General features: G+C 38.1%; 2 non-coding genes across 2 annotated transcripts; one reads left to right on the plus strand and one right to left on the minus strand.

Annotated features, from left to right (window-relative positions):
- Positions 1–8133: 8133 nt before the first annotated feature.
- On the plus strand, positions 8134–8240 carry LOC112745511 (small nucleolar RNA R71). Its single transcript, XR_003173436.1, has one exon. It is a non-coding gene; the product is annotated as a small nucleolar RNA R71 (small nucleolar RNA).
- Positions 8241–55961: 47721 nt separating this feature from the next.
- Positions 55962–56069, minus strand: LOC112745423 (small nucleolar RNA R71). Its single transcript, XR_003173353.1, has one exon. It is a non-coding gene; the product is annotated as a small nucleolar RNA R71 (small nucleolar RNA).
- Positions 56070–72089: the final 16020 nt, after the last annotated feature.

Raw genomic sequence — 72089 nt, forward strand, 5'->3', positions numbered from 1 at the left:
GAGTTATAGGTGTTTCCATAAGGTTCACCTAAGTAATTCACCTCTGCTATTGCAGGGTTCTCAGGATCATAAGCTTCTTCTTCATAAGAAACCTCTTGAGTACTGTTGGATGCAGCTTGCATTCCATTCAGACTCTGAGAAATCATATTGACTTGCTGAGTTAATATTTTGTTCTGAGCCAATATGGCATTCAGAGTATCAACTTCAAGAACTCCCTTCTTCATAGGCGTCCCATTATTCACAGCATTCCTCTCAGAAGTGTACATGAACTGGTTATTAGCAACCATGTCAATGAGTTCTTGAGCTTCTGCAGGCGTTTTCTTTAGGTGAATGGATCCACCTGCAGAAGTATCCGATGACATCTTTGATAACTCAGACAGACCATCATAGAATATATCCAGGATGGTCCATTCTAAAAGCATGTCAGAAGGACACTTTTTTGGTCAACTGTTTGTATCTTTCCCAAGCTTCATAGAGGGATTCACCTTCTTTTTGTCTGAAGGTTTGAACATCCACTCTAAGCTTGCTCAGCTTTTGAGGAGGAAAGAACTTGGCTAAGAAAGCGTTGACCAGCTTATCCCAAGAGTTCAGGCTGTCTTTGGGTTGAGAGTCCAACCACACTCTAGCTCTGTCTCTTACAGCAAAAGGGAAAAGCATGAGCCTGTAGACTTCAGGATCTACTCCATTAGTCTTAACAGTATCACATATCTACAAGAATTCAGTTAAGAACTGAAAAGGATCTTCAGATGGAAGTCCATGAAAATTGCAGTTCTGGTGCATCAGAGAAACTAGCTGAGGTTTCAGCTCAAAATTGTTTGCTCCAATAGCAGGAATGGAGATGCTTTTTCCATGTAAATTGGAATTAGGTGCAGTAAAGTCACCAAGCATTCTCCTTGCATTATTGTTGTTAGGTTCGGCTGCCATCTCCCTTACTTGTTCGAAATTTTCAATAAGGTTGTCTCTGGGTTGTTGTAATTTAGCTTCTCTTAGTTTCCTCTTCAGAGTCCTTTCAGGTTCTGGATCAGCTTCAACAAGAATGCCTTTTTCTCTGTCCCTGCTCATAAGAAAGAGAAGAGAAAAAGAAAAGAAGAGGAATCCTCTATGTCACAGTAAAGAGGTTCCTTATTGTTAGTAGAAAAAGAAAAGAAGAAAAAAATTCGAACACAGATAGAAGAGGGGGTTCGAATTTGGTGAGTGATGTGAGGAAGAGATGTCAGTAGATAAATAAATAAATAGAATAAGATGAGAGAGGGAGAGGATTTTCGAAAATAATTTTTTTGAAAAAGAGTTAGTGATTTTTCGAAAATAGTTTTTGAAAAAGGTTAGTAGTTTTTCGAAAATTCAAAAAAAAAATAAATAAAATAATTAGTTAATTAAAAAGAAATTTTTGAAAAAGGGGGAAGATATTTTCGAAAATAGAAAGAGAGAGTTAGTTAGGTGGTTTTGAAAAAGATGAGAAACAAACAAAATGTTAGTTAGTTAGTTGAAACAAATTTGTAAAGATAAAAAGTTAAGAAGTTAGAAAAGATATTTTGAAATCAAATTTTTGAAAAAGGTAAGATAAGAAGATATTTTTGAAAACATGTGATTGAAATTAGTTTTAAAAAAAAGATTTGATTTTTAAAATCACAATTAATGACTTGATTCACAAGAAATCATAAAATATGATTCTAGAACTTAAAGTTTGAATCTTTCTTAACAAGTAAGAAACAAACTTGAAATTTTTGAATCAAAACATTAATTGATGATGTTATTTTCGAAAATTTGATAAAAATAAGAAAAATATTTTTGAAAAATGTTTTTATAATTTTCGAAAATAACTAAGAAAATTGAAAAAGATTTGATTTTTGAAAAAGATTTTGAAAAAGATAAGATTTTTAAATTGAAAATTTGATTTGACTCATAAAAACAACTAGATTTAAAAAATTTTTTTTTTGAAAAAGTCAAATCTAATTTTCGAATTTATGAGAGAGAAAAAGGGAAAGATATTTTTTTTTTATTTTTGAAATTTTTATGATGAGAGAGAAAAATAAGAAAAATGATGCAATGCATGAGAATTTTAGATCAAAACATGTGATGCATGCAAGAATACTATGAATGTCAAGATGAACACCAAGAACACTTTGAATGTCAAGATGAACACCAAGAACATATTTTTGAAAAAACTTTTTTTTTTTTTTGAAAACAAAAGAAAAATTTTTGAAAGATTTTTGAAAAGAAAACGAAAAGAAAGTTACCCAATCTGAGCAACAAGATGAACCGTCAGTTGTCCAAACTCGAACAATCCCCGGCAACGGCGCCAAAAACTTGGTTCGCAGAAATTGTGATTACACTTTGATTATGTAAAATTCATTGCTCTTTCTTTCCCTGGCAATGGCGCCAAAAACATGAAGCCAATACCATGGTTCACAACTTCGCACAACTAACCAGCAAGTGCACTGGGTCATCCAAGTAATACCTTACGTGAGTAAGGGTCGAATCCCACGGAGATTGTTGGTATGAAGCAAGCTATGGTCACCTTGTAAATCTCAGTCAGGCGGATATAAAATAGTAATGGGGTTTTCGAAAGTAAATAATAAAATAGGGATAGAAATACTTTTATATATTATTGGTGAGAATTTCAGATAAGCGTATGGAGATGCATTCGTTCCTCTGAACCTCTGCTTTCCTACTGTCTTCATCCAATCAATCTTACTCCTTTCCATGGCTGGCTTTATGTAATGTATCACCATTGTCAATGGCTACTTTCGGTCTTCTCTCGGGAAAATGATCCAAATGCCCTGTCACGGCATCTGGAGGCATCACCCTTGTCAATGGTTACATCTTATCCTCTCAGTGAAAATGGTCAATGCACCCTGTCACGGCACGGCTATTCATCTGTCGGTTCTCGATAATGCTGGAATAGGATTTACTATCCTTTTGCGTTTGTCACTACGCCCAGCAATCGCGAGTTTGAAGCTCGTCACAATCATTCAATCCTTGAATCCTACTCGGAATACCACAGACAAGGTTTAGACTTTCCGGATTCTCTTGAATGCCGCCATCATTCTAGCTTACACCACGAAGATTCCTATTAAGAGATCTAAGAGATACTCATTCAATCTAATGTAGAACGAAAGTGGTTGTCAGGCACGCGTTCATAGGGAATGATGATGATTGTCACGTTCATCACATTCAGGTTGAGGTGCGAATGAATATCTTAGAAGCGAAACAAGATGAATTGAATAGAAAACAGTAGTACTTTGCATTAATCTTTGAGGAACAGCAGAGCTCCACACCTTAATCTATGGAGTGCAGAAACTCTACCGTTGGAAATACATAAGTGAAAGGTCCAGGCATGGCCGAGAGGCCAGCCCTCAAAACGTGATCAATAGTCTCCTAAGATGAACAATGGATTAAAACTGAGACCAAAGATGAATAATACAATAGTAAGAGGTCCTATTTATAATAAACTAGCTACTAGGGTTTACAGAAGTAAGTAATTGATGCATAAATCTAATTCCGGGGCCCACTTGGTGTGTGCTTGGGCTGAGCTTGAGTGTTGCACGTGTAGAGGTCCTTCTTGGAGTTGAACGCCAGCTTTTGTGCCAGTTTGGGTGTTGAACTCCACTTTGCAGCTTGTTTCTGGCGTTGGACGCCAGAATTAGGCAGAGAGCTGGCGTTGAACGCCAGTTTGCGTTGTCTAAAATTGAGCAAAGTATAGACTATTATATATTGCTGGAAAGCCCTGGATGTCTACTTTCCAACGCAATTGGAAGCGCGCCATTTTGAGTTCTGTAGCTCCAGAAAATCTATTTTGAGTGCAGGGAGGTCAGAATCCAACAGCATCAGCAGTCCTTCTTCAACCTCTGAATCTGATTTTTGCTCAAGTCCCTCAATTTCAACCAGAAAATACCTAAAATCACAGAAAAACACACAAACTCATAGTAAAGTCCAGAAATGTGAATTTAACATAAAAACTAATGAAAACATCCCTAAAAGTAACTAGATTCTACTAAAAACATACTAAAAATAATGTCAAAAAGCGTATAAATTATCCGCTCATCAATCCCCAAATACTGAAAAGTCGTCCATAAAGACTTTAATGAATTTTTCAATCATGTCTGAAAAGATAGATAACATGCAGCGTTAGAAAGTTGAAAGCGCGTTGCACAACCCAAATGGCATGCGCCTGTAAGCAAAGACTCCATACGGACATGTGAATGATGTTTTCTCCTGGTCTCTTGGATCAACAACTATTTGATTGTATCCTGAATAGCCATCCAAGAAGCAATAATATGCATGTCCTGCAAGCCTTTCTAGCTTCTGGTCTATGAAAGGGAGTGGGAAGTGATCTTTTCTTGTAGCTTTATTAAGCTTTCTATAATCGATACACATCCTCCATCCTGTGACAGTTCTTGTAGGGATGAATTCATTCTTTTCATTGGGCACCACAGTGATGCCTCCCTTCTTAGGAACCACTTGGACGGGGCTCACCCATGGACTATCTGAAATTGGGTAGATCACCCCTGCCTGCCAAAGCTTCATAACCTCCTTTTGCACCACTTCTTTCATGACTGGATTCAATCTTCTTTGGGCTTGAATGGAGGGCTTAGCATCTTCTTCCAATAGGATCTTATGCATGCATATGGATGAGCTTATCCCTTTTAAATCAGCAAGGGTCCATCCAATGGCATCTTGGTGCTTTTGCAGCACCTTGATTAACTCCTCTTCTTATTCTTGGCTAAGAGCAGAATTGATGAGTACTGGATAACTTTCATCACTTCCAAAGTATGCATACTTGAGAGTAGGAGGTAATGCTTTCAGTTCAAGTTTGGGTGCTTCTTTCTCCTTTTTCCTACCCTCTGGTGTTTGCTTGGGATGGGCACTTCAGCAGCTTTAATATCAGCAACCTCAATGTCTAGTGTGGAATCATCTTCTGCCACTTCTTCAAGTGTTTCTTCAAATGTTTCTTGCACTACAATTTCCACGGCATCCAACCTCATACACTCTCCTAGTGTTTCCTGTGGGTAGCTCATGGCCTTGAACACATTAAACACTAGCTTCTCATCATGTAGTCTAAGGGTAAGCTCACCCTTTTGGACATCAATTATTGCTCCAACAGTTGCTAAAAATGGCCTTCCCAAAATTATTAAAGCTTTGGCTTCTTCCTCCATATCCAACACTACAAAGTCAGCTGGGAAGATGAAATCTCCCACCTTCACCGACAAGTCTTCTACTATTCCATGAGGAAATTTGAAGGTTCAATCTACTAGTTGGAGAGCCATCGTTGTTGGTTTGACTTCCTCAATTTTCATTCTTCTCATCATTGTTAAGGACATCAAATTTTTACTAGCTCCCAAATCACATAAACCCTTTCTCTATTGTGATTTCTCCTATGATGCAAGGAATTTGGAAGCTCCCTGGGTCCTTCAATTTCTGAGGCAGCTTGTGTTGGATAATGGCGCTACATTCCTTAGTCAATATCACCATTTCATCATTTTTTCCAGCTCCTCTTCTTGGTCATTAGTTTCTTCAAGAATTTGGCATAAAGAGGCATTTGCTCTAGTACTTCTGTAAAAGGAATGTTGATCTGCAGCCTTTTGAAGACTTCCAAGGATCTGGAGAATTGGCTGTCTTGTTCCTTCCTTTGCAATCTCTAAGGATAAGGAGTTGTTGGGACAAATGGCCTTAGGACTTCTTTCTCTTCTAGTGGATTGGGGTCATGTTTTTGTACTTCTTTCTTGTCATTTTGGCTTCCATATACTTCCCTTTCTTGACTTCCTTTTGAGGTCTCCTTCAATTCTTTTCCACTCCTGAGTGTAATAACCTTGCATTCCTCCCTTGAGCTTGTCTTGGTTGAACTACAGGGGCTATGGCTATGAGCTTGTTTGGACAAGTAGTCAATTTGTGTCTCAAGTTTTTGGATGGCAGCATCTTGGTTTTGCAAATTAGATCTCACCTCCTTCTTGAAATTTTTCATATCTTTAGACTCCCTGCAAGGGTTTTCAAGCATAGTTTCAATCTTGGAAAGCCTATCCTCAGAAGGTGGGTTAGAAATAGGGTGTTGAGGCTGATTGTTTTGGTTTTGGTATGGTGGCTGGGAATAAGTGTTTTGTGTGGTCTGATATGGTCTTTGGTTAGAGTGTTGGTGAGTGGAGTTGTTATAATGGTTTGGATTATGAGGTTTGTGATTTTGGTTTTGGTTTTGTTGGTTTTCCGACCCAAAGATTAGGTGGCTCTTCCAACCATCGTTGTAAGTCTTGGAGTAAGGATCATGTTCTTGTCTTGTAGAATTTCCAATGTAGTTGATTACTTTTTCCTCTGTGTTTGACTCCTCTTATGCTAATGGTTGGGTGTGGATTGCTGCTACTTGGCTTGCCTCCATCTTCCTTGTGAGTTCTGCAAATTTCTTGGAAATCATCTTGTTCTAAGCCAAAATTGCATCCATGTTGTTCAGCTTCATGACTCCTCTGTTGTTGCTTCTCTTAGAGGCATAAAAGTATTCATTGTCAGCCATTGTTTCAATGACATCAATGGCTTCCTCAACCATCTTCTTCTTGTTGAGAGAGCCTCCAGAAGAGTGGTTGATAAACCACTATTTTATGGTTATTCTTGTGCTGAATTGAGTGGCTTTATCAACTCTTTGCATACTTATTCATACAATTTGCATGGTTTTACAAATCCTTCCTAATTTTGTTCTATGGTTGAAAACTTGCTTCCTAAGCCCTTAAATTGTGTATCTCTAATTTCCCTTTTTACCATTTGATGCCGTGATCTATGTGTTAAGTGTTTTCAAGCTTTATAGGACAGTAATGGCTTGAAAGATGGAAAGGAAGCTTGCAAAAATGGAAGGAATAGAAGAAACCAAGGAGCTGACCAGCGAGGACCGACGCGCACACACACTTCACGCGTGCGCACAACATGGCGCACTCCATAGAGACGCGGACGCGCACTTGGCGCGTACGCATGACACACGCAGAAGGCCATCGACGCGGACGCACACCTGGCGCGTACGCGTGACGTGCGTAATATTCTGCGACTGCAGAAATCGCTAGGGGCGATTTTGGGCTGAGTTTGGAACCAGTTTTCGGCCCAGAAACATAAACTAGAGCCAGGGGACAGCAAAAACTCAACACACATTGACACATTCACACATTCTCTCATTGGTTAGTTTTTAGTTTTAGTTTTTGAATCTTCGAAGAGAACACTATTTCCTCCAGGGTTCCTCATAGTCACATACCTTTTTCTGGTTCTACATTTTGGATTGGATAATTGAAAAGAGTTACTACCTCCATTGAAGTCTTTATTATTCGTGTTTATTTTCTAATTCCTTCCCTTTTATTAGCCATTTACCTTGTTTAGAGCTACAGATGAATATTTCTGATTTTGGGATTTATTAATGCAAAGAATACTTTTCCATATAATTTTATTATTTGTTTGCTTGCTTCCAATTAATTTGATTATTATGTCTTCTTTCTACCCCTTGAATATGTATGTAAAATTGGCATCCATGTCAATGGAGTAGACTACCAACTTGGCTTTGGAGTTGATTAATAGGAGACCATTGAGTTGGAAAACTCAAGAGTTGTTAGAAAATTGGAAGTTATTGGCTAGCTCTCTAGCTGCTAACGCTAATCCTTTCCAAGGGAGAGGATTAGGACTTGTGAATTAGAGTTAGCTCAACTACTTAACTTTCCTTCATTCGTTGAAGGTTAACTAAGTAGAAACAACAACCTATTACTATTAATCTTGGGAAATCCAACAAGGATAGAACTTCCGATTAATCTTCTCCTAGCCAAGACTTTTATTTCAATTACATAAAATCTCTTGTCAATTTATAGTCATTTATTTTTCCGTTCCTCACTCCAAAAATTCTCGGAAAACCCCTGATCAATAATTTGCACTCTCAAAGCAACTCGTTGGGAGACGACCTGGGAATTCTATTCCCAGTATTTTGTTCTTAATTTTGTGACAACCCCTTTTTAAATTGATACGCGGAATTTTCATTGGTTAAGAACTATACTTGCGACGTTAGTTTTCATTATAAATTCTTAATTGGTAATTTTCCGCACGTCAATTTTTGGCGCTACAGCTTTCTCGGATTCATATGATAGTCCTTCATAAAAGATATGCCACCGTACCCATTCATTGAACATATCAGGAGGGCACTTCCTTGTCAAATCCTTGAATCTCTCCCATGCCTCATAAAGTGTTTCACCATCCTGCTGTCTGAATGTTTGAACCTCTGCTCTCAGCCTATTGACTCTTTGTGGAGGATAGAACCTTGCCAAGAATTTATTAACTACATCTTCCCAGGTTGTGAGGCTCTCCTTTGGAAATGATTCTAGCCACTTGGATGCTTTATCCCTTAGAGAAAAGGGGAATAGCCACTTGTGTAGGCATCAGGGTGAACTCTATTTGACTTTACTATATCACAGATCCTTAGAAATGTAGTGAGATGCTGATTAAGGTCTTCTTGGGCACTTCCTCTGAAAGAACAATTGTTTTGGACGAGTATAATGAGTTGTGGCTTCAATTCAAAATTGTTAGCATAGATGGTTGACTTTTGAATGCTGCTACCGCAGTTTCCTGGGTTTGGATTGATGTGAGACCCTAGAACTCTCCTTTCTTATCTAGCAGGGTTGGCTGCACCTCCTCTAGCATGATTGTTCACCTCTCCTTCATGATGGTTTTCTATATCATCCTCCAGGTTTATATTCGAGTCTTCCTCCTCTTCCTCTGCACCAATAACATTTTTTTCTCTTGCTTCCCTCCTTAATCTCAGGAAGGTTCTTTCTGGTTCGCTATCGAAAGAGGTTGAAACCCCTCTTCTACCTGTCATACAAGTGACAAAATAGGCAGCAACCAGTAAGTGAAGATTTCACAATTAATGAAAGAGTTTGGTTAGAGCAATTGAGACAATTAATCAAACAGTTGGTGAGTTAGTGGACTAGTTTTGCTGGAAAGTAAAAAAATAAAGAAAAAATAAAGAGAAACAACTAAAATTTGCAGAAAGTAAATGTAACGACAGAAATTGAAATTCAATAAACAAAAGAAAAGAAAATTGCTCAATCTAGTTATCCTCCAATTTAGTAATTGTTAATACAAAACCAATCCCTGGCAACGGCGCCAAAAACTTGATTCACTCGAAAACTGTCTCTCAACAATTTCCTGCCGGCAAGTGCACCAGATTCTCATCAAGTAAAAACTCACTGTAGAGTGAGGTCGAATCGCACAGGGATTGGTTGGTTGATCAATGTTAATTGAAGAATTGTTCTAGTTGAACTGAATTAGATTGAGCTTGGAATTGCAGGATGTAAATTGGCGGGAAACTTAAAGTGCAAGAAATGTAAATGAATAGAAATTAAATTGCAGAATAATAAGAGCAAAAACTTAAATTGCAAGTAATTAAAGTGCAGAAGCTTAAATTGCAAAAAATTAAGTGCAGAAGCTTAAATTGCAAGAAATTAAGTAGGAATGGGATTAAGCATCAAATTGGATAAACAGAATGGGTGAGATCAGAATAGGAAATTCATTGGGTTTCAGGAGATATTGAACTCTCCGGATCAACTTATTTTCATCTCTTCCTCATTCAATGCATTCATTGACTTTGCTTGGCAATCTTAGATGATTGGATCCTAATGTCTTGGCTCACCAATCTTTCTAAGCATGAACAATTGCCCAATGTCTTGATTTAATTGCTCATGGGAAGAGATGAGGTTTGGTCACTGATTAGACCACACAAATTCATAGATCAAAGTATTGGTAGGATTAAATGTCACAATATCCATCCAACCCCAATTTAATCCAATGTGAGAAAGCAATTCTAGCATGAATTCCTCATCCCTCTCTCAAGGATCAGAAGAATTCCAATTATGAATAGCTTCTCTGTCAAGACAACTATCTAATTAAATTAAGATCGAAAGCTTTCTAACAAAATCAAGAGAAAAGATAGAAGAAAAAGATGAAAGCTGTTATCGATCAATTGAATTACAATAGAGCTCCCTAACAAAATGAAAGGGATTTAATTGTTCATAGCTCTCAGATAGGAAAATAGAATTGGAAAATACATTGCAGAATTGAAAAGTTACAGAAATAAGAAAATTGGGCAGAATTTCAGTATCAGTGTATATGCACCCTGTCTAACTAACTTGAACTCTAAGCTATTTATACACTTTCTTCAATTGATCTTCAGTCTCTGAATTAGGCTTTTGGTCTTCATTGAAATGGGTTGAAGTTGCTCCAGTTGGCTCCAATGCTGTTGAGAAGAGATGTTCTTGATTGTGTAGAGTTCTGATGCCCACGTTGGAGTCCACGTTTGAGGGCCAACGTTGAGTCAAACCTCCTTTAGAGAAAATAGATTTTTGGACGTTTTGAACAACGTTTGACTCAACGTTGGAGTGCCAACATTTCCCTATCCACACGTACGCGTGACATACGCGTGCACGTGGATGGAACGATTTACCAGTTCACGCGTCCGCGCTGCCTATGCGTGTGCGCGTTTGGGGCCAGAATGCTCATCCACGCGTGCACGTCAAGTACGCATACGCGTAGATGCAAATTCTCCATTTCCAATTTTGAAACATTTTCGCACATGTTGGCATCAGTGTTGGACCAACAACGCTCCTTCCAACGCTGATTCATCCACGCGTGCACGTCATCTACGCGTGCGCGTGGATTGCCAAATTTCACGCTCATGCGTACGCATAGCATAAGCATGAGCGTCGATGCGCTTTTTCAAAATCATGATTTTGGAGCTCAGATCGTGCACGTTGGCCTCAACGTTGGACTGGCAACGTTCCTTCCAATGTTGGCCTATCCACGCGTGCGCGTCACCTGCGCGTGCACGTGGATTGTCAAAAATTCACATTGTATAACTAGCGTTGGAGGTAACGTTAGCTCACCAACGATTGTATAACTAGCGTACGCGTTGCCACAATTTTTCAATTTTCCAGAAAGCACATTGTATAACTAGCGTTGGAGGTCACATTTGCTCATCAACACTCCCTCCAACGTGGGTATCAGATAATTATGCAGCAGCCTCCCCTGTTTCACTCCTCTCAATGTTTGAGGCAATGTTGTTGGTCCAACTTTGGCCACCAACGTTGCTTCCTACTCACCCTTTCCATGGCCATTCTTCAACCTCCTTCCATGCATTTCTTCACCTGTCATCAACCAATACATGCATTAAAGTCTTGCTAAAGTCATGAGAACACTCATCATGCTTAGCCCACAAGTAATTATGGCATAATTCTCATGAAATTGCATCAAAATAATCATGGTTGAATGAATCTAGACATACATGAATTTTTAAACCAATTGCTTACTTATAGCTCAAGAAAGTGTATAAAACCTACTAAAAACAAAAGAAAAAGGCTAGTGAAACTAGCCTAAGATGCCTTGGCATCAAGCAGTCGGCGGTCCTTCTACTTTGGGCCTCTACGGGCCTCTATGGTGCTCTTTCCAAGCTTTATACGAGGAGATCCTAAAACAGGCAAACCTTTGGAGAGGTCGGCCAACTGGCCAACCTTTAAAGAGGTCGGTCAATTTTGTCCTTTGTCCAACCCGGACCTTATAGCTCGGTCCAGGGTATGAACAACTGGTACTCAGCTACAAGATCATTCATATTGCTCTCAGCTTTGGTAAACTCCATCTCATCTATACTTTCAGCAGTGTACCAATGCAAGTATGCCTTAGGAGATGAGAAAACAAAGTGCACTCATCGGCATTTTCAACAAGATAGTGAATAAAGAGAGTAGCATTGTAAGGCTTCACAACAGTGTCTAAGACCTTAAGGATGGAAAAACAGAGAAAGTTAGCAAGGATACTCTTCCCTGATCACAAAAAGTACCTAAAAATAATTAGCACGAAAATAAGATGCAATATAACTGGTTATTCTTGGAGAAATGGAAAACATCCAAAACAATATTTGCATGTCATTTACACATAATAGCATATCAAAATTGAAGCTTAAATATACCTATAAAGATTGAAAACAAGACATCAAAATAGTTCTTCAAAGATATTTTAAAATCAATTTTACAATTTTAGTAATAAAAAATATCCAACAATTTAACAATCAAATTGGTGCACAACTATACACTAGCTTACTAGATTTATGTAAAAAATCTCTGTAAAAGATCTTCTAAAATGAAGAGATTAGTAAAGTGATGAATTGACGAAGTCAATCACTATTAAATTTATAGCTTCCATCATTTGTAGTCACTTTACTAACCTCAACAGTTTAATTCAAAATCTCTGTAGATCAACTAAATATCTAAAATTCCACATAGTATCGTGATATAAAGAATATAGGATTTAAGTATTAACTTTAGAATTTAAAATTAAAAGAAAAAAATACTGGAGATGCAAAAATTTGTGAAAAATCATATCAAAGTGATTACATACCAGAACTAGGATTTGGCACGAACCTCATTGGTGGCCCATAGCTTAATGCGATAGATCTTAGGGTGCTCATCTTTCTCTATGGGAAGAGCCCTACCCACCACTTGGTATTGGTGAAACTGCAACCTATAATTTATAAAAACATTCAAAATTCGGAATGATAGCAACAAATTTAATCAAGGAAACAGAATCATATAAACAGAGCTTAAAAAATCAAAATCATAACAAACTTACAAATAGTGTGTCAAGAATTACAATCATAAAAATAGAAATTCAAAATAGATTTAAAACGGTAAAAGCATTAACAAAAATAACAAAAAAATAAGTAGAACAAAAATCAAACTAAAATCAATGAATTATATTCATACCTGAGGTTAAGGCTCCATTGGAAGCTAGAAGATGCAATGATAAAGGGGAGAGATAGAGCACCACAGCGGCACAGTGCTGACAACGGTAACGACACTAACTCGCTGAGAACCATGCCGTTGTTTCCTATTGTCTGATGAGAACGACAAAGTGAGAACGACACGAGTGCACCACGGCATTGGGAGAGAGGTTGACGCACAGAGGGGGGAGAAGGACGGTGTTGAGAGATTGAGAAGTGAGCGCAACGCAGAGAGAAAGACTGAGAATGACGGAGGCTGTTGGGCTGGATGGCAACGGGGACAGCAGAGACCAAAGAAGATTAGACGTGGTGATTTTGTGACAAGAGAGTGAGAGGGAATGAGGGGGCAAATGGAAGTGAGAGGAGAGGTAGAGAGCATCTAAGGGTTTTAATATGAAAGAAAGAGAGGAGTGATGGTAGATTTAGGATTTTAAAATTAATAAATATATAATTGGTGTATTATAGTTATTTTCTAAAAAAAAAACAATTTATTTGGTCTAATATCATTCAGACTTAATCTCTACATAAAGTCATTTAACCAAACAAGTTCAACAAGTCATTTACACTCATGTGCCTCTGCTACGCATTCTTCTTCTTCTTCTTTATCACTCCTTTGTCTTCTTCTTCGTCTCCTTCTTTTTCGTCATTTTTCTCTTTCGTTAGAGTCATCACCAACACCACCACCACCTCCTTCTCCTCCTCCTCTTCCTCCTACTTTTTTCATTGGACTTTTTTCTCCTCCTTCCTTTTCCTCCTTCCCCTCCATTATCTTTATCATCATGACCATCATCATTATAGTTGATGACATGTCATCATGTCATGTTTTTCTATGCTTTTTCATACAAGAAATTGATAATTAGTGCTTAAATATTGCATTCTTTTGTGCTTAAATGGTATATTTTCTTGATCTTTTGATTTTATAAATTTTGTAGGAAATAAGGAGAAAAAGAAGCAAAAAAGCACAAAAAGAGCTAAAAAGAAGAAAAGAGAAATTTTGGGAACGCTTTGAAGATTGAGCACACTTTGGAACCTTAGGCCATGCTTTTAAAGGCGTGGCCCATGACCATGAAGCCTTGAGACATGCATCAATGCCGTATGCATGCATGCATTAATTCATGAAAATGCAATTGGCAAATGATGCTTTAACGTTAATGCATTAAGCATTATTAAATAAAGCCATACATTTCTAATTGGTAAATAAATGCTTTAACGTTAAATGCATTAAGCATCAATACTTAAAGTCATGGAAGCATGCATTTCATTTTAATGCCGTTAAAATAAATTGGCCAATGCATTAGCAATTAATTAATAAAGCCAATGATTTAATGAAAGCATGAGAATGAATGCAATGCCACGGCATTAAGAAATTTATGAAAGCATGCATTATTAAATCAATGCCAAGGCGTGAAAATAAAGCATGCATGCATTCAATTAATTAATACCATCATGCATTGGCATTATTTAATGGATGGAATGAGAGCTCAAGCAAGGATTAGCATTCATGGGCACTAAGTTGGAATCATCAAGGAAGCTGAATTGGGTGAGTAAACTGAGCGCTACAAAGAAGCACAAAGACATGCACAGCTCAGTTCACTAAGTGAACTTTATCGTGCCTTCTTAAAAATTAATTCAAGGCACAACCCCGAGAAATGAAGCCACAAGGTTTCGAACCCATGACCTAAAGGACAAAGGTGGAGTGCTACACAAGGAATATAAAGGGAGCTCAGTTAACTTTTCCAACTGAGCTCTACCTTTGTTTTCTTCACAAGGAAAATTGGAGCTGAATTGCTCCCACCAAGGATCGAAGAGAGGACCCTTCTATGCCCACAATGGTGCTCAGTTCACTTTTTCAACTGAGCGCTGCACTCTTCGAATTGTTGCAATCAAGGCATGCTAGGAGGCTGCACCAAAGCTTGTCACGCGCACAACTTGGCACACCAAGTGCAAGATGGAGAGCTCAGTTCACTTAATCAACTGAGCCGTTCCCTGGGAGTAGCACTCATGGTCCAAAATTCAATTAAAAATCAAATTGGATTCAATTCTTCACCAATTGAACCAAGGCCAATTAGACCCATCTCTCTTCAAATCCAAAGCAAGCAAAGCCCACATCATCACTCAAAGGTACAAGAACAAGTTAGAATAGGAATTTTATTTAAATTGTAATTTGTTTTTAATTTCAATTTCAATTTGATTTTCACTTTGTAAAGCCTATATAAGGCATCATTTTCATCTTTGTAGAGGAGGCTAGCTCTAATAGAGAGCATTAGGAAAGGCTGGCTCCAATAGATAGTAGTAGTAGAGAGCTCACTTTTACATCTTAACTTGAATTGGAGAATTGAAGGAATTCTGTTTCAATTCTCACTTGAATTATCTCTTGTTCTTTTACTACATAATTCAAATTTTATTTGCTATTTTAAATCTTCTTCTTCTGCAACTTTTGCTTTTCTATTTTGGATCTTGAATTGAGGTTGAAGAGCTCCATTGATTCAAATTCTGAGAATCATCTTCCACTCTTCCTCTCAATTGATCTAAGGATTGGGTTTTAATCTTCTCTGCTATTTTTAAAACCTCATTTTCTTCTGCAATATATTTTCTGACTGAGCAAAGGAGGATTGAGATCCAGATTTGCTTCCTGAGTTTATTGCTCTTCTTGGATCCTTTAATTCTCTTTTAGATTTTACAATTGAGCTAAGTTTCTTTCTGTCTTGTTCTTCAAGCAATTTTTCACTTCTGTTTGAATTTGCTGCACTTACTTCATCTTTTACTTCTTTGCTTGATTGCACTTTATATTTTCTTATTGAAGTTTTAATTCCCAGCACCCAATCCCTTTTACTTTTCATGCAATTTAATTATTCTGTAATTGTTCTAAGTGCTGCTTATTGCTTTCCTTTAAATTTCTTGCACCCAATCCCCTTTACATTTGATGCAATTTACATTTCTTGTCATTTAAGTTTCTGCAATTTACATTTCTTGCTCTTTAAGTTTCAATGCAATTTACTTTCTGCACTTTATAATTCTTGCAAATTTACTCTCTGTTGCTTCAATTTCACTTCAATTCACATCAATGTTAGCTTGACTAAACTAATCACCCACTAAAGTTGCTTGATCCATCAATCCCTGTGGGATCGACCTCACTCTAAGTGAGTTTTACTACTTGACACGACCCGGTACACTTGCCGGTGAGTTTTTGGTGTTGGAAATCTGTTTCCAACCCATCAAGTTTTTGGCGCCGTTGCCGGGGATTGATTTAGATCAACAATGATTAAGTGGGTGAGAAGTCTAGCTTAAGCATTTTTTTTTGTTTTTGTTCTTGAAACCAAGGTGTTTGTGTTTTTGCCTCACTAAGAAATTCTCATCTCTAATATGAGTAATTTCAATTTTCATTGATGTTGCATTTTACAAAATACAAATGGAGTTCAACTCATCTTATGGTCAAACAAAATTTTATGGGATATTACCCACCATCATCAATCTCTAATGGTGGCAGGGAATATCACCAAGAAAATACAAATTCTAAGCACTCTAATCCATGGAGATTTGCTTAAGAGACACAAGATGAGAAAGAAAATCATATGGGTTATTTTCCTCCACCACAAAATGATGCAAGTCATGATTCTAATGGTGGCTGGGAAGGGAATTCTAATGCTCCATATGATATTCATCCAAAGATATCATCACTTGACCATGCTTCAACAGAAAGCCCCCTTCAAAACTTACCACCCACACAAACTTCCAATAGCCAAAGACTCTCAAAGCTTGAGTCCATGCTCAAAAGATTTGCGCAGGAGAAAGAGAAATACCAGAAAGAACTAGAAAACTCCCTCAAAAACATGGAAGTGCAGATAGCTCAATTGTTAAGTGAAGAACTGATGATTGATGGTTTAGAAGTTATAGTAAACTCTCGTTGCAAGTATAGTTACTAAACCAAGCAATCGACCTTTCTTACAATCGTTTTGGTTGTCACAAGTAACAAACCCCTTTAAAATTGATAACCAAGTATTTAAACCTCGGGTCGTCTTCTCAAGGAATTACAGGGAGGTGTTCTTATTATTGGTTATGAGTCTTGTAAATTGGGGGTTTTGAAAGTAAGAAAGAAGTATGTTAAATAATAAGAAAAATAAAATAGTAATAATAAAATAAACTCTTGGCAAGGTATTAGCATTGGAAGTCCTATCCTTATCAATTGTGATGAGAATTAGATTTTAATCTCACTTTGTTAACCTCTAACTATGAAGGTAAATCAAGTGGATTAATTAGCTTAATCCTCAGGTCCTAGTCAATTCCTATGGAAAGACTAGAGTTATTGGAGCAACTTTCAATTTCAACCACTGCTTTCTTTGATAGCTCAAGTGTTATCAATTACTTAACCCAAGCCAAAAGGGAGAAAATATCTAAATTAAATCAAAAGCATCAATATAAATAAAGCAAAGCAATCTTAAATCTGAAATACCTCAATTAAGATTAATTAAGAAAATCATAACATGAATGTAGCATAAGCCAAATTGAAAAGATAAATATCAATTAAAGTAATAAAATAAAAGTAGAAAAATAAATTAAAGGAACATTGAACCTGTGATGAAGAAAAAAATAATCCTAAATCCTAAAACTAAATCCTAAGAGAGAGGAGAGAACCTCTCTCTCTAAAAACTACATCTAAAACTAAAAATTGTGAATTATGAGCTTGTTATTATGAATGGATGTATTCCCCCATTTTATAGCCTCTAATATGTATTTTTTGAGCCGAGAACTGGGTCAGAAACAGCCCAGAATTCGCTGGTTGCTATTTCAAACACGTTGATTTTTTGTCACTGCGATGCGTTCGCATGGAGCACGCGTTCGCGTCGCCTAGCTTCAGGGAAACTATGGCATATTATATATCAAATCAAAGCTCCGGACGTTAGCTTTCCAACGCAACTGGAACCTCATCGTTTGGACCTCTGTAGCTAAAGTTATAGCCGTTTGAGTGCAAAAAGGTCAGGCTGGACAGCATAGCAATTTCTCCAACTTCTTGTATTCCTTCCACTTTTGCATGCTTCCTTTCCATCCTCTGAGCCATTCCTGCCCTGTAATCTCTGAAATCACTTAACACACATATCAAGGCATCTAATGGTAATAAGAGAGGATTAAACATAGGGAACTTAAAGCCAAAGAAGCATGTTTTCAATCAAAGCACATAATTAGGAAGGCAAATGTAAAACCATGCAAATAGTATGAATAAGTGGGTAAAGAGTTGATAAAAACCACTCAATTGAGCACAAGATAAACCATAAAAAGTGGTTTATCATTGAGTGCAACGAAGAAGGAGGAAAAACAAAAGGAAGAGGCTACTGAGTCAAGTGAATTTTTAGTGAAGAAGAAAGAGGTAGTGAAAATATTTGAACCTGAAACTGCACTTGAGGTGACAAAGGAACATGAACATTCACAACCCTCACAAACTCCCCTGGACCAAAAAGTCTCAACAACTGAATCTGAGATTAAAAGATATGAAGAGGAGATGAAGAAATGTTAGGAAGATCAACAAACTTCCTCCATGAAAAAGCTATTAAGTCAAATGTTGAGTGCAAGGGAGGAAGTGGAAGAGCAAGAAAGTGAGGAAGACAACCAAAGAATTCCAAACTCAAGTGAACCAGAGAAGTACATAGAGAAAATCATGGAACCACCAATTCAAAAGGCTCTGGATGAATACAAAACTCCAATAATCACACAGCAACCAAGTCTTGATATCCAAGAAGTGAAGGCAATTAACAAGAGCACCAATCATGCCCCTGATCTAGCAAGCAAGCTCAATCAAGCTATGTACAAAAGGAGGCTTGCTGAGAGGAAACCAAGAAAGGGGACAATAGCTGAAACTTCTCCCCCCTTGAGGTCATTCCTCTTAACAAACTGGAAGAAGAGGAAGAAAGTGAACAACATGTCAACTGTAGGTATAATTTCTCTTCTCTGCTTTGTTTTCCTTCTTTTCTTTGTTTAAATTCAATAAATTGGCATATGGTTACATTCTAAGTTCGGTGTTGCCTTGCAACCATTTATTTTCAATCCCTTTGAATGACTGCATCAATTTTACATGGAAGTGTCACACTAAGATTCTAAGTTTGGTGTGTCACTTAATTTTCTATGCAAGTCATCCAGCAGCACCACTTGTTTGCATAATCACAATGCCTCTGCAGTTTTATTTTTCTCTTTTGATTTAACACTTTTTCATTCTACTTGCTTTACTCATTTTTCTGTTTTTAAATACTTTCCTCTAGTTTGCTTATTAATTGTCTTTGTTAGTACATCACCAAGAGATCCTTATTCATGACAAATTCTTGGCTTGGTGATTGTACTTAAAAAATAACAGTTTCATTTGCTTAGTTTTAATTCAAATAAATTGACATATGATTGCATTCTAAATTTGGTGTTGCTATGCAACAAAATTTAGTTCCAATTCTTACAAGATACTTGCATTAATTCCAAGTGAAAGTGTCACACTAAGTTTGGTGTGCTACTTATCTTTTATGCAATGTATTATGCACACCTTCTTATTTATGCAATCAAAATGTCTTTGTCTCTTGTGCCTTGATTGTTATCTTTAATTTTGCTTGCTTAAAATACATGTGCTACTAATATTTCATTATGAAAGACATTCATGATCCATCTTAGCCCCATAGCCATTGTTCTAATTGTTGCTTGAGGATGAGCAAGCATTCTTAGTATTAGTATGGGAAGAAGGAAGAATAGAAGGAAAAGGACAACAATAGAAAAGATGAATTGCAAGGTTATAAAGTTCCTTTTCCTCTCATTTGTTTCCACCACTATAATTTGCATGATTGTCTTTATCTTCTCTGTATGCATGTGTGTATGAATAAGCATAGTCTAATTTCTAAATGATAACATGTTGCTGTGGCATTATGACTATCAACTTGAATTCTGTGAGTTCAAAAGCAATAAATTATCATGATCATAAACAAACAAGGCATTAAAGAAGAACTTAGCATGTGCATACAAGTATTGCAAAGCTAGTATGATTAATTGTTGCTCAATTGTATTGGATTTTATTTAATTGAATTTTTCATCTAGGATATTTTGTGAAATCTTTTGAAATCATGAAAACCTTGAAGGAAGTAAATTCAAATAAAGCAAGAAAGAAAAAGGGAAAGAATGAGAAAGCTGAAGGCTCTGAGTACCAATGACAATTTCATTGTTAAGTACTTGTGGTGTTTATGTATCAAGTAAAATGCTTGAAAACAAAACACTTAGAAGTCAAGGCTAGGCCCAAGTGCAAAAGCACTCCCTCAAAGCTCAAGGCTCTGAGCATCAATGATTAGAGAGCTAAAAAAAAAACAAATGAGCTTAATGAAGTCCTCTAATTAAATGCTTGTGGTGCTTATGTATCAAGTGGTAATACTTGAAAACAAAGCATTTAGAGTCGTAGCTTTGTTATCAACTCATGGGGAAAAGCACCCAAAAGGAAAAGCTAATAAGAAAATCAAAAGCTTGTTTCAAGGAAGAAATATAAGGAAAAGATTTCATAAAATGAGCTAGATAGAAGCATCAATCATTTACATTTCTTTTGTGATTGTAGCATGCAGAGAAAACTAGCCTACCATGAACATTGAGTTGCTATTCTTCTTATCTTGGATTTTCAATCTTTATTGCATGATTCTTTTCTTGCTTGGGGACAAGCAAGGTTTAAGTTTGGTGTCGTGATGACATGTCATCATGTCATGTTTTTCTATGCTTTTTCATACAAGAAATTGATAATTAGTGCTTAAATATTGCATTCTTTTGTGCTTAAATGGTATATTTCCTTGATCTTTTGATTTTATAATTTTTGTAGGAAATAAGGAGAAAAAGAAGCAAAAAAGCATAAAAAGAGCTAAAAAGAAGAAAAGAGGAATTTCAGGCACGCTTTGAAGATTGAGCACGCTTTGGAACCTTAGGCCACGCTTTTAAAAGCGTGGCCCATGACCATGAAGCCTTGAGACATGCATCAATGCCGTATGCATGCGTGCATTAATTCATGAAAATGCAATTGGCAAATGATGCTTTAACGTTAATGCATTAAGCATTATTAAATAAAGCCATACATTTCTAATTGGTAAATAAATGCTTTAACGTTAAATGCATTAAGCATCAATACTTAAAGTCATGGAAGCATGCATTTCATTTTAATGCCGTTAAAATAAATTGGCCAATGCATTAGCAATTAATTAATAAAGCCAATGATTTAATGAAAGCATGAGAATGAGTGCAATGCTATGGCATTAAGGAATTTATGAAAGCATGCATTATTAAATCAATGCCAAGGCGTGAAAATAAAGCATGCATACATTCAATTAATTAATACCATCATGCATTGGCATTATTTAATGGATGGAATGAGAGCTCAAGCAAGGATTAGCATTCATGGACACTAAGTTGGCATCAGCAAGGAAGCTGAGTTGGGTGAGTAAACTGAGCGCTACAAAGAAGCACAAAGACATGCACAGCTCAGTTCACTAAGTGAACTTTATCGTGCCTTTTTTAAAATTAATTCAAGGCACAACTCCAAGAAATGAAGCCACAAGGTTTCGAACCCATGACCTAAAGGACAAAGGTGGAGCGCTACACAAAGAATATAAAGGGAGCCCAGTTAACTTTTCCAACTGAGCTCTACCTTTGTTTTCTTCACAAGGAAAATTGGAGCTGAATTGCTCCCACCAAGGATCGAAGAGAGGACCCTTCTATGCCCACAAGGTCGCTCAGTTCACTTTTTCAACTGAGCGCTGCACTCTTCGAATTGTTGCAAGCAAGGCACGCTAGGAGGCTGCACCAAAGCTTGTCACGCGCACAACTTGGCACACCAAGTGCAAGATGGAGAGCTCAGTTCACTTAATCAACTGAGCCGTTCCCCGGGAGTAGCACTCATGGTCCAAAATTCAATTAAAAATAAAATTGGATTCAATTCTTCACCAATTGAACCAAGGCCAATTAGACGCATCTCTCTTCAAATCCAAAGCAAGCAAAGCCCACATCATCACTTAAAGGCACAAGAACAAGTTAGAATAGGAATTTCATTTAAATTGTAATTTGTTTTTAATTTCAATTTCATTTTAATTTTCACTTTGTAAAGCCTATATAAGGCATCATTTTCATCTTTGTAGAGGAGGCTAGCTCTAATAGAGAGCATTAGGAAATGCTGGCTCCAATAGATAGTAGTAGTAGAGAGCTCACTTTTACATCTTAACTTGAATTGGAGAATTGAAGGAATTTTGTTTCAATTCTCACCTTGAATTCTCTCTTGTTCTTTTACTGCATAATTCAAATTTTATTTGCTGTTTTAAATCTTATTCTTCTGCAACTTTAGCTTTTCTGTTTTGGATCTTGAATTGAGGTTGAAGAGCTCCATTGATTCAAATTCTGAGAATCATCTTCCATTCTTCCTCTCAATTGATCTAAGGATTGGGTTTTAATCTTCTCTGCTATTTTTAAAACCTCATTTTCTTCTGCAATATATTTTCTGACTGAGCAAAGGAGAATTGAGATCCAGATTTTCTTCCTGAGTTCATTGCTCTTCTTTGATCCTCTAATTCTCTCTTAGATTTTACAATTGAGCTAAGTTTCTTTCTGTCTTATTCTTCAAACAATTTTTCATTTCTGTTTGAATCTGCTGCACTTACTTCATCTTTTACTTCTTTGCTTGATTGCACTTTACATTTTCTTATTGAAGTTTTATTTCCCAGCACCCAATCCCTTTTACTTTTCATGCAATTTAATTATTCTGCAATTGTTCTAAGTGCTGCTTATTGCTTTCCTTTAAATTTCCTGCACCCAATCCCCTTTACATTTGATGCAATTTACATTTCTTGTGATTTAAGTTTCTGCAATTTACATTTCTTGCTCTTTAAGTTTCAATGCAATTTACCTTCTGCACTTTATAATTCCTGCAAATTTACTCTCTGTTGCTTCAATTTCACTTCAATTCACATCAATGTTATCTTGACTAAACTAATCACCCACTAAAGTTGCTTGATCCATCAATCCCTGTGGGATCAACCTCACTCTAAGTGAGTTTTACTACTTGATATGACCCGGTACACTTGCCGGTGAGTTTTTGGTGTTGGAAATCCATTTCCATCCCATCAATAGTCATTGCCGTCTTCTTCTTATACATATCATTGTTATCATTATCGTTATTATTATTATCGTTATCATAGAATTTTTGTCATATTGATGACGTTGCCTGATCCAAAATATTTGTCATAGAATTTTCTCAAGTTTCTTCTTGTTTTACTCTGTTAACAAGAATAAAAACAAAAAAAATAAGCACAGAACAAGAAACACATAATGTTGCAAAATTACTTGGAAGAGGATGGACCTACATTCATTCAACTTAAAGAAAGAAAGAAATAAGAGAAAAAAAGAAGAAAAAAATCCAGCATTAAAGAAAACATTTTTGTTTATTTGTAGCAAGGTTGCGAGAATCGGATCGATCAATAAATCAGTAAGGTCACTGGTTCAATGGTTCCCTGATTCAGCTGGGGTTCAACCGGGGTTTAATCGTTTTAATTAAATATTAAATAAAATTATTAAAAAACTATATATAATTTTAAATATATAAATTCAATAATTTTTAACTTAATAAAATTCAAAATTTCACAATTTTACATAATAAATTATTCATAATTTAATACTATAAGTTCACAATTTCACAATTTTAAATATTGTTATTTAAAGAATATATTATTATGATTATGACCATTAGGGAGTAATACATAGTACTATAAAATATCCATTAGTATTTTAAAAATTTAATATATAATAAAATTGAAGACAAAAATTTCATTGATAGTATTCAGATTGAGTTAAATTGAAAACTAAATGGCTTAATTTTCACTAAATTTATTGATGACTTTAAAATAACTAAACGAGGCAGAGAATTTCCACTCAAATTGCTAAAAATTAAAGATCTTGCAGGCAATATTTTCAACCCAAGGCTAATTATTCAACATCAATTCTCTTAATATACAATTTGATTATCCCTTTTTGGGCTGCTAATATACAATTCAATTGAATAACACATTGATGAATGATAAACCTTATTTTTAAGGTTTATCTTGTGTTGAATTTAAAGGATTTTATCAACTTTTTCCACATTTACTCAATGAAATAGCATGGTTTTGTAATTCTCCCTTAATATGTGCTTAAGTGTGAAAACATGCTTTTAGGCCTTTAATTTGATAATTTTAATTTCCCTTTGATTTCACTAGATGCCTTGATGTGTTTGATAGTGAATTCAGGATGAAAAGGCTAGGAATGGATCAAGGGAGTGAAGAAAAAAGCATGCAAACTGGAGAACACATGGAAAATCAAGGATTTGGAGTGCATGAATCGATGCACACGCGTGACTTACGCGCACGCGTGGAAGATGAAGTCGCATGGCGACGTATACGCGTGACATGACGCGTACGCGTGGGAAGTAAAATGCCAATCGATGCGTATGTGTGACCCATGCGTAGGCGTCGCAGCTCGCACGTGACCTCTTTAAAGTGAAAATACTGGGGGCGATTTCTGAGCTTCCCAGACCCAAATCCAATGGCTTCTAGAGTCTACTTCATGCAGAATTGAAGCTTGAGCAAGGGGGGAGCACATAGGCGAGTTTTCATCATGCTTTAGTTAGTTTCTCTTCTCTTTCTTCTCTCTAGAATTAGGGTAGATGTAGATTAGGATTTCTTTAGATCTAGGTTTAATTCATGCTTTGATTTACTTTTCCTTTCTAATTTCTTGTTCCTTTACCTTTGCTTTCTTAGTTTAGTATTTTACTCTTTGTATTTGTCTACTTTGTTGTTGATGCACTCTTGTTTTCTTTATTTTTCTTTAATACAATTTATGTTTGATTTCTTTTATTGTCTAATTGCTTGTTGTTGTTAATTTCTTTGCAATTGGTAGTTGCAGATTTATATTTCTTGCAATTTTATTTTGCTTTCCTTTTATGCATTTCAAGTATTTGATTAAATGATTGGAAGGATGTTAGAGTAGATTTTTGTGTTCTTGGCTTGGGATGGTAACTTAGGTGAACTTGAGTTGTTAATGTCCAAGTGATTGATGATTGGTATCCATTGACTCTAGCTTCCACTAAGTTAAATAGTGAGGTGGCTAGGACTTATGGATTAGGATTGATGTATATCATTTGACTTTCCTTCACTTGTTAGAGGATGACTTAATGGGATTGATCCTTGCAATTATCATATTATGGTTAGTAACAAGGATAAAGATCCTTAACTATCAACCCTTGCCAAGAGCTTTATTAGTTCTAGTTTATCTCTTTTGTAATTTACATTTCTTGTTCATTATTTTAAAAAACCATAAAATATTCCTTCATAGCCAATAACAAGAACACTTCCCTGCAATTCCTTGAGAGGCGACCCGAGGTTTAAATACTTCAGTTTATTTTTATTGGGGTTTGTACTTGTCACAAAAAAATTTTTTATTGAGGAATTATTTGTTGATTTAGAACTATACTTGCAATGAGATTTCAATTGTGTAATTCTTTACCATACATACAAATTTTCATTCATCAAAATGGTGCCGTTGCCAGAGAATTGTAACTGTGTGCCTTGTTATTGGTTATTGTACATATGTTAATGTTGTATATATCTTGATTTTTGGTTGGTTTGCTAGTTGTAGGACTTTGTTTCTCTTTGCTTCTTAATAGTTTTGTTTTTATCTTTCTCTTTTCACTATGAATTCTCACCCCTTTGGCTACGAGTTTGGTTCAAATTATGTTGTAGGAGATGTGAATTTAAATAACAACATGTATCAAGGATGGAACAATCAAAGATGGGAGGAGCCCCAACGAGTTGATCACTCCTCTTGGCAACATCCTCCAGTTACTTATAGGTATAATCCCATCCTAATGCATGTCAATTCAATGGCTATGGTAAATTTCCTTGTGACACTCAACAACCACCATTATATGCCTATGAACCTCATCCTCAACATGACCATCAACCATACTCACACGCCCTTTTTTACCAAATACCTTCCTATGATCCATATCCATCATATAACTAACCACCCCTACCTCATCCTTGTGACCGTTATGAGCGATAACCTTTAGAACCACCACCATCCCATGACGATTACTACCAAGAACCACCTCAATACACACCATCTCCGTACCCTTACCAAGAAGAACCACCTTCCTATTATGAACCCTTTCTCTAAATTAATGAATCCTCCTATCCACCCTAAGCCCCAATAGATGATTCTCTCACTTTGCTACTTCAAGGGCAAGAGGATATACAAAGGAATGCATTAGAATTTGTGATTATCTTGACCAAAGTAGTGCACACTTTGGCCTCCCAATACCCATGCATTCAAAGTACTTTTATGGCCACATGTGAAGGATCAAAAGAAGAGCATAGCATGAAGGAGAGATTGAAAAATTTGATGGAGAATGAGGAGTTGGGTTTTGTATTAGAGCAATTGGAGGAAGCCATGATTGTTGAAGAAGAGGAAGAATTGGTTAAAGATTTAGGAGATGCGGAACCACCATGGGAGTCTCAACAACCTCCAACCAAATCAAGGTTGAAGACTTTGAAGAGGTTGATCAAGAGATGGATTCAATCATCAATGAATTTCTATCTATAATGGAATCCTCTCCCATTGGGCATGAAATTGAAGTCATTGAAGATAACTCCATACTAAGTGACATTGGTGACCTTGTTGAAGACTTTTCTATTGGGTGTGAAGTTTATGTTGAAGTGGACTTCACACAACCTCCAAGGTTTGACTTGATTGATGATGAGGAGGAATCGGAAGAAGTTGACGAGAAAGGAGAAGTTGAAAAAAGTTGTCAAGAGGTCAATAACCAAGGAAGAGCATAAGGGAATAGTGCTTTAGGAACCATTGGAGACATCCCTTCCTAAGTCACCACCCAACACAACATTCAAGTAGGTAAAATTCTTACCATTATGCTTCACCTTCTCAATTGAATATGGTTTGATTGAAACGGATGGGCAACTTAGAGCTCTTTGTGGAGTTAAGAGTAAGAGGGAGTTGTGTAGTGGTTGGATGTTTGATGTTAGGCTTATTAAGGTCGAACCCTCGAGGCGTAGTGATGAGTGGAAAATTGATGGTATAGAATTTCACTAATGAAATCTCGTTGCAAGTGTAGTTTCTAATCCAACAATAATCCTTTCATACAAAAATTTGGTTGTCCCTAAAACAAACCCCAATAAAAATAACCGAAGTATTCAAATCTCGGGTCGTTCTCCCTAGGAATTACAATAAAGTGTTCTTGTTATTGGTTAGAGGTATGTTTTGGGGTTTTTGAGATAAGAATCAAGAAATGTAAAGGACAAAGGAAACAAACTAACATTTAAGAAAGGCTCTTGGCAAGGTGTGAGAACTAGAAGTCCTATCGTAGCTATCCCTATCAATTGTGATGAGAATTCTTCATTGCTCCCACTTAGTTAACCCCTAACCATGGAGGAAAGTCAAGTGGATGAATTAACTTGAGTCCACAAGTCCTAGCCAACTCATAATGAAAGTCTAGCTTTAGTGGCATTCAAATCAATTAGCAACTTCTAATTATCAATCAACAAAGGAGTTTGACAACTCAAAAGTTACTAATTACTCAAAAGTTGACAAAACTCTCTAAATTCAACATAGGAGAATTTATTTGTATATCCCTTTTTATCTCTTCTTGCCCTTGGAGAAGAACACCAAGGATGTCATCCATTGGAGGTTGGGGTGGATGGAATGGTTCATAATAGGAAGGTGGTTTATCATAGTGAGGGTGTGGTAGTTCTATGTACTCCATTTCTTCTACTTGTTGCTCAACACACTCCAATCTATTATTCTCAAGTTGAGATTCTACAATCCCCTTCATGCTTCCCTCTTCGGTTGCTCCTACACAATCATCCTTGGACATATGGTATGAGTCCCATGCATCTAACTTTTCACGGACGGTTGCTTGAAGCCGATTCATTACTTCCTTGAAAGATGGACATGGATATTCTTCCATGGATGGTTGTGGTGGAAGGTAGAACTCATCTTAAGGGTGAAAATTTTCACACATTGGAGGTGGTTCATCTTGGTCATAATATGGAGGAGGTGGTTCTTGGAAGTATTGAGGTTGGAATGGTGGCTGTTCTATGTATGGCTCATATAGTTCAAAAGGTGGTTGGTATGGTGGATATGGATTAGGGTCATATGGAGGTGTTTGGTGAAAATGGGCTTGTGAGTATGGTTAAGGGTTATGTTGAGTATGTGACTCATAAGCATATGGTGGTGGTTCTTGAAAGTCAAAAGAAAATTCACCAAAGCCATTTGATTGGTATGCATCATAGAATGGCTCTTGTGCATAGTGTATTGGTGGAGGTTGTTGCCATGAAGATTGATAATATGGCTCCTTCCACGTTTGAGTGTCCCATCTTTGATACACATCCTCATTGTAGCTCCCATTTCCTACAACATAATTAGAACCAAACTCATAGCCAAAGTGAAAATTCATGATGAAAAGAGAAAACAAGAAACAAAAGCTAACAAGAAACAATGAAGCAAAGTCCTAAAACTAGAAAGAACTAACAAGCAATCCAAAAATTAAGATATTCACAATGTTCACATATATACAATAACTAATAACATAACACCATTGCAACTCCCCGGCAATGGCGCCATTTTGATGAGTGGAAAATTGATGGTATAGAATTTCACTAATGAAATCTCGTTGCAACTATAGTTTCTAAACCAACAATAATCCTTTCATACAAAAATTTGGTTGTCACTAAAACAAACCCCAATGAAAATAACCGAAGTATTCAAACATCGGGTCGTTCTCCCTAGGAATTACAATAAAGTGTTCTTCTTATTGGTTAGAGGTATGTTTTGGGATTTTTGAGATAAGAATCAAGAAATGTAAATGGCAAAGGAAACAAACTAACAATTAAGAAAGGCTCTTGGCAAGGTGTGAGAATTAGAAGTCCTATCCTAGCTATCCCTATCAATTGTGATAAGAATTATTCATTGCTCCCACTTAGTTAACCCCTAACCATGGAGGAAAGTCAAGTAGATGAATTAACTTGAGTCCACAAGTCCTAGCCAACTCATAATGAAAGGCTAGCTTTAGTGGAATTCAAATCAATTAGCAACTTCTAATTATCAATCAACAAAGGAGTTTGACAAATCAAGAGTCACTAATTACTCAACCAAAGCCAAGAGGAGCAAAATCTAACTCATAACTAAAAGAGGCATTTCAACAAACACATAGAAGGCAATAAAGTTAACAACATGAATTGCAAGAATTAAAGAGAGATCTAGCTACAAAGGCAAGAGATCAATAATAGGAAATCAAAACAATTATGAAACAACAAAGAACTTACCAATTGTATTGAAGAAGAAATGTAGATCTACAAAAGAATTCATAAACTACAACTAACAATACAAAGAAACTACAAGAGAACTACAAGAGAAGAAAAATTCTACAACTACAAGAGAAGAATTAAAGAGGAAAAGGAAAATTGAAGCAAGAGAAGAAGAAGTAGATCTAGATCTAAACCTAATCCTAATTCTAGAGAAAAGAGAGAGCTTCTCTCTCTAAAAACTAACTAAAAGCTTGATAAAACTAAACTAAAACTAACTAAGTGTCTAGATGTGTCATCCCTCTTCAATCCTTGGGTTAAATAGTATCAGAAATGAGTTGGATTGGGCCCAAAATGCTCCAGAAATCACTGGCCACGAGTTGCCTTTAGTGAATCACGTGCCATCACCGATGTGTACGTGTATGATGCGCGTGAACGTCTCTAAACGCCAGGAAACAATGGTAAATTTTATATCATTTTGAAGCCCCGGATGTTAGCTTTCCAACACAACTAGAACCGCCTCATTTGAACCTCTGTAGCTCAAGTTATGATCCATTAAATGCAAAGAGGTCGGGGTTGACAGCTTTATGATTCCTTCATTTCTTCATGAGTTCTCCATTTCTACATGCTTTTTCTTCATTCCCTCAATCCAATCTTTGCCTCCTAAACCTGAAATCACTTAGCAAACACATCAAGGCATCTAATGGAATCAAGGTGAATCAAATTTAGCTATTTAAAGACCTAAAAATCATGTTTTCACTCTTAAGCATAATTAAAGGAGAACTTACAAAACCATGCTATTTCATTGGATACATGGGAGAAAAGTTGACAAAACCCTCTAAATTCAACACAAGATAAACCCTAAAAATGGAGTTTATCACAAAGGCATCGTGGTTGGAGGTACGCTAGTTTGTGTGGGTCTAGGAGGAGAATTTGGTGTTGTAAGGAGAATTCTATGTGTCCACCACCTGGATGGAAGAATCATGATGATCAACTAGAAGACGGGTGTGAAAATAAGATATGGGATCCCGGATCACAACATGAAGACCAATCTTGGGAGCTCATATCTTGGGTAGAACTTCACCCAAGCTTGGTGAAGACGATTGGAAATTCTGACAACCATTTGAGGAGCAGGCATCCTTGGAGGTTCAACGATGAATACAAGTATAAGCCACCATGATGAGGACTCTCCCAAATATCCAACTTAAGGACTTAAACTAAAAGTGCTAGGTGGGAGACACCTCACCATGGTAACATCTTTCCATTCTCTTGTAGATATGATTAATAAGTGATTTGAGTTACCATTGTAGGTAGGTTCCTCTTCATATATTCTTTTTTTAATGCTTTGGTTGTTAGTTGGTTTAAATTGCATCTTTTGCTTGAGGTGCAAGTTTTGCTTGTTTTGCATTTGAAAACTTTTTCAAAAACCAAAAAGGTTTTTGTTAATTTTGCATTTTGGTTAGTTTTGAGTGCTAGGTAGTGTTAGGAGGATTTTTAAGCAGTTTTTGGGTGTTTCTGAAAAAAAAAAGGTATGGTACGCGTACGCGTCGATGCGTCAACACAACCCCCCATACATCCTACCCGAGAGTTGTGAAAACTTGGCGTGAGCATTGTACTTCTAGCTCAAGTTTCACTCCACGCGTACGTGTACGCATCGCTGTGCACTCTCCCCTTCCACGCCTAAGCGTATATGACGCTTACGCGTCAATTGTCTTTCTCTCCAACCACGCGCACGCGTGGATTCAAAATCATTAACACCTTCGACGCGAGAAGCCCTAGCCATTCGCATCGTTTGTCTTTTCCATCAACGTTCCATTTCCCTTCACACAACCATAACCACCACTCTCAAACCCAGAAAACCATCACCGGCCATCCTTCCGACGACCATACCGCCGCTGACCACCATCCCTCTTCCCTTCCTTCCTTCCTTTTTTCTTCTCTTTTCTTTCTTTCTTCCTCCTCTGTCCATTCCCTCTTTGCCACCACCATTGCCGCCGCAGTTCTCCATTGCTGCTGACGAGCCTCATTCAACCACCACCAACATCTTTTCATCCCCTATCTCGTTCCTTCCTTTCTCGTCGCCGCAACCAGAGGGGAGCTCTGCTTCTCTACTCTGCATTTCACTGAGTCCAGCGCCCCTGTTCCACCGCGAACCACCCGGTCGCCGCCATCTCTAGGTGGCGCTGCCCTCTCCTTTCCCAATCATCCAGTTATGTTTCTCCCTCCTCTTCCAGGTTCCCCTGGTTTTTTTCTCTTCAATTTTTATTCTGTTTGATTCATTTTGTTAGCTTTGTTTAATTCTGTTTAGTTTAGTTAGATTAGAAATGCATGTTTAGTTGATTTTAGGTGGTTAGGTAGCTAGGATGTGGTTAGTAGATTTAGTTCTGATAATTGCTCCGTTCTTGCCGTCTGAATTGGTGAATTTTCATTTGTTTTGATGATTTGATGTGTTGTGCTCTTACATGCTGCTGTGTTGTGAATTTTGAAGTTTCTTACTTTTTGACTGCTGCTATGCTGATTCAAGCTGTGTTATTTTGCTTAATGATGCCTGAGTCATATGAATTTCCTGTCTTCATGCTAATTGACATATATTGAATTCATATGAGTGTCTTGCTGCTGTTTGCCTATTCGGGAACGTCCAATTTACTTTTGGAAATTGCCTTGTGTTAACTTGTAGCTTATGAATTGACTTGGCATTTCTCGATTTGAACTCATTTTAGCCTATGCCAAGTTCAATTCATAAGTTACTTTGGTCAGCATTTCCGTTTTATTTTGGTTCCCTCTCATGTGTATTGATGATTGACAGAATCAGGGTACTATTTGATGGATTTCTGTGTCAAATTGAACCTTGATTCACTATGTCAATACGAACCTTGTTTGTAGTCTCAACAATTCAGGTTAAAGTCAAATGCCTTATGACTTCTTGGTTCAAGTTCAAATTTCACCTTAACTAACCAATGAAGCCTATGTCCATGATTATGTCATTTGATTTAAACTTGTTCCTTTTTGCTCAAGGTTCTTTCATTTGTAATAATTGGTGCTTTCCACTCGTGTGAACATTTTAAATTGAAATTGCTTTCAACCATCTTTTGGTCACACCACGTGCTGATCCCAATTCCTTCAACACCAATTTTTACAAACTTAGTGACCATAAACATTGATGATGATTTGCTTTTCCATTCTATGCTTTTATGCAATTTATATTTCATCATCAATGACTTGCATCATTTCCATGAACGTGAGTGTGCTTGTTTCCTATACTTTGTGAAATTCCCTTGGTTAAGCCAATAACCGTCATGCCACTAATCTTTGACCCAGTTTTCTGATTTCTGACTTGATTAACCTTCTGACCCTACTTGTTAGTTTTTCAGCTTAACTCCTTCATATTCTTTTGGTTTATGTTCTTATTATTGTCTAAAGTCTATTTTTTCTTACATTCCAAGATTTTATCTCTTTAACTCACTTCATTAATATATCTCAATATCCCTTGTTGTCTATTTTCTATCTGCTGCTTTATTCCTTGCTTTACACTCCTCTGCTTTGCTTAATTGTTTATATCCTGCGATTTCTTTTTCTCCAGGATGTCTGAAAGAGGAAAAGGAAAAGCAAAGGTTACCTCCCAAAAAAGGAAGAAATCTCAGTCTTCCGCTACCTCTGCAACCTCCGGTTATGCCAAGATATATTTTTCTAACAAGGATAAGGCAGATCAGCTACTGCCTCCGACCGAAGCAGAGAAGTTCCCTAATTTGTACTGTGAGCTTCGCTTTCCGCTCTTTTAGTAGCGGCATTTCAACTTGGAAAAGAAGCTGGCTATTCCCGTTGATTTGAGGCAATCTATTGAGCTTTGGATTGAGGCAGTGGGCCTGTCTTTTGTGGATAGGGAACTACTTCAGGTGAACGAGTCGTGGGTCCGTGAATTTTACTGTAATTTCTTTAGACTGACCCTTGACTCGATTCACTTGAGAGGAGGACAGATTCTGATGACAGAGATTGATATTGAGCATGCACACCACTGTCAGCCCAAGGTCAGTGATAAAGATGCTTTTCAGAGGCCTGAGGAGGAGATGCACTGCCTGACTTATGATTATGATGCACTGAGGAGTGTTATTGCACAGCCGGACGCCCCTTGGGAGATGGATGCCAACAAATTGAAACCCAAGGGGATGATGTTTGACTATTTGATGAGGGAGGATAGGACATGGCAACAGATTCTTGCTCACTATATCATGCCTACCACGCACTTTACTGAGATCCCAGTTGACATGCTCGTGTTGATTGGGTGTATTATATAGGGGAAGAAGCTGTACTTTCCCCGACTAATTAGGAGGTTCATGTGTCCAGCCCATGTCAGAGGTACACTCCCATTTCCCACTTTGGTCATAGAGATGGCTCAGCAGGCTGGAGTTCCATGGCTGCCAGATGATGAGTCACCACCCCCAGTCCATGGAAAGGAGAGAGTTATTCCGTGGGGGACTTGGGTGGGTGACAGACCACCAGCCACGGGTAGAGCTCGAGCTTCTGCAGCAGTGGCATCTAGCCCTTCATCTTCATCAGCTGCAGCTGGACCATCCCCAGCACCAGCTACATCTTCCGGTCCAGCACCACCACCATCAGCACCCTGGCCGACTTACCAACTTGTTCAGCATCTCATTAGATTCATGGTGCGGAGTGAACATTGCAACAAGCAATGTTATCGATGCGTTACTCGGACACTCGCATCACTAGGCACCGAGATGCCCTCTGGTTCCAACACTTCTTCTGAGTAGGACGAGGAGGATCGGGAGGAGCAGGCTCAGTAGCCAGAGGCACCGACACCGACTCAGGCTCCCACAGAGACATAGCAGACCTCTGTGGAGCCACAGCCTTAGCCTCAGCCAGATGCGGATGTCAACCCTCTCACCCAATCTCAGTCGTAGCATCGAGGACAATGCTTTCATCTAAGTTTGGGGAGGTCGCCGTTGTAGGCGGGAATTTCTAATTTGGTGACCATTTCAGACATTCTTCCTTTATTTTGTTCTATTTGTTGTATTTGCACTTTATCTTTATTGCACTTTTTGGGATTATTGTATATGTTAGTTACCTTAGATACTTTTGTTTTGGCTTGTTGCATTTTGCACTTCGGTTTGTATATATATATATATATATATATTAGATTGTTAGATTGGATTTGCACTTTTAGTTGACAGTATATATATATATTTGAGTATTGGTTGTGATTGCAAAAATTTGAATTATTGAGCTTAGTTTACCCTCTTTCGCATATGAGAATTTGGTTTGATTGAAAAAGGGAATAATTTAAGAATTTTTTGCTTTCTCAATCATAACATTGCATTTAGGATACATATAATAAGCTTAGTCAAAACAATGAAATTCTTCAAGAGATTTATCTATAGGGCACCACCCCAATTGATTGAAAATTTTTGTGTTGAGCTTGCTTGAATTATATATATTGTGAATCATGTTTTTGAACTAAGAACACAAACATGTGAGATTTGAGCCTAATGGTGTGGTTACATTATATAACCACTTATTTTCATTCTTATGTGTGATTATTCTCTTTCTATGTTTGTGATCTTTGATTTGTTTAATTCTTTATGTCCATTATTCCATGTATACATGCACTTATATGATTGAGGCCATTATTTTATTAGCTCACTTACCCAAATAGCCAACCTTTTACCTTCCATTGTTAGCCAATTTTGAGCCTATGCTTAACCCAATTGTTCTTAATTGTAGCATATTACAAGCCTTAAGTGAAAAATAATAAATGTCCCTTGTTTAGATCTTTGATTATCTTAGGCTAGTGAGAGTTCTTATCATTCAAGTTTGGGGAGAATTGGGAATATTGGTTGGGATAAAAGATTATTTTTGTATTTTGGTCAAAATTTGGGAATTGGGTGCATACTCATATTAATTAAATGTTTAAACCTTATGCATTGATGTTCTTGTATATAGTTTAGTTTGAAAGGAAGAAAAATGAGAAAAACAAAAGAAAAAAATAAATATGAAAAAGAAAAGAAAAAAATAGAAAAAGAAAGAAAAAAAAAACAATAAAAAGGGGACAAAATGCTCGAAAGTGAAGTTCAATAATAATCAATGCATATGTGTTGTGAAGTGAAAAAAAAAATGCATGAGTATGTGAAAAAGTGAGGATTATGGGTAGCTAGGTTTGTTTAGAATAGTATAGGTTGTTATATAGGTTAGGTGGGAAGCTTAGGTTAATCAAAGATTCAAATTCTAGTCCACTTAACCATATATAACCCTACCTTGACCCTAGTCCCATTACAACTTTTGGAAAAGTCCTCATGATATTTGTATGCATGCATGAAATAATTGTTGATTGTTAGATGAAAACCAAATCTTGGAAAGCATGATTAGGGGAGAATTGAGTGAATCAACCCCAAACACTTGAGTGACTAGAGCGGATACACATCCGGTGAGGGTTTGATTGCTCAATTACATGTTTTCACCATGATCACCCTTTTCTTGCAAGTTTGTAAATCTTTTGATAATTCAATATAATTGTGGGTTTGATTTGATTTCTATTGCTTTAGCCCTTATGCTTATATATGTTTTCTTGGAAGTTGATTTGTTTTGACCAAGTAATTGCATTCACATAGATAGTTGCATTTAGATAGGTTGTATATAGTTTATTTGCATTAAATAAATGTCATACCCCTTGTTTCTTTCTTGGTTTAGCACGAGGCATGCTATTGTTTAAGTGTGGGGAGGTTGATAAACTCCATTTTTAAGGTTTATCTTGTGTTGAATTTAGAGAATTTTATCAACTTTTCCCACATTTACTCAATGAAATAGCATGATTTTGTAATTCACCCTTAATATGTGCTTAAGTGTGAAAACATGCTTTTAGGCCTTTAATTTGTTAATTTTAATTTCCCTTTGATTTCACTAGATGCCTTGATATGTTTGATAGTGAATTCAGGTTGACAAAGCTAGGAATGGATTAAGGGAGTGAAGAGAAAAGCATGCAAAGTGGAGAACACATGGAAAATCAAGGATTTGGAGTGCATGAATCAACGTGCACGAGTGACTTACGCGCACGTGTGGAAGATGAAGTCGCATGGCGACGTGTACGCGTGACATGATGCATATGCGTGGGAAGTAAAATGCCAATCGACGTGTACGTGTGACCCATGCGTACGCATCGCAGATCGCACGTAACCTCATTAAAGTGAAAATGCTAGGGGCGATTTATGAGCTTCCCAAACCCAAATCCAATGGATTCCAAAGACTACTGATGACATGTCATCATGTCATATTTTTCTATGCCTTTTTCCTTTGTTTTCAATAGGTTTTATGCACTTTCTTGAGCCATAAGCAAGCCAATTGGGTAGATTTTCATGTTTCCTTTGATTTAATCAACCATGTGTGAATTCATGCTATTTCATGAGGTTTTATGCTAAAATTGTCACATATTATGAAAGAATGTATATCTCATGATTTTGAGCATAGCTTTGATGTGTTTGGTTGATTAATGATAGGTGAAGAAAGCTTGGAGAAGAGTTGAAGCAAGAAGGAATAGCTAGGAGTAAAGAGAAGACAATGGAATAAATGAAAATGAACCAGGAAGCAAAAAGTTGGACCTAAAGTTAGCATCAAACTTTTTCACAAACTTTTGGTTGAAAAGTTAGCCCCAACGTTAGACCCCTAACTTGGAGGCTAACGTTGGCACATGAAATTCACCCCTGGGCACCAAAAGTTTGCGCCAACGTTAGCCCCCTAACTTTGAGGCTAACGTTGGCATGAAGAGAACCTCCCTGGGCACCAAAAGTTTGCGCCAACGTTAGCCCCCTAACTTGGTGGCTAACGTTGGCACATGAAATTCACAAGGGGAGGAGCAAAAGTTTGCCCCAACGTTAGCCCCCTAACTTTGAGGCTAACGTTGGCGCCACACACCACAACAACTTGAAGGGGTATACTTCCAACAAGAATAACTTGAGCTACAGAGCTCCAAATGAGGTGATTCAAGAAGCATTGGAAAGTAGAAATCAAGAGCTTTCTAAGAATATATGGCACTGCATGGTGGACACTAAAATTGAGGGAGAAAACTGCCCCGCAATGTGCATAAACGAACATGGTGGCAACCTGCAGTGAGGCCAACTGACCTCTGCACCTTCAACGGAGTATAACTCGAGCTGTAGAGCTCCAAATAATGTGCTCCCAACGGCATTGGAAAGTAGACATCCAGGGCTTTCCAACAATGTATAATAGTATGGGGTGGACAATACGTTTGAGCCTCCAGAACTGGCGTTTTCGCCAACGTTTGAGGCAAACGTTACCTCAAACGCTGCACACCAAAGCCAGCGACCATGCCCTCTTCAAATGATCATAACTTGAGTTGTAGATGTCCAATTGAAGTGATTCCAAGTGGGTTAGAAATCTGACATTCAGAGCTTTCCAACCATATATGATAGTCTATATTGGGCATAAAATTGGCAACATGACAAGAGGACAAAGTTGGCGCCATAAATGTGCATAAGGGAGGCCAACGTTAGGGTCAAAGTTAGACCCCTAACGTTGGCACCAACGTTCATACCAGCAAGTTTTGTGGGCTGCTATGAAAGGTTGGAGCCAAAGTTAGACCCCTAACTTTAGCTCCAACTTTTGGTCCAACTTTTGCAAACTCAACCCGGTTCAATTCGGTTCCTCTTCAAACTCCAAGAGCAATCAACCAAGGCCTTTATCAACCCAATTCCATCAAGAGCAAGGGCCCAAATGATCATCACTCAAAGGCACAAGAAATAGATAAAATAGGAATTTCATTTAATTGTAATTTGTTTTTAATTTCATTTTCATTTCCATTTTGTAAAGCCTATATAAGGCATCATTTTCATTTTTGTGGGGAGGCTGGCTCCACGAGGGAGCACTAGAATTTGAGAGCTCTCTCTTTAATTTTCTTTGTTTTGAATCTTGGGTGGAGAATTGAAGGTGTTCTGTTTCATTCTCCCTCTGAGATTTCTCTTTGTTTTTCTTGCTGCTTTTAATTCACTGCACTTCAAAATTTCAATTCTGTTTTGATTCCCAGCATCCAATTTCCTTTATTCTTCCTGCAATTTAAATTTCCAGTTGCGTGATCTATTGCTCTTTTTAATTTCCAACACCCCAGCCCCTTTACTTTTCATGCAATTTACTTTTCTTGCAATTTAAGTTTCAGCTATTTTACTTTCTTGTTCTTTAACTTACTTGCAATTTTACTTTCTGCATCTTTAAGATTCATTGCAATTTACTTTCTGTTGGCTACATTTCACACAATTCACTGAATGTCAGCTTGACTAAACTAATCACCCACTAAAATTGCTTGATCCATCAATCCCTGTGGGATCGACCTCACTCCCGTGAGTTTTATTACTTGATGCGACCCGGTGCACTTGCCGGTTAGATTCGTGTGTTTTGGGAGAAATTTATTTTTCACGAAAATAACTCATCAACTACCTCATGCAGAATTGAAGATTGAGCAAGGGGGAGCACATAGGGGAGTTTTCATCATGCTTTAGTTAGTTTCTCTTCTCTCTCTTCTCTCTAGAATTAGGTTAGATGTGGATTAGGATTTCTTTAGATCTAGGTTTAATTCATTCTTTGATTTATTTTTCCTTTCTAATTTCTTGTTCTTTTACCTTTGCTTTCCTAGTTTAGTATTTTACTCTTTGTATTTGTCTACTTTGTTGTTGATGCACTCTTGTTTCCTTTATTTTTCTTTAATACAATTTATGTTTTATTTCTTTTATTGTCTAATTGCTTGTTGTTGTTAATTTCCTTGCAATTGGTAGTTGTAGATTTATATTTCCTGCAATTTTATTTTTCTTTCCTTTTATTCCTTTCAAGTGTTTGATTAAATGCTTGGAAGGATGTTAGAGTATATTTTTGTGTTCTTGGCTTGGGATGGTAACTTAGGTTAACTTGAGTTGCTAATGTCCAAGTGATTGATGATTGGTGTCTATTGACTCTAGCTTCCACTAACTTAATTAGTGAGGTGGCTAGGACTTATGGATTAGGATTGATGTAGCTCGTTTGACTTGCTTTCACTTGTTAGAGGATGACTTAATGGGATTAATCCTTGTAATTATCATATTGTGGTTAGTAACAAGGATAAAGATCCTTAACTATCAACCTTTGCCAAGAGCTTTCTTAGTTTCAGTTTATCTCTTTTGCAATTTACATTTGTTGTTCATTATTTCAAAAATCCCCAAAACATTCCTTCATAGCCAATAACAAGAACACTTCCCTGCAATTCCTTGAGAGATGACACGAGGTTTAAATACTTCGATTTTTTTTATTGGGGTTTGTACTTGTGACAAATAATTTTTTTATTGAGGAATTGTTTGTTGGTTTAGAATTATACTTGCAACGAGATTTCAATTGTGGAATTCTTTACCATACATATAAATTTCCATTCATTAATGAAATTTCTTATTGTGGAAAAAGGTATCACTGGAAGAAAATCTACTACACGAAGGAAGCTATGCGTGGGTCAGCACGATATAGAAGACCATTGCATGCTCCTAAATCTCGACACTTCGCAGCTGCCTGAAATGGCCATTAGAATGCAACAATCCTCTTATAACTAACCAATCCCTCACTAGGTTCAAAAAATTCAATGTTTTTCAACAACAAAAACCCAGAGTACAAACAACTTAACCTCCCAATCCAAAAAATCCAGAAAAAAAAATTAAGTAAAATAATCCAAACTAAATTTAGAATCGCATTAAGCAACAACCCAACTCAAAAAACAATCTCAACTCAGAATCTAGTACAAAAAATCAACTATGAAGCCAGAATCTTAGAAATTGAAACTGAAAAAGCAGCGGCTTACTGGAGACATGGCGAGGGAAGAATGGCGGTGACAGTGAGCTCAGAAGAGGATCAGTTTGTGATGGCGAGGCCCTGAGCAGAGATTCCACGGCGAGGCTCCAGGCAGAGATTCACGGAGCAGAGGACGCTCTTGAAGAAGATTGAGCAATTGTTTGCATGACATAGAGGAGAAGAGGATCAAGGATGACAACGACGACGGCACCCTCTGTCACTGCCGACGACGACGATCACAGAGGCGGGCTTCCGGACGAGTACAGATGTAAATCCCGGGTAATTACTAAATAATTAGCCAATAAATTAATTATTATTTAAAGAAATTATAAAGTTAAATTTATAGTTTAATGAGGTAGAAATAATTAAAATATGAATTTTGACAAAAATTTTAAAGATTTTGGTCCAAAATTAGACCAACAAGATAAATCAGGTGAACCGGGTCCAAGTGGGCCCAAGCCCACCTACACAACCCATATATATGTATGCTTGCTTCACCCTCTTCTTCCCCCAAAATTCATGATACACGCTGATATGAGGGAGGGACTCATGGATCCCTAACTTCATATTCTTCCAAATCTTCAATCTCACATAACTTTCAATCCAGAGCTCCGGTTGAAGAGTCGCTAGCAGCCACACGTTTGTCTTAGAATTTCCTATAAAACCCATCAAACAATTTGGTAAGAAAATCAAATTTTCTCACCCAATTCTATCCTTTTGAGAAATTAAATGATTTTGATGGTTTAGATGAACTCTAGCAGTGGGTAATCATTGGATTTTGCCCGTTTAACTCATGGGTAAGGTAAGAACTTGTTAACCCTTGAGAATCGGTCATTTAGTGAGCCCTATGTTGATTATTGCAATATTGTATGAATTAGATTGTGTATCTTGTTGAATTAGAGTTAAATTGGAGGGCTGAGACGAAATTCTAGCGGTTAAACTTGTGAAATTGGCATATGGAAGCTTGATGCTTCTGAAAGGAGAGATTTTTGAAGTGTTCTGTGCTTAGGGAGGAATCAACCAAGGTATGGTTTTGGTTTCTCGTAGATAACGTATAATGTAACGTGAAAACTTAGGCTAGTTGACCGTAGGTTAAGTTGAACTATGTGCATATGTGGAGGCTTAGTGATTTCTAGTGAAAATGTTGAGTTTAAATATGTAAATATGTGATGATTGATGATGGTGGTGATTGATGAGAATTAATTAATGATCATTGATTTATGCAATGGTTTATGGATAAAATGGAGTATGGAAATGTTGTGAAAGAGATGAAATGGTTAGGGAATTGATTTGAGCGTATTTCAAGTTGTTTTAAGGTGTGAACTTTTGTTGTGAAATTGAAAATTTGGAAAAAAAAAGAGGTTTTGGGATTTTTAGTAAAACTTGATTTTCAACCAACTTTGGGGGGGCATAACTCAGCTTCTGAAACCTAAATTTTGTCAAACTTATTTCAAATAAAAATTTGATCCGTAAAGTTTATGCCGTTCAAAGAATGGATGAAAAATCATTTAAAACAAAAGAATTATGAGCGTTTGAACTTTGGTGTTGAATTTTGAAATTCTGCAACTTAGCAACTTTTTGAGGAAAAAAGCGGGGTTGCCTACGCGAGCATGCACATGCGACGCAAGATTTAATCACTGCCTTGATATCTCGCATACGTGGACATAGTCTCGTGTATGCAGAACTGCTAAATCAGACGCTCGTATACACAGGCGGTACATGCTATGCAAGATGTTCCTACTGTTTCGCCTAAACTCGCATACGCGAGACCCCGATTTTGGCTAAAAGTGAGATTTTTGTATACTAAACCAATTCTCTAGCTTCCCAAACCTTCTTATACTAGTTTAAGGTCTGTTAGTAATCCTTTAAACCTTAGAATGAGGACAATTCTATTAAATAAATAGAGGAGACATCTGGAAGGGTTTTACGAAGTGTTGAATTAATTAATGAATGGTTGGTGATGCTATATAAAGAGTGACGAATAAATATGATGATGATAATGATGAGTTTCAAATTGAATGAGATATGGATTAATGATTGAATTTGAATAAAGGATGAGGAGGATCGATATTAGAGTATAATATTTGAATTAATTGAATGATATTGAGGTATGTGACCGGGTAAGATGCAGGGGCGTTGTCCACCTGCTTTGGGTATAAGTTGAGATTTGACTGATGATGCAGTTGGTTATGACAAAGAAGAATAATGAGAAGTAAATTAAATTATGAATTTTGAATGAATATGAATGAATTATAATGATAACAAGATATATGTGACCGGGTAAGAGGCGGTGGCATTGTCCACTCGCTCTGGTATAAGTTGAGACTCCGGGTAAGATGCAATGGTGTTATCCACTTGCTCCGGGTAAGGGTCGAGACTCCGGGTAAGATGTAAAGGTTGAGTTCTGTTGTCGCTTGCTCCGGGTTGAGAACTGTAACACCACCTAGGTAAGAGGCAAGGGTGAAGTTATCCCCTGCTCTGGGTACGCAGGTAAGATGCAAGGGTTGCAGTTTGGTCCCACTTGCTCCGTGTATGGTGTTCTGTCTAGGGTTAGCTACCGGACATGTCGGGTTTAGCTATATAACCGACAGATGAGACTCATCGGCCATAGGGTAGGCATACATGATGCGTGAGCATTTTGTACCCTTTTTCATAGCATTTTCTTAGTGTTTTTAGTTATATTTTATTAAGTTTTAGTATGTTTTAGTGAAAAATTCATCTTTTAGATTCTAATTTGAGTTTTTGTGTTATTTCTATCATTTTAGGTGATTTTTGTGCGAATTTTGAAGAATCTTGTTCAGAGACGAAGAAAGGATAGCAGATGTTGTCAATCCTGACCTCTGTCCATTCCAACGAGCATATATTGAGCTATAGATATCCAATTGGCACAATCTTAATGGCGTTGGAAAGCTAACTTTTGGATCTTTCCAAAAATATATGATAGTCTATATTTCTTTTCCATAATGACTGCCAAAATTGGCATTAAACGACCATTTCTGGCGTTTAACGCCCAAGAAGGACTGACCTCCCAAGTTGAACGCCCAAAACTGGACCATGTTGGAGATCTTCTATGATGGCCTCTCTAAGATGTCCAAGATATCATTAGACCACTCTACTGGTGGCTCACTCCACATGAAGAAGACGCTTGAGGAGATACAGGAGCTTATAGAGATGGTTGCCAACAACCAATACATGTACACTTCTGAGAGGAACCCTGTGAACACTGGAGCTGCTCAGAAGAGAGGAGTCATGGAGGTGGACACATTTGATGCCATCTTAGCTCAGAACAAGCTCATGTCCCAATAGATCAACATGATCTCCGATCACTTGAGTGGGGCGCAGAGCTTAGGTGCCAATTCTCAAGAGGCAGCTTATGAAGGGGACGCTGGTGACAACGCTTGGACCACCATGGAGGAGATGAATTACATGGAAAATTCTTCCAGAAATTACAATAATAATCCCTATTCAAATACTTTCAACCAGATATGGAGGAATCACCCTAACTTCGGGTGGAGAGATTAGCAAAGGCCTCAACAAGGCTTTAACAACAATCAGGGTGGAACAAATCAAAATAGGTTCAATATCAGATGGTTCCAACCCTCTCAGCAGTAGATGAAGATGCCCATACAGAGCCTCTCTGACCTAGCTACAATAGTCTCCAACCTCTCTAAGACCACTCCTAGTTTTATGGCAAAAACTAGGTCATCCATTTGGAATTTGGAGATACAGATCAATCAGCTGAGTAAGAGGATTCCTAAGGCTCCCTCTAACACTTTTTCAAGAACCACTGAAGTAAATCCAAGGGAAGAGTGCAAGGCCCTCACTATAGAAGCTGAGGCCAAACCCAAGGAGGTTCCTACTACTAAGAAACTGAAGGAGATCAAGGCTCAAAAGGAGACTGAGAGTGTCACCAAGCACGTCCTTCTAGAAATGAGGGAGCCTGAAGAATAACCCTCTTCAAACGTGCAAGAGGAACCTGAGGATAAGTAACTTGCTCAGTTTTTGGCAGTCCTTAGAAAGCTACAAGTCATTATTACTTTTGTAGAGGTGTGGAGAAGAAACCCCACTATATGGCCTGTTTAAAAAATGTAATCTCTGAGAAGAAGGCCTTAAGGGGAGATGAGACTATGGTGTTGATCAAAGAGTGTAGCACCCTAGTGCAAAAGAAGTTACCTCTAAATATGCTAGATCCTAGGAGCTTCCTTATTCCCTGGACTATAGGGACCATCACTTTTGAGAAGGCATTGTGCGACCTTGGATCAAGCATCAATCTTATGTCTCTCTCTGTAATGAGGAAGCTAGGAATTTATGAGGTGCAGCCTACCAAAATCTCACTAGAATTTCGTACCCTTTTTCATAGCATTTTCTTAGTATTTTTCGTTATATTTTATTAAGTTTTAGTGCAAAATTCATCTTTTGGTTGCTAATTTGAGTTTTTGTGTTATTTCTATGATTTTAGGTGAATTTTGGGCGAATTTGGTAGAATCTTATTTAGAGACGAAGAAAGGATAGCAAATGTTGTCAATCCTGACTTCCGTGCATCTAACAAGCACATCTTGAGCTATAGAAATCCAGTTGGCACAATCTTAATCACATTGGAAAGCTATCTTCCGGAGCTTTCCAGCAATATATAATAATCTATACTTCTTTTCTAGAATGACTGCTGAAATTGGCATTAAACGACCACTTCTGGCGTTTAACGCCCAAGAAGGACTGACTTCCCAAGTTGAACGCCCAAAACTGGCATTCAACGCCAGCCAGGGAGCAGAAGGCAGCGAGCTCACTCCCTAATGGGCATTCAATGCCCATATCCCAAGTTGAACGCCAAGCTTGACCGAAGCTTATGACCAAGTGGGCCCAAAATGGATTTTAGCACTCCTTAGCTTATCTAGTTTTATCTTTGTAACTTTTAAATTTAAATTAACATCTTTTAGGGTTAGTATTTTCCTATTTAAAGAGGAGATCAGTTTAGGTCTAGGGAGGGAGATTCTGAAAGCACTGAACATTATTTTTGGATCTTCTTTTACTTTTGTAAAGCATGAGTAACTAAACCTCCTGGTTAAGGTTAGGAGCTCTGCTTATTTCTATGGATTAATACTATTACTCTTCTACTTCAATTCATGTTTGATTCAATTCTAAGGTGTTGTTTTCGTTCTTCGTCATATGAATATGGGGTGGAATGACAGTGTTCATGCCCTAGACCGAGCTATAAGGTCCGGGTTGGATGAAGAAAAGGGACCGACCTCTTTAAAGGATGGCCCATTAAAAACAAACTCTTCATAAAGAGCTCGGAAGATCGCCAGAGAGGCCCAAAATTAAAGGACCACCGCCTACTACAAGGCGGTTAGCCAAAGATATGATCTCGCTCACAAAAGATAAGATAAGATGACGAACTTACCTCAAAGGAAGATCGTTAAACACTACTATAAATACACTGGAGACCCAGGTATAACAGACATTCTAATTCTACAAAACACCTTCCTAAAGCCCGTATTGACTTAAGCATCAAAGTCTCTTGTAGGTACAACCACCCTTAGGTGAACGAGGACCAGCAGCACCGTCCATTTCAACAAGTCGGGCGCGGCAACCTTGACCATACCAGAAGATCTCGTCCGAGATTGACCTCCCAGATTCAGGTAACCCTCGGAACATTGGCGCCGTTACCGGAAACCTGGAAGTCATCCCACCATCATGGCAAACAACCCCCCTACAAATGATCACACTTCCGGGTTGGAAGATGGAACACTGACAAAAAACACAGATGTCATACCAACCTCATCAAAGGATGCACACCACTCCAAGGGGGACAAGCAACCCCAGAACGCAGAAATTCTAGATGCCATCCGTGAGAAGCAAGACCTCCTCAAACAGTTTGAACAAGAGACCAAGCGAGATCTACAAAGAGAAACAAGACGACGCCGGGAGCTAAAAGAGAAACTCCAAAAACTTAAAGCCGACCTCAAAGCTAAAACTGCTCGATCCAGCCGTGAAACTAGCCCCCACAGAGAGCAAGATCCATTCACAAAATAAATCATAATGGCTAAAGTCCCAAAGGACTTCAAGGCCCCTAACATGACCCCCATATGATGGAACATCCGATCTAAGCCATCCTCTCTGCAACTTTAGAAGTTGGATGTATCTTACGGATGCCTCAGATGCAACCCGTTGCAGGGCCTTCCTATACCCTCACCAAAACGGCAATAAAGTGATTCGACAGCTTGCTGATAAACCCTGGTTTTGTGGTTTATCTTGTGCTTATTTGGGGAGATTTTATCACCTTTTCTCACATTTATTCAATGAAATAGCATGGTTTTGCAATTCTCCCTTGATTTGTGCTTAAATATGAAAACATGCTTTTTAGGCCCTAAAATTGGTAATATTAATTCACTTTAATTCCATTCGATGACTTGATATGTTTGTTGAGTGATTTCAGGTTCATAAGGCGAGTATTGGATGGAAGAAGTGAGAAGAAAAGCATGCAAAGTGGGAGAACTCAGGAAGAAATCAAAGAAACCGTAGAGTTGTCAAGCCTGACCTCTTCGCACTCAAATGACCATAACTTGAGCTACAAAAGACCAAATGATGCAGTTCCAGTTGTGTTGGAAAGCTAACATTCGGGGCTTTAAAATGATATAAAATTTGCCATATGTTGCTTCACGTTTAGGGGTGCGCACGCCGATGCTGCTCGTGGCCCACTAAAGTGAAATTGCCCCCAGCGATTTCTGAAGCACTTTGGGCCCAACCCAACTCATTTCTAATGCTATTTCATGCAAAATTCAAGATTGGGCAAAGGAGGGAGAAATTGTTTGTTAGTATAGCATCATGTAGGTTAGTTTTTAGAGAGAGAAGCTCCCTCTTCTCTCTAGAATTAGGTTAGGTTAATCTCTCCTAGATCTAGGTTTAATCTCATCTTTTCATCTTGTTTCCTTTATGATTTTTTTGCTTCTACACTTTCATTCTCTTAGTTTGTGATGTTAATTTTACTTTTATGCTTCTTTTATGTTCATGGACTCATGTTGGATTTGGATTTTCTTTTAATGAGATTTGATAGTTGATGTTTCTTTATTGATGATTTGAATTGTGAATTTACTTTTCTTGTAATTAGTAGTTGGTAGATTTATTATTCTTGCACTTTTACCATGCTTTCTATTTGTACCCACCAAGTGTTTGACAAAATACTTGGTTGGGCTTTAGAGTAGATTTTGAGCATTCTTGGCTTGGAAAGAGTAATTAGGCAATCTTGAGTCATGAATACCCAACTAATATTGGTGATCTAGAGTTGTTAGTTAATATTATTTCCATTGACTCTAATCTTTTGCTAATTCAATTAGTGAGTTGATTAGGATATTGGATTGAGATAAACAAGTCTTGTTTTACTTTCTCTCATGGAAGATAACTTATACCTTCTTCCAATGTTGGAGATGATGAAATAGGATAAATTCTTGTTTATTATTGTGATATGATTGATTAATCTTGTTTGAATTTCTCCCTATGTGTTGGAGTTGACTAAATAAGATGAATTAATCATTGTATGACTAGGATAGAAAGCCTATGATTTCAACTCTTGCCATGAATGTCTCTCTTCTTTAATTGCTTGCTTGATTTGCTTTTCTTGCACATTTAAATTCTTGTCCTCTTATCAATTCAAAACCCCCTTACCCCTTCATAGCTAATAATCATACACTTCATTGTAATTCCTTGTGAGATGATCCGGAGTCCAAATACTCCGGTTAATTCTTATTTGGGGTTTGTTATTCGTGACAACTCAAATTTTTGATTGGGAGGATTGTTTGTTGGTGTGGAACTATACTTGCAACGAGAGTTCATTCATTTTCTGTGAAATTCTATACCGACACGACAATTCTCTTAAATCACTTGCCCCCGAGATCAAATCACAGGCTTTAATGACCTTGCCAAAAAATTCCTCGCCAGGTTCTCCAATCAAAAAGACAAAACCAAACACGCTCCAAGTCTACTAGGGATCAAGCAGGGAAATCGAGAAAGTCTCCTAAGCTACATGGAAAGATTCAACAAAGCGTGCCTCGACATATAGAATCTCCCTACAGAAGCGGTCATCATAGGACTTATCAACATCCTACGGGAAGGGCCATTCAGTCACTCCATATCTAAGAAGCATCTGACATCCCTGAATGAGGTACAAGAACGAGCGGAGAAATATATCAACATAGAGGAAAACTCCCGACTAGGAGAGAGCTACAAGTCAGGGTTCTCCTACCCATCCCAGGACAAAGACAAGGAGCCAAGAAAGAAAGAAGACCAGCCGGCAGAGAAGCCCAGGAAATACCACAATTATACTCCTCTTCGGGTGTCTTTGGTAGATGTCTACAGGAAAATATGTTTCATAGAAAAGATCCCACCACCCCGTCCAATTAAACACAAAAGGGGAGGAAGTCAGACCGAGTACTGCGAATACCACAAAATCTACGGGCACCCCACACACGAATGCTACGACTTAAAGACCGTTCTAGAAAAATTGGCTCGAGAAGGAAGACTAGATTGATTCCTAGCCTACAGAACGGATGAGCCAAAAAAGAGACGAACAGAGGAAGAGGGAAGACGAGCTAAATGCCCCCCTCACACCCTAGAAAGGCATGTTCACATGATCAATGGAGGATTCGCAGGAGGAGGAATCTCTAAGTTGTCTCGCAAAAGACACCTCAAGGAGGTATACCATGTCGGAGAGGGGAGTAAGTTGCCCGACCTCCCCACCATTCCTTTCACCAAAGAAGATGCCGTTGGCATCATTCCTGAACATGACGATCCTGTAGTCGTTACCATCAGACTGGCCAATGCCAACCTCCACCGAACACTGGTTGACCAGGGAAGCTCGGCAGACATTGATGACAAGTCATCTTAGCCTAGTTTCACTAGCCTTTTTCTTTGTTTTTATTAGGTTTTATGCACTTTCTTGCATTCTAAGTAAGTAATTTGGAATGAAAATGCATAACTTCTTTGAATCAAATAACCACCATTTATTTGATGCTAAATCATGAGGTTGAAGTCAAATTTCATTGATTTTTAATCATTTATAAGCCTTGTGAATTTGGTGATACTTTGATTGGTTGTTTTGATTACTTGTAGGTGAAGAAAGAAGAAAAGAAGAAAAGCGTGGCATAAGAAACGTGCCCAAGAGAGGAAAAGTGTGGCGAAAATCAAAGAAGAATGGAAGCCAAGTTGAGAAAGCAAACTGAGCTTCACAAAGACAAATGGGAAAGAGCAAAGCACCAAGCTCAGTTCAATTAGTTAACTGAGCACTAAAGAAAGCAAGGAAACAACATAAGGCTCAGTTCACTAAGTGAGCTTTATCGGGGGCTTCTCAAAATTAATTCAAGATGAAGTTCCAAGGGAGGAAGCCACCAAGTTTCGAACCAAGGACCAAAAGGAGGCAAGGAACGCTCCTTGCAAGAAAAATCAAAAAGAATTAGCTAAAATGCTTCCTCCAAGGTTCGAACAAGGGATCTATCACTACCAAGCTTGCAAGGAAAATAATCCAAGATGCATTGGCCAAGGTTCGAACCAGGGAGCTCTTTGAAACACAAGGAGGGGCGCCACTTTTAAATGCAAAGAAAATGAGCAAAGATGCATACAGGAGGGTTCGAACCAAGGAGCTTCATGAAAGGGGAAGGAGGAGCGCCCACTCTTCCAAGGAAATTCGCTTCAAACTTGCTTCCACCAGGATTTGAACTTGGGACCTTGAAGACAAGAGCAAGGCGCCACCAAGGAGAGCTCAGTTGGTTTTCCCAACTGAGCACCACTCTCCCCAAGCCTCCCACTCTTTAGCGCAACAAAATGCTCACAAGGGAGCTTGTCATGCGCACCTTGACACGGCCAGGATCCCATGAGGCGCACAACATTTACACACTTAGAGCTCAGTTCAAAATTCTATCTGAGCTCTAGTGTAATGAAGCATGGCCAAGTCTGACGCACCAAATCACACAAGCAAGGCAACATTTGGGCGCTCAGTTTGGTTTTCCAACTGAGCTTGCCCCTGGGAGGTGCACCTGGGCCAAAATTCACTAAAAATCCAATTTAATTCATTTCTTCTCCAAATTTGAAAGCCCATCCAAATTCTAAAATCCAAGAATAGAAAGTTTATAAATAGAAGCTAGTTTGATTTAGTTAGGACCTCTATATTTTACTTTGAATTTTTCTTTTGAACTTTCATTTTCATTTTTGAGCTTTTACTTTGGAATTTAGATCTTAGAGAATTGGAAAGAGGAATTGATCTCTCTTCTTCCTTGTTCTTGCTTAAGCACTCTTTACTTTTCTTGCTTTTGATCTTGGGTAAAGAATTGAAGAACTTCTATTTCAATCTCACCTTGAGATCTCTTGTTTACTTTCTCTGCATAATTGAATTTCCATTTCTGTTTACTTTACTGCTTTATCTTCTCTTTAATTCTGCAATTTACTTTTCTTTATTTCTTTTGCAATTGCTCTTGTTGGATCAAGGAAGGATTTGAGATCTAGACTTGTTTTCTAGTCTCTTCCACTCCTGAGATCTTCAACTTCTTTTAATTTGCTGCAATTTAAGCACAAGTCATTTTCTGTTTTAATTTCTCAAGCATTTCTACTTTTCTGCCTAGATCTACTTTACCTCAATCCACATTCTACTCTTCTGTTTAATGCAATTTACTTGTTCTTGTTTAAATTCTGCGATCCCAATTCCCAATTCCTTTTATGATTCAAGCAATTTGCATTTCTTGTACTTTAAGCTTCAGTCATTTACATTTCTTGCAATCTAAGTTTCTGCAATTTACTTTACTTGTTCTTTAAGATTCAGCACTTTTACTTTCCTGTTCTTTAATTTACTGCAATTCTTCCCTCTCCCTTTACATTTCAAGCAATTTAGTTTCTGTTAATTCCAAGCCACTCAACCAATACTTGATTCGCTTAACTAAATCAACCACTAAACTAAAATTGCTCAATCCTTCAGTCCCTGTGGGATCGACCTCACTCATGTGAGTTATTATTACTTGATGCGACCCGGTCCACTTGCCGATGAGTTTTGTGTTGGATCGTTTTCCACACATCAAGTTTTTTGCGCCGTTGCCGGGGATTGAATTAGATTGAAATGATTAAGTGAAGTGGAGATCTAGATCAAGCACTTTTTATTTTCTGTTTCTTTAATTTTTGACTAACACACTAACTATCTGGATTGAAGTGTTATTGCCTTTCTGGTGTTGTGTGATTCTTATGCTTTGGTTGTATGTCAGGTACAAGGAGAGTTATACCCAGATTTTATGAACAAGACGAAAGAACCCTCAGAAGATTAAGAAGAGCTGAAAGAGGGAAAAACATTGTTGGAGAAGAGGAGTCAGAAGAAGAATTCCAAGATATGGAGGAACACTTAACAAACCCACCAAATCCACCAGAAGGAGTAGCCAATAACAACAATAATCCATCACAGAGAAGAGTTTTGGCTTCCTACACATGTGCAGATCCTAGACATTGTGGGAGTAGCATTCTCACCCCAAATGTTAATGCAAATAACTTTGAACTAAAGCCACAACTCATCACCTTGGTTCAAAACAATTGTTCTTATGGAGGAGGACCACTTGAAAACCCTAACCAACACTTGTCCACCTTCTTAAGGATTTGTGACACTGTCAAAACCAATGGTGTGCACCCTGACAGTTACAAGCTACTGCTATTTCCATTTTCTCTCAGAGACAAAGCCACTCAATGGTTGGAATCCTTCCCAAGAGACAGCATCAACAATTGGGATGATCTAGTAACCAATTTCCTTGCCAAGTTTTACCCACCTCAAAGAGTTATTAGATTGAAGACTGAAGTGCAAACATTCACACAAATGCATGCTGAACCCTTGTATGAGGCATGGGAATGATACAAAGCTCTAATCAGGAAGTGTCTGATGAGCGGATAATTTATACGCTTTTTGGCATTGTTTTTAGTATGTTTTTAGTAGGATCTAGCTACTTTTAGAGATGTTTTCATTAGTTTTTATGTTAAATTCACATTTCTGGACTTTACTATGAGTTTGTGTGTTTTTCTGTGATTTCAGGTATTTTCTGGCTGAAATTGAGGGATTTGAGCAGAAATCAGATTCAGAGGTTGAAGAAGGACTGCTGATGCTGTTGGATTCTGACCTCCCTGCACTCAAAGTGGAGTTTTTGGAGCTATAGAACTCGAAATGGCGCGCTTCCAATTGCGTTGAAAAGTAGACATCCAGGGCTTTCCAGAAATATATAATAGTTTATACTTTGGTCAAGAATAGACGATGCAAACTGGCGTTCAACGCCAGCTCTCTGCCCAAATCTGGCGTACAGCGCCAGAAAAGGAGCCAAAACCAGAGTTGAACGCCCAAACTGGCACAAAAGCTGGCGTTCAACTCCAGAAAGGACCTCTACACGTGCAACACTCAAGTTCAGCCCAAGCACACACCAAGTGGGCCCCGGAAGTGGATTTATGCATCAATTACTTACTTCTGTAAACCCTAGTAGCTAGTTTATTATAAATAGGACATTTCACTATTGTATTTGACATCTTTGGATTATCTTTTGATCTATTGATCACGTTTTGGGGGCTGGCCATCTCGGCCATGCCTGGACCTTTCACTTATGTAATTTTAACGGTAGAGTTTCTACACTCCATAGATTAAGGTGTGGAGCTCTGCTGTTCCTCAAAGATTAATGCAAAGTACTACTGTTTTCTATTCAATTCATCTTATTTCGCTTCTAAGATATTTATTCGCACTTCAACCTGAATGTGATGAACGTGACAATCATCATCATTCCCTATGAACGCGTGCCTGACAACCACTTCCGTTCTACCTTCGACTGAATGAGTATCTCTTAGATCTCCTAACCAGAATCTTCGTGGCGTAAGCTAGAATGATGGTGGCATCCAAGAGAATTCAGAAGGTCTAAACCTTGTCTGTGGTATTCCGAGTAGGATTCAATGATTGGATGACTGTGACGAGCTCTAAACTCGCGATTGTAGGGCGTTAGTGATAGACGCAAACGGATAGTAAATCCTATTCCAGCATGATCGAGAACCGACAGATGAATAGCCGTGCCGTGACAGGGTGCGTTGATCATTTTCATTGAGAGGATAAGATGAAGCCATTGACAAGGGTGTTGCCTCCAGACGATTAGCCGTGCCGTGACAGGGCATTGGATCATTTTCCCGAGAGATGACCGAAAGTAGCCGTTGACAATGGTGATGTATCACATAAAGCCAGCCATGGAAAGGAGTAAGACTGACTGGATGAAGATAGCAGGAAAGCAGAGGTTCAGAGGAACGAAAAGCATCTCCATTCGCTTATCTGAAATTCTCACCAATGATTTACATAAGTACCTCTATCCCTATTCTATTATTTATTTTCGAAAACCCATTACTGTTTGATATCCGCCTGACTGAGATTTACAAGGTGACCATAGCTTGCTTCATACCGACAATCTCTGTGGGATTCGACCCTTACTCACGTAAGGTATTACTTGGACGACCCAGTGCACTTGCTAGTCAGTTACACGGAATTGTGAACCATGGTATTGGCACCATATTTTTGGAGCCATTGCCAGGGAAAGAAAGAGCGATGAATTTTACATAATTAAAGTGTAATCACGATTCTGCGTACCAAGTTTTTGGCGCCGTTGCCGGGGATTGTTTGAGTTTGGACAACTGACGGTTCATCCTGTTGCTCCGATTAGGTAATTTTCTTTTTGTTTTGTTTTCAAAAAAATTTTTCAAATTTTTCTCACTTGTTTTCGAAAAAAATTTACTAAAAATAATGTTTTCAAAAATAAATTATTCTATGGCTTCAAAATTTTAAGAATGAATTCTAGTGTCTCATGAAGCATGTTGAAGCCTATCTGGCTGTAAAACCATACCCAAACTGCTTTGGGATTGGCCTTCAACTAATCACCTCAGTGGAGTCATGTCCAATTCTTTTGCATAGGGCATGTTTGGCTTGTCATGTCTGAATTACACTCATATTTTTATTAAAGGTTGGCTGGCTATTAAGCCATGCCTGACCCTTTGATTGGAGCTTTAAGACTAACATGGCAAGATTCCTGGAATTCATATTAAAAATTTTGGAATCCTTATTTTTACTTGTCACAATAATTTTCGAAAAAATTAAAAGAAAATACAAAAAAATCATAAAATCATAAAAATCAAAAATATTTTTGTGTTTCTTGTTTGAGTCTTGTGTCATGTTATAAGTTTGGTGTCAATTGCATGTGCATCTTGTATTTTTCGAAAATTTCATGCATTCATAGTGTTCTTCATGATCTTCAAGTTGTTCTTAGTAAGTCTTCTTGTTTGATCTTGATGATTTTTTGTTTTGTGTTGTATGGTGTTTTTCATATGCATTCTTGAATACTTAGTGCCTAAGCATTAAAGATTTCTAAGTTTGGTGTCATGCATGTTTTCTTTGCATCAAAAATATGTTCTTGATGTTCATCTTGATATTCAAAGTGTTCTTGGTGTTCATCTTGACATTCATATCATTCATGCATGCATTCATTGTTTTGATTCAAAATTTTCATGCATTGAGTCTTTTTGTTGTTTTTCTCTCTCATCATAAAAATTCAAAAATCAAAAAAATATCTTTCCCTTTTTCTCTCATCAAATTCGAAAATTTGGATTGACATTTTCAAAAATTTTTAAAATCAAATTGTTTCTCATGAGTCAAATCAAATTTTCAATTTGAAAATCTTATCTTTTTCAAAAACTTTTTCAAAAATCAAATCTTTTTCAAAATTCTTAGTTATTTTCGAAAATTCCAAAGATATTTTTCAAAAATCTTTTTCTTATTTTTATATCAAATTTTTGAAAATAACATAATCAATTAATGTTTTGATTCAAAAATTTGAAGTTTGTTACTTGCTTGTTAAGAAAGATTCAAACTTTAAGTTCTAGAATCATATCTTGTGATTTCTTGTGAATCAAGTCATTAATTGTGATTTTAAAAATCAAATCTTTTTCAAAACTAATTTCTATCATATCTTTTCAAAAATATCTTACCTTTTTCAAAAATGTGATTTCAAAATATCTTTTCTAACCTCCTAACTTCTTATCTTTTCAAAATTTGTTTCAACTAACTAACTAACTTTTTGTTTGTTTCTTAACTTTTTCAAAACTACCTAACTAACTCTCTCTCTCTCTCATTTTCGAAAATATCTTCCCCCTTTTTCAAAATTTCTTTTTAATTTATTAATTATTTTAATTTTTAAATCTTAATTTTTGAAAATTACTAACATTTTTCAAAAACTATTTTCAAAAATCACTAACTCTTTTTCAAAAATTATTTTCGAAAATTCCTTCTCTCTCGTCTTATTCTATTTATTTATTCATCTACTAACATCTCATCTCACATCTCAACCCTCCTCACAGTTGTGTTTCTTCCATTATATTACATTCTTTGTCTCCCCCTCTTCTTCTACTCACACAGGGATCCCTATACTGTGGTATAAAGGATCTCTATTATTATTATTATTTTTCTGTGCCTTCTTCTTTGTCATATGAGCAGGAGCAAGGATAAGAACATTCTTGTGGAAGCAGATCCAGAACCTGAAAGGACTCCGAAGATAAAATTAAGAGAAGCTAAATTACAACAATCCAGAGATAACCTTTCAGAAATTTTCGAACAGGAAAAGGAGATGGCAGCCGAAAATAATAATAATGCAAGGAAGATGCTTGGTGACTTTACTGCACCTAATTCCAATTTACATGGAAGAAGCATCTCCATTCCTGCCATTGGAGCAAACAGCTTCGAGCTGAAACCTCAATTAGTTTCTCTGATGCAGCAGAACTGCAAGTTTCATGGACTTCCATCTGAAGATCCTTTTCAGTTCTTAACTGAATTCTTGCAGATATGTGATACTGTTAAGACTAATGGAGTAGATCCTGAAGTCTACAGGCTCATGCTTTTCCCTTTTGCTGTAAGAGACAGAGCTAGATTATGGTTGGATTCTCAACCCAAAGACAGCCTGAACTCTTGGGATAAGCTGGTCACGGCTTTCTTAGCCAAGTACTTTCCTCCTCAAAAGCTGAGCAAGCTTAGAGCTGATGTTCAAACCTTCAGACAGAAAGAAGGTGAATCCCTCTATGAAGCTTGGGAAAGATACAAACAGTTGACCAAAAAGTGTCCTTCTGACATGCTTTCAGAATGGACCATCCTGGATATATTCTATGATGGTTTATCTGAGCTATCAAAGATGTCACTGGACACTTCTGCAGGTGGATCCATTCACCTAAAGAAAATGCCTGCAGAAGCTCAAGAACTCATTGACATGGTTGCTAATAACCAGTTCATGTACACTTCTGAAAGGAATCCTGTGAGTAATGGGACGCCTATGAAGAAGGGAGTTCTTGAAGTTGATACTTTGAATGCCATATTGGCTCAGAATAAAATATTGACTCAGCAAGTCAATATGATTTCTCAGAGTCTGCATGGAATGCAAGCTGCATCCAACAGTACTCAAGAGGCTTCTTATGAAGAAGAAGCTTATGATCCTGAGAACCCTGCAATAGCAGAGGTGAATTACTTAGGTGAACCTTATGGAAACACCTATAACTCATCATGGAGAAATCATCCAAATTTCTCATGGAAGGATCAAAAGCCTCAACAAGGCTTTATTAATGGTGGAAGAAACAGGTTTAACAATAATAAACCTTTTCCATCATCCACTCAGCAACAGACAGAGAACTCTGAACAAAATACTTCTAATTTAACAAACTTAGTCTCTGATCTATCTAAGGCCACTGTAAGTTTCATGAATGAAACAAGATCTTCCATTAGAAATCTGGAAGCACAAGTGGGCCAGCTGAGTAAAAGGATCACTGAAATCCCTCCCAGTACTCTCCCAAGCAATACAGAAGAGAACCCAAAAGGAGAGTGCAAGGCCATTGACATAAGCACCATGGCCGAACCTACAAGGGGAGTGGAGGACGTGAATCCCAAGGAGGAAGACCTCCTGGGATGTCCAGTGATCAATAAGGAGCTTCCCTCTGAGGAACCAAAGGACTCTAAGGCTCATCTAGAGACCATAGAGATTCCATTAAACCTCCTTATGCCCTTCATGAGCTCTGATGAGTATTCCTCTTCTGAAGAAAATGAGGATGTTACTGAAGAGCAAACTGCCAAGTTTCTTGGTGCAATCATGAAGCTGAATGCCAAATTATTTGGCATTGATACTTGGGAAGTTGAACCTCCCTTGTTCATCAATGAACTAAGTGATCTGGATCAACTGACATTGCCTCAGAAGAGACAGGATCCTGGAAAGTTCATAATACCCTGTACCATAGGCACCATGATCTTTAAGGCTCTATGCGACCTTGGTTCAGGAATAAACCTCATGCCCCTCTCTGTAATAGAGAAACTGGGAATCTATGGGGTGCAAGCTGCTAAAATCTCATTAGAGATGGCAGACAGCTCAAGAAAACAGGCTTATGGACAAGTAGAGGACGTGTTAGTAAAGGTTGAAGGCCTTTACATCCATGCTGATTTCATAGTCCTGGATACTGGAAAGGAAGAGGATGAATCCATCATCCTAGGAAGACCTTTCCTGGCCACAGCAAGAGCTGTGATTGATGTTGACAGAGGTGAAATAGTCCTTCAATGGAATAAGGACTCCCTTGTGTTTAAAACTCAAGGATCTCCCTCTGCAACCATGGAGAGGAAGCAGAAAATGCTTCTCTCAAAGCAGAGTCAACCAGAGCCCCCACAGTCAAACCCTAAGTTTGGTGTTGGGAGGCCACAACCAAACTCTAAGTTTGGTGTTGAACTCCCATATCCAAACTCTAAGTTTGGTGTTGGAGAGTCTCAACAAAGCTCTGCACATCTGTGAGGCTCCATGAGAGCCCACTGTCAAGCTATTGACATTAAAGAAGCGCTTGTTGGGAGGCAACCCAATTTTTATTTATCTAACTATATTTTTCTTAGTTATATGTCTTTATAGGTTCATGATCATGTGGAGTCACCAAATAAACAAAAAAATCAAAAACGGAATCAAAAACAGCAGAAGAAAAATCACACCCTGGAGGAGCATCTGTCTGGCGTTCAAACGCCAGAACAGAGCATGGTTCTGGCGCTGAACGCCCAAAATAGGCAGCATACTGGCGTTGAACGCCCAGAACAAGCATGGTTCTGGCGTTCAACGCCAGAAATGGCAGTAAATGGGCGTTGAACGCCCAAAATGGGCACCAACCTGGCGCTGAACGCCCAGAGTTGTGTGCAAGGGCATTTTACATGCCTAATGGGTGCAGGGATGTAAATCCTTGACACCTCCGGATCTGTGGACACCACAGGATCACCTCAAGATCTGTGGACACCACAGGATCATCTCAGGATCTGTGAATTCTATAGGATCCCCACCCACCTCACCCTCTCTCTCTCCATTCAGGACCATCCCTTCTGTTTTCCATTCACCACTCACATCCATACACACATCCCTCCATCTCCTCCATATCTTCTTCTTCTTCTATTCTATCTTCTTTTGCTCGAGGGCGAGCAACATTCTAAGTTTGGTGTGGTAAAAGCATAAGCTTTTTGTTTTTCCATTACCATTAATGGTACCTAAGACCAGAGAAACCTCTAGAAAGAGGAAAGGGAAGACAAAAGCTTCCATCAAGGGTCTATAGCTCAGTGGTAGAACATTTGACTGCAAATCAAGAGATCCCTGAGATACCTCAGGGGATACATTTTCTTCCACACAATTATTGGAAGCAACTAAGGGTGGAACATCAAGAGCACTCCATCATCCTTCATGAAATCAGAGAAGATCTAAAAGCAATGAAGGAGGAGCAACAAAGACAAGGAAGAGACATAGAAGAGCTCAAGGACATCATTGGTTCCTCAAGAAGGAAATGCCACCATCACTAAGGTGGATTCATTCCTTGTTCTTATTTCTTCTGTTTTTCGTTTTCTCTATGTTAAGTGCTTATCTATGTTTGTGTCTTCATTACATGATCACTAGTAGTTAGTAACTATGTCTTAAAGTTATGAATGTCCTATGAATCCATCACATCTCTTAAATGAAAAATGTTTTAATTCAAAAGAACAAGAAGTACATGAGTTTTGAATTTATCCTTGAACTTAGCTTAATTATATTGATGTGGTGACAATGCTTCTTGTTTTCTGAATGAATGCTTGAACAGTGCATATGTCTTTTGAAGTTGTTGTTTTAAGAATGTTAAATATGTTGGCTCTTGAAAGAATGATGACTAGGAGACATGTTATTTGATAATCTGAAAAATCATAAAAATGATTCTTGAAGCAAGAAAAAGCAGCAAAGAACAAAGCTTGCAGAAAAAAAAAAAAGAAAAAAAAAGGCAAAAAAAAATAAATAGAAAGAAAAAGCAAGCAGAAAAAGCCAAAAGCTCTTAAAACCAAGAGGCAAGAGCAAAAAGCCAGTAACCCTTAAAACCAAAAGGCAAGGGCAATAAAAAGGATCCCAAGGCTTTGAGCATCAGTGGATAGGAGGGCCAAAAGGAATAAAATCCTGGCCTAAGCAGCTAAACCAAGCTGTCCCTAACCATGTGCTTGTGGCGTGTAGGTGTCAAGTGAAAACTTGAGACTGAGCGGTTAAAGTCAAGATCCAAAGCAAAAAAAAAAAAAAAAGAGTGTGCTTAAGAACCCTGGACACCTCTAATTGGGGACTTTAGCAAAGCTGAGTCACAATCTGAAAAGGTTCACCCAATTATGTGTCTGTGGCATTTATGTATCCGGTGGTAATACTGGAAAACAAAGTGCTTAGGGCCACGGCCAAGACTCATAAAGAAGCTGTGTTCAAGAATCATCATACTGAACTAGGAAAATCAATAACACTATCTGAACTCTAAGTTCCTATAGAAGCAAATCATTCTGAACCTCAATGGATAGAGTGAGATGCCAAAACTATTCAAAAGGCAAAAAGCTATAAGTCCCGCTCATCTGATTGGAGCTATGATTCATTGATAGTTTGGAATTTATAGTATATTCTCTTCTTTTTATCTTGTTTGATTTTCAGTTGCTTGGGGACAAGCAACAATTTAAGTTTGGTGTTGTGATGAGCGGATAATTTATACGCTTTTTGGCATTGTTTTTAGTATGTTTTTAGTAGGATCTAGCTACTTTTAGGGATGTTTTCATTAGTTTTTATGTTAAATTCACATTTCTGGACTTTACTATGAGTTTGTGTGTTTTTCTGTGATTTCAGGTATTTTCTGGCTGAAATTGAGGGACTTGAGCAGAAATCAGATTCAGAGGTTGAAGAAGGACTGCTGATGCAGTTGGATTCTAACCTCTCTGCACTCAAAGTGGATTTTCTGGAGCTACAGAACTCGAAACGGCGCGCTTCTAATTGCGTTGGAAATTAGACATCCAGGGCTTTCCAGCATTATATAATAGTTCATACTGTGGCCAAGAATAGACGATGCAAACTGGCATTCAACGCCAGCTCTCTGCCCAAATCTGGCGTCCAGCGCCAGAAAAGGAGCCAAAACCAGAGTTGAACGCCTAAACTGGCACAAAAGCTGGCGTTAAACTCCAGAAAGGACCTCTACACGTGCAACACTTAAGCTCAGCCCAAGCACACACCAAGTGGGCCCCGGAAGTGGATTTATGCATCAATTACTTACTTCAGTAAACCCTAGTAGCTAGTTTATTATAAATAGGACATTTCACTATTGTATTTGACATCTTTGGATTATCTTTTGATCTATTGATCACGTTTTGGGGGCTGGCCATCTCGGCCATGCCTGGACCTTTCACTTATGTAATTTTAACGGTAGAGTTTCTACACTCCATAGATTAAGGTGTGGAGCTCTGCTGTTCCTCAAAGATTAATGCAAAGTACTACTATTTTCTATTCAATTCATCTTATTTCGCTTCTAAGATATTCATTCACACTTCAACCTGAATGTGATGAACGTGACAATCATCATCATTCCCTATGAACGCGTGCCTGACAACCACTTCCGTTCTACCTTCGACTGAATGAGTATCTCTTAGATCTCCTAACCAGAATCTTCGTGGCGTAAGCTAGAATGATGGCGGCATCCAAGAGAATCCGGAAGGTCTAAACCTTGTCTGTGGTATTCCGAGTAGGATTCAATGATTGGATGACTGTGACGAGCTCCAAACTCGCGATTGCAAGGCGTTAGTGACAGACGCAAAAGGATAGTAAATCCTATTCCAGCATGATCGAGAACCGACAGATGAATAGCCGTGCCGTGACAGGGTGCGTTGATCATTTTCACTGAGAGGATAAGATGAAGCCATTGACAAGGGTGATGCCTCCAGACGATTAGCCGTGCCGTGACAGGGCATTGGATCATTTTCCCGAGAGATGACCGAAAGTAGCCGTTGACAATGGTGATGTATCACATAAAGCCAGCCATGGAAATGAGTAAGACTGACTGGATGAAGATAGCAGGAAAGCAGAGGTTCAGAGGAACGAAAAGCATCTCCATTCGCTTATCTGAAATTCTCACCAATGATTTACATAAGTACCTATATCCCTATTCTATTATTTATTTTCAAAAACCCATTACTGTTTGATATCCGCCTAACTGAGATTTACAAGGTGACCATAGCTTGCTTCATACCGACAATCTCCGTGGGATTCGATCCTTACTCACGTAAGGTATTACTTGGACGACCCAGTGCACTTGCTAGTCAGTTACACGGAATTGTGAACCATGGTATTGGCACCATGTTTTTGGAGCCATTGCCAGGGAAAGAAAGAGCGATGAATTTTACATAATTAAAGTGTAATCACAATTTTGCGTACCAGTGTCCACCGGGAATGTTCAGTGAGTGGGACAGATTGCAAAATTTCTATGAAGGCTTGACACTGAAATCTCAAGAGGCTTTGGATTATTCAGCAGGAGGTTCTTTACAACTAATGAAAACTGCAGAGAAAGCCCAAAATCTCATTGATATGGTGGCCAACAACCAGTATTTCTTTGCTCACCAAAGGCAATGCCAACCATCACAAAGGAAAGGAGTGATGGAGTTGGAAGGAGTGGACTCAATCCTAGCTCAAAACAAAATGATGCAGCAGCAAATTCAACAACAATTTGAGCAAATGGCCAAGAGGATTGATAGTCTCCAAGTTACAGCAGTTAACACAAGCCAACCATCAAACACATGGGGGCAAAATGAAGAAACTCAAGAGGAGCAACAGCAAGAACAAGTCCAGTACATGCACAACCAAAATTCTGGGCCAAATGAAGTCTATGGTGATACTTACAACCCTTCATGGAAGAACCATCCCAAACTCAGATGGGGAGACAACCACAATCAAACTCAACAGCCATGGCAGAGAAACTCAAACCAAAACTGTTGGAAAAACACAAACTAAAACAACCAACAGAATAATAGCCAAGCCACATACAGAAAACCACAAAACACCTACCCCAATTCTAACCATCATCCATCCAATAACCAAAGCCTCAAATCAAAACACTTACCCTCAACCCTCAACACCCGACAATCAACCAATCTCACAAGACTCTCAGAGGATTAACAACTTGGAGCTCTTAATGAAAAAGATGATGAAGCATCAAGAGATGACATTAAGGAACCAGGAAGCCTCCATGAAAAATATGGAAAGGCAAATTGGACAACTCTCCAAGAAAATTACCATTGAAAGGCCATCAAGCTCACTACCAAGTGACACCATTCCTAATCCAAAAGAGGAGTGCATGGCAATACAACTAAGGAGTGGAAAGATCCTGGTGAAAAATGAAGAAGCAACCAAGAAACCAAAGGAAAGTGACAAGAAACAAGCTGAAGAAGAGAAAGCCAATGATGAAGATGTAACAGCAAGCAAGCAAACTCAGAATCAAGCTCAAGAAAAAGAAAATCAGCCACAAAAATCAAGAAAAGGGAAGGAAGCAATTGAAGAGCCAACCAAGGAACAAAGGCAGGGAATGAACTTCACACCACCTTTGCCATATCCTCAAAGGTTCAACAAGGAGACTAAGGACCAACACTTCCCAAAATTTCTTGAAGCCTTCAAGAAGTTGGAGATCAATATTTCCTTAGCTGAAGCAGTTGAGCAAATGCCCCTGTATGCTAAGTTCTTGAAAGAACTCATCAACAAGAAGAGGAGTTGGCAAGAGAAGGAAACTATACTTCTCACTGAAGAATGTAGCGCTGTGATTCAAGGAGTTATCCCACCAAAGCTCAAAGATCTAGGGAGCTTTGTAGTTTCATGTACCATAGGCAAAATGACCCTAGACAAAGCTCTCTGTGACCTTGGTGCTAGCATCAATCTGATGCCGTTATCAATGATGAGAAAGCTTGCCATAGAGGAACTCAAACCTACCAGGATGTCTTTGGTGATGGCTGATAGATCAATCAAGACACCCAATGGCATTGTGAAAAATCTGTTAGTAAAGGTTGGGGAGTTTATCTTCCCAGCAGACTTCGTAATTCTGGATACAGAGGAAGAATGAAACAACTCAATCATCTTGGGAAGGCCATTTTTAGCCACAGCCAGAGCCATTATTGATGTAGAGAAGGGAGAGATGATTTTTAGAGTACATAATGAGCAAATGGTCATCAATGTCTTCAAATCAATGCAACACCCTCATGAACAAGAAAATTACATGAAGGTGGACATGATAGAAAGTCTGGTGGAGGAAATGTTAGAAGCCACTTGTCATGAGCAACAGGAAGAAGAAGTGGTAGAAATCTCTAGTGAAGACAAGGAGAAAGAGAAGCCAAAACAGGAATTGAAACCTCTTCCCCCTCACCTCAAATATGTGTTCCTGGGAGAAGAAGAGACCCTACCAGTGATCATTAACTCCTCCTTGAATATGGAAGAAGAAACAAAGCTGATTGAAGTGTTGAAAGCTCACAAAACAGCCTTGGGTTGGACAATTGACGATATCAAAGGTATTAGCCCAGCCATTTGTATGCATAAAATTTTGCTAGAAGAAGAATCAAAGCCTGTGGTTCAACCCCAAAGAAGGCTCAACCCAGCCATGAAGGAGGTAGTTCAAAAAGAAGTCATGAAGTTGTGGAATGCTGGAATAATTTTCCCAATCTCTGACAGCTCATGGGTGAGCCCGGTTCAAGTTGTACCAAAAAAGGGAGGAATGACGGTCATTACCAATGAGAAGAATGAGTTGATCCCTACTAGGACAGTGACTGGGTGGAGGATGTGCATAGACTATAGACGATTGAATGATGCCACAAGGAAAGACCATTTCCCTCTCCCATTCATTGATCACATGCTGGAAAGATTAGCCGGCCATGCCTATTATTGTTTCTTAGATGGGTATTTTGGTTACAATCAAATCGTGGTGGACCCTAAAGATCAAGAGAAAACTGCCTTCACATGTCCATTTGGAGTTTTTGCATTGATGAGCGGATAATTTATACGCTTTTTGGCATTGTTTTTAGTATGTTTTTAGTAGGATCTAGTTACTTTTAGGAATGTTTTCATTAGTTTTTATGTTAAATTCACATTTCTGGACTTTACTATGAGTTTGTGTGTTTTTCTGTGATTTCAGGTATTTTCTGGCTGAAATTGAGGGACTTGAGCAGAAATCAGATTCAGAGGTTGAAGAAGGACTGCTGATGCTGTTGGATTCTGACCTCCCTGCACTCAAAGTGGATTTTCTGGGGCTACAAAACTCGAAATGGCACACTTCCAATTGCGTTGGAATGTAGACATCCAGGGCTTTCCAGAAATATATAATAGTCCATATTTTGGCCAAGAATAGAGGACGCAAACTGGCGTTCAACGCCAGCTCTCTGCCCAATTCTGGCGTCCAGCGCCAGAAAAGGATCTAAAACCAGAGTTGAACGCCAGAAATGGATCAAAACCTGGCGTTCAACTCCACAAATGGCCTCTGCACGTGGAAAGTTAAAGCTCAGCCCAAGCACACACCAAGTGGGCCCCGGAAGTGAATTTATGCATCAATTACTTACTCATGTAAACCCTAGTGACTAGTTTATTATAAATAGGACCTTTTACTATTGTATTAGACATCTCTGGTCTCAGTTTTAATCCATTGTTCATCTTAGGAGACTATTGATCATGTTTTAGGGGGCTGGCCATCTCGGCCATGCCTGGACCTTCACTTATGTATTTTCAACGGTAGAGTTTCTACACTCCATAGATTAAGGTGTGGAGCTCTGCTGTTCCTCAAAGATTAATGCAAAGTACTACTGTTTTCTATTCAATTCATCTTGTTTCGCTTCTAAGATACTCATTCGTACTTCAATCTGAATGTGATGAACGTAACAATCATTATCATTCCCTATGAACGCGTGCCTGACAACCACTTCCGTTCTACATTAGAATTGAATGAGTATCTCTTAGATCTCCTAACCAGAATCTTCGTGGTGTAAGCTAGAATGATGGTGGCATTCAAGAGAATCCGGAAAGTCTAAACCTTTTCTGTGGTATTCCGAGTAGGATTCAATGAATGAATGACTGTGACGAGCTCCAAACTCGCGATTGCAGGGCGTTAGTGACAGACGCAAAAGGATAATAAATCCTATTCCAGCATGATCGAGAACCGACAGATGAATAGCCGTGCCGTGACAGGGTGCGTTGACCATTTTCACTGAGAGGATAAGATGAAGCCATTGACAAGGGTGATGCCTCCAGACGATTAGCCGTGCCGTGACAGGGCATTGGATCATTTTCCCAAGAGATGACCGAAAGTAGCCATTGACAGTGGTGATGTATCACATAAAGCCAGCCATGGAAAGGAGTAAGACTGATTGGGTGAAGATAGCAGGAAAGCAGAGGTTCAGAGGGACGAATGCATCTCCATACGCTTATCTAAAACTCTCACCAATGATTTACATAAGTATTTCTATCTTTACTTTTATTAATTAATTTCGAAAACTCCATACTATTTTATATCTGCCTGACTGAGATTTATAAGGTGACCATAACTTGCTTCATACCGACAATCTCCGTGGGATTCGACCCTTACCCACGTAAGGTATTACTTGGACGACCCAGTGCACTTGCTGGTCAGTTACACGAAATTGTGAACCTTGGTATTGGCATCATGTTTCTGGAGCCATTGCCAGGGAAAGAAAGAGCAATGAATTTTACATATTTAAAGTGTAAATCACGATTCCGCGTACCAAGTTTTTGGCGCCGTTGCCAGGGATTGTTTGAGTTTGGACAACTGACGGTTCATCTTGTTGCTCAGATTAGGTAATTTTCTTTTTGTTTTCTTTTCAAAAAAAAAATTTTTCAAAAAACATTTCAAAATTTTCTCCTTTGTTTTCGAAAAAAAAATAAAAAAATAATATAAAAATATTTTCAAAAATTTTATTCAAACTTTTTAAGAATGAATTCTAGTGTTTCATGAAGCATGTGAAGCCTGGCTGGCTGTAAAGCCATGTCTAAATTTATTTGGACTGAGGCAGCAATTTGTTATCAAGAGCAAGCTAGTTGTTGCTAATCCACCTGCTGCTGTTCCTGATTCACCTGCTGAAGCTTGGCTGGCCATTGGCCATGTCTAGTGTTTTGGACCGGAGTTTTCATTGAAAGCTTGGCTGGCTAGTGAGCCATGTCTAATTCCTGGACTGAAGCTTTAGACTAAGAATGCAAGATTCCTGGAATTCATGTTAAAAATTTTGGAATCCTTATTTTTTCTTTTTCATATAATTTTCGAAAAAATCCAAAAAAAAAAATTAGAAAATCATAAAAATCAAAAACATTTTTTGTGTTTCTTGTTTGAGTCTTGAGTCATATCATAAGTTTGGTGTCACTTGCATATGCATCTTGCATTTTTCGAAAATATCATGCATTCATAGTGTTCTTCATGATCTTCAAGTTGTTCTTGGTAAGTCTTCTTGTTTGATATTGATGTTTTCATGTTTTGTGTCTTTTCTTGTTTTACATGTGCATTTTTCGTTTCTTAGAGTCTAAACATGAAAGATTTCTAAGTTTGGTGTCTTACATGTTTTCTTTGCATCAAAAATTTTTCAAAAATATGTTCTTGGTGTTTATCTTGACATTCATAGTGTTCTTGGTGTTCATCTTGACATTCATAGCATTCTTGCATGCATTCATTATTTTGATCTAAAAATTTCATGCATTGCATCATTTTTCTTGTTTTTCTCTTGCATCATAAAAATTCAAAAATCAAAAAAATATCTTTCCCTTTTTCTCTGATCAAATTCGAAAATTTGAGTTGACTTTTTCAAAAAATTTTAAAATCAAGTTGTTTCTTATGAGTCAAATCAAATTTTCAATTTGAAAATCTTATCTTTTTCAAAATCTTTCTAAAAAATCAAATCTTTTTCAAATCTCTTAGTTATTTTCGAAAATTACAAAAATATTTTTCAAAAATCTTTTTCTTAATTTTATATCATAATTTTCGAAAATAACAATAACAATTAATGTTTTGATTCAAAAATTTGAAGTTTGTTACTTGCTTGTTAAGAAAGATTCAAACTTTAAGTTCTAGAATCATATCTTGTGATTTCTTGAGAATCAAGTCATTAATTGTGATTTTAAATATCAAATCTTTTTCAAAAACTAATCTCTATCATATCTTTTCAAAAATATCTTCTTATCTTACCTTTTTCAAAAATTGATTTCAAGATATCCTTTCTAACTTCCTAACTTCTTATCTTATCAAAATTGATTTTCAAAATTTGTTTCAACTAACTAACTAACTTTTTGTTTGTTTCTTAACTTTTTCAAAACTACCTAACTAACTCTCTCTCTCTAATTTTCGAAAATATCTTCCCTCTTTTTCAAAAATTTCTTTTTAATTAACTAATTATTTTTATTTTTATTTTTTATTTTAAAAATTTTCGAAAAATACTAACATTTTTCAAAAACCATGTTCGAAAATCACTAACTCTTTTTCAAAAATATTTTTCGAAAATTCTCCCTCTCTCATCTCATTCTATTTATTTATTCATCTACTAACATCTCATCTCACATCTCTACCCTCCTCACAGTTGTGTTTCTTCTATTCCATTACATTCTTTATCTCCCTCTTTTCTTTCACTCACAAAGGAATCCCTATACTGTGGTATAAAGGATTTCTATTATTATTATTTTTCTGTGCCCTCTTCTTTGTCATATGAGTAGGAGCAAGGACAAGAACATTCTTGTGGAAGCAGATCCAGAACCTGAAAGGACTCTGAAAAGGAAACTAAGAGATAACCTTTCAGAAATTTTCGAACAGGAAGAGGAGATGGCAGCCAAAAATAATAATAATGTAAGGAAGATGCTTGGTGACTTTACTGCACCTAATTCCAATTTACATGGAAGAAGCATCTCCATCCCTGCCATTGGAGCTTGAGCTGAAACCTCAATTAGTTTCTCTGATGTAGCAAAACTGCAAGTTTCATGGACTTCCATTTGAAGATCCTTCTCAGTTCTTAACTGAATTCTTGCAGATATGTGATACTGTTAAGACTAATGGAGTAGATCCTGAAATCTACAGGCTCATGCTTTTCCCTTTTGCTGTAAGAGACAGAGCTAGAATATGGTTGGACTCTCAACCTAAAGATAGCCTGAACTCTTAGGATAAGCTGGTCACGGCTTTCTTAGCCAAGTACTTTCCTCCTCAAAAGCTGAGCAAGCTTAGAGCTGATGTTCAAACCTTCAGACAGAAAGAAGGTGAATCCCTCTATGAAGCTTGGGAAAGATACAAACAGTTGACCAAAAAGTCTCCTTCTGACATGCTTTCAGAATGGACCATCCTGGATATATTCTATGATGGTTTATCTGAGCTATCAAAGATGTCATTGGATACTTCTGCAGGTGGATCCATTCACCTAAAGAAAACGCCTGCAGAAGCTCAAGAACTCATTGACATGGTTGCTAATAACCAGTTCATGTACACTTCTGAAAGGAATCCTATGAAGAATGGGACACCTATGAAGAAGGGAGTTCTTGAAATTGATACTCTGAATGCCATATTGGCTTAGAATAAAATATTGACTCAGCAAGTCAATATGATTTCTCAGAGTCTGAATGGAATACAAGCTGCATCCAACAGTACTCAAGAGGCTTCTTATGAAGAAGAAGCTTATGATCCTGAGAACCCTGCAATAGCAGAGGTGAATTACTTAGGTGAACCTTATGGAAACACCTATAACTCATCATGGAGAAATCATCCAAATTTTTCATGGAATGATCAAAAGCCTCAACAAGGCTTTAATAATGGTGGAAGAAACAGGTTTAGCAATAGCAAGCCTTTTCCATCATCCACTCAGCAACAGACAGAGAATTCTGAGCAGAATCCATCTAGCTTAGCAAACTTAGTCTCTGATCTATCTAAGGCCACTGTAAGTTTCATGAATGAAAAAGATCTTCCATTAGAAATCTGGAAGCACAAGTGGGCCAGCTGAGTAAAAGGATCACTGAAATCCCTCCTAGTACTCTCCCAAGCAATACAGAAGAGAATCCAAAAGGAGAGTGCAAGGCCATTGACATAAGCACCATGGCCGAACCTGTAAGGGAAGGAGAGGACGTGAATCCCAAGGAGGAAGACCTCCTGGGACGTCCAGTAATCAATAAGGAGCTTCCCTCTGAGGAACCAAAGGAATCTGAGACTCATCTAGAGACCATAGAGATTCCATTGAACCTCCTTATGCCATTCATGAGCTCTGATGAGTATTCCTCTTTTGAAGAGAATGAGGATGTTACTGAAGAGCAAACAGCCAAGTTTCTTGGTACAATCATGAAGCTGAATACCAAATTATTTGGCATTGATACTTGGGAAGTTGAACCTCCCTTGTTCATCAATGAACTAAGTGATCTGGATCAACTGACATTTCCTCAGAAGAGACAGGATCCTGAAAAGTTCATAATACTTTGTACCATAGGCACCATGATCTTTAAGGCCCTGTGTGACCTTGGTTCAGGGATAAACCTCATGCCCCTCTCTGTAATAGAGAAACTGGGAATCTATGGGGTGCAAGCTGCTAAAATCTCATTAGAGATGGCAGACAATTCAAGAAAATAGGCATATAGACAAGTAGAGGACGTGTTAGTAAAGGTTGAAGGCCTTTACATCCCTGCTGATTTCATAGTCCTGGATACTGGAAAGGAAGAGGATGAATCCATCATCCTAGGAAGACCTTTCCTAGCCACAGCAAGAGCTGTGATTGATGTTGACAGAGGTGAACTAGTCCTTCAATGGAATGAGGACTCCCTTGTGTTTAAAACTCAAGGATCTCCCTCTGCAACCATGGAGAGGAAGCATGAAAAGCTTCTCTCAAAATAGAGTCAACTAGAGCCCCCACAGTCAAACTCTAAGTTTGGTGTTGGGAGGCCACAACCAAACTCTAAGTTTGGTGTTGAATACCTATATCCAAACTCTAAGTTTGTTGTTGGAGAGTCTCAACAAAGCTCTGCATATATGTGAGGCTCCATGAGAGCCCACTGTCAAGCTATTGACATTAAAGAAGCGCTTGTTGGGAGGCAACCCAATTTTTATTTATCTAACTATATTTTTCTTAGTTATATGTCTTTATAGGTTCATGATCATATGGAGTCACAAAATAAATAGAAAAATTGAAAACAGAATCAAAAATAGCAGAAGAAAAATCACACCCTGGAGGAGCATCTGTCTGGCGTTCAGCGCCAGAACAGAGCATGGTTCTGGCGCTGAACGCCCAAAATGGGCAGCTTCTGGGCGCTGAACACCAGAACAGGCATGGTTCTGGCGTTCAACGCCAGAAATGGCACACAAATGGGCGTTGAACACCCAAAATGGCCACCAACCTGGCGCTGAACACCCAGAGTTGTGTGCAAAGGCATTTTTACATGCCTAATGGGTGCAGGGATGTAAATCCTTGAACACCTCAGGATCTGTGGACCCCACAGGATTCACTCAGGATCTGTGGACCCCACAGGATCCCCACCTACCTCCACTCACTTCTTCTCACCACTCTCTTTCACACAACCCCATAAACACTCTTCCCCAATAACCCTTCACCAATCACCTCAAACTCTCTTCCCCATCACCTCTTCACCACTTACATCCATCCACTCTTCCCCATAAACCTACCTCATAAACTCCACCTACCTTCAAAATTCAAAACCAATTTCCCACCCAAACCCACCCATATGGCCGAACCTTAACCCCCCTCCCTTCCCTATATAAAGCCCTCCATTCTTCATCAAATTCACACAACACACCCCTCTACACCCTTCTTGGCCGAAACACTTCCCACTCTCCCTCTCCTCAATTTCTTCTTCTTCTTCATCTATTCTTTCTTTTATTGCTCGAGGGCGAGCAAAATTCTAAGTTTGGTGTGGTAAAAGCATAAGCTTTTTGTTTTTCCATTACCATTGATGGCACCTAAGACCGGAGAATCCTCTAGAAAGGGAAAAGGGAAGACAAAAGCTTCCACATCCGAGTCATGGGAGATGGAAAGGTTCATCTCCAAAGCCCATCAAGACCACTTCTATGATGTTGTGGCCAAGAAGAAGGTGATCCCCGAGGTCCCTTTCAAACTCAAAAGAAATGAGTATCCAGAGATCCGACATGAAATTCAAAGAGGAGGTTGGGAAGTTCTAACAAATCCCATCCAACAAGTCGGCATCCTAATGGTTCAAGAGTTCTATGCTAATGCATGGATCACCAAGAACCATGATCATAGTAAGAACCCGGATCCAAAGAACTATGTTACAATGGTTTGGGGGAAATACTTGGATTTTAGTCCGGAAAATGTGAGGTTGGCGTTCAACTTGCCAAACATGGAAGAGAACGCACGGCCCTACACAAGGAGAGTCAACTTTGATCAAAGGTTGGACCAAGTCCTTATGGACATATGTGTAGAAGGAGCTCAATGGAAGATTGACTCCAAAGGCAAGCCGGTTCAACTAAGAAGATTGGACCTCAAGCCTGTGGCTAGAGGATGGTTGGAGTTCATTCAATGCTCAATCATTCCCACTAGCAACCGGTCTGAAGTTACTATAGACCGGGCCATCATGATCCATAGCATCATGATTGGAGAAGAGGTGGAAGTTCATGAGATTATACCTCAAGAACTCCACAAGGTGGCTGACAAGTCCTCCACTATGGCAAGGTTAGCCTTTCCTCACCTCATCTGCCACCAATGCAATTCGGCTGGGATTGACATAGAGGGAGATATCCTCATTAAAGAGGACAAGCCCATCACTAAGAAGAAGATGGAGCAAGCAGGAGAGCCCATTCATGGAGCTCAAGAGGCGCAAGAAGCT

Source organism: Arachis hypogaea, chromosome 14 (genome assembly GCF_003086295.3).
Source record: "Arachis hypogaea cultivar Tifrunner chromosome 14, arahy.Tifrunner.gnm2.J5K5, whole genome shotgun sequence".
Lineage (NCBI taxonomy): Eukaryota > Viridiplantae > Streptophyta > Magnoliopsida > Fabales > Fabaceae > Arachis > Arachis hypogaea.